This window comes from Juglans microcarpa x Juglans regia, chromosome 1D (genome assembly GCF_004785595.1).
Source record: "Juglans microcarpa x Juglans regia isolate MS1-56 chromosome 1D, Jm3101_v1.0, whole genome shotgun sequence".
Classification (NCBI taxonomy): domain Eukaryota; kingdom Viridiplantae; phylum Streptophyta; class Magnoliopsida; order Fagales; family Juglandaceae; genus Juglans; species Juglans microcarpa x Juglans regia.
The window spans coordinates 32878344-32939800 of record NC_054594.1 but is presented as its reverse complement, the minus strand read 5'-3'; the positions used below and the strand labels follow the sequence as shown (position 1 = coordinate 32939800).

The 61457-nt window shown below is 33.5% G+C and overlaps 2 protein-coding genes and 1 long non-coding RNA gene across 3 annotated transcripts; 1 reads left to right on the top strand and 2 right to left on the bottom strand.

Annotated features, from left to right (window-relative positions):
* Nucleotides 1-21798: 21798 nt before the first annotated feature.
* Nucleotides 21799-41742, bottom strand: LOC121252161. The gene is made up of 5 exons (XR_005938183.1): nt 41732-41742; nt 33026-33029; nt 32502-32509; nt 29395-29399; nt 21799-22001 (listed from the first exon to the last, which is right to left on the bottom strand). It is a non-coding gene; the product is annotated as an uncharacterized LOC121252161 (long non-coding RNA).
* Nucleotides 37136-37925, bottom strand: LOC121252086 (monothiol glutaredoxin-S10-like). The gene has a single exon (XM_041151596.1). The coding sequence runs from the start codon at nt 37671-37673 to the stop codon at nt 37365-37367; it is 309 nt and encodes a 102-aa protein (XP_041007530.1). The 5' UTR covers nt 37674-37925; the 3' UTR covers nt 37136-37364.
* A 6680-nt stretch (nt 41743-48422) lies between the features above and the next one.
* On the top strand, nt 48423-49226 carry LOC121251873 (monothiol glutaredoxin-S2). The gene has a single exon (XM_041151305.1). It carries the CDS (start codon nt 48702-48704, stop codon nt 49011-49013), a length of 312 nt encoding a protein of 103 aa, XP_041007239.1. The 5' UTR covers nt 48423-48701; the 3' UTR covers nt 49014-49226.
* Nucleotides 49227-61457: the final 12231 nt, after the last annotated feature.

Genomic DNA, 61457 nt, shown 5'->3' with positions numbered 1-61457 from the left:
TATTGGATGCGAAACTTCAAAAGCAAGTCATGGATTCTTTTTCGCTTCTACCATGAAAAAACGTGCGTGGTGTCAAATAATGTTCCTTTACTTACCTTTATTAATCTTATATTTATACAAAAATTTAAAAATTAATATTTTTTTATGAGTTGTTTTATATCATACAAAATTTATTTGATATTATTTGATTTATAAAATTTAAATTTTAAAATTTATTTTTTAAATCAAATTATATCACATAAATAATATGTGATATAAAGATCTTGAAATATAATTATTTTATTATTATTATAATTGGTCTGCTTAACTAGTGTGTATTTTTTTTTTTTTTATATATATACATGAAGAGGAGAGATTCAATCCTTAGTTCTCTTAGTACTGAAAAATCAAAGTATTATTAATTGATCTTGGCGCTTCACTAGTGTGTTGGACGGGAGTTATATTTACTTGGGTAATGTTATTTCTTATTTTATATTTTATCATTTACATGCACGCTTGTTTATACGACATACACGCGTGTTGCTATATTTGTTTAGTGACATGTTATGAATGTATTTACTTTTATACAAATAGATCACCATTTAAAACGTATCGCGTCAATAATATTTCTTTGTATAATATAAAAAAAAATCAAATATAATATAAAAATAATATTTCTCTGTATATTTTACGGACAATGTGGACATAATATATTTTCATGAAGGCAGCTTGATCTTGAATGTATTGTTTGGATAGTGAATTGAAATGAGATGAATTAAGATGAAAGTTAAATAAAATATTACTATTATTATTTTTTTTGGATTTAAAATTGTTAAATTATTTATTATATTTTTTGTGAAAATTTTAAAAAAATTGTAATGATTAGATAAAATGAAATATTTTCACTATCCAAACTGGACGGACAAAAGTGACACATTTTGAACCCTTTTGCCACGTTTGCCACATTTGCCTAATTGAAAGAAAAAATAAAATTATTGAAAATAATGTGTCGAAACTGTAAATAAATAAAGTGTGACTTCCTAAATGTAGCACAAAATATTGAATAATTGAATTAGATGTTAGTTCACAATCATCAAGATTAAAAGAGTACAAATGAATACGCTTTTGAAAAAACTCTCTCTAAAACTCTCTCCCTTCTCTCTAAAACTTCATTCACAGATCCGGCTAGAGGGGTGGGAGCTTCGGCTCCCTTCCCTTCCCTCCCTCCCTCTCCTCTTTCCTCCCTCCCTTCTCTTCTATGTAGTATTTTGTTTTTGTGTATTTTCAGGCGAAATAAGAGAGAATCGCATATCTGGGTCTTCCCGCTGCCCACAGGCCAACACGCGCCCCGCTATGGTGTTGCCCAGCCGCCGATCTTCAAGACCACCGAATGCGGCACCAAACGGAGCGGCGAGTAGCCCGCACGAGCGGGTTGAAGTTCCGGCGTCGTTCGGCGTGTGGCATTCACGCACCACAGGGGAGCCATCTGCCAATGCCATGCACGGCGTTTTTGGAGTCCGTGAGTCCGGGATCTCCAAGGTCGACTATCGGTTTTCTTCCCAGAGTGGCGCGTGTACTGCACGCGCCACAACAGCCTCTGTGCACTGTTTTTTCCTTTTTGTGCAGTGTTTTCTTTGTAGTTTCTTTTGTGTAATGTAGTTTCTAGGTAAATAAAAATCTAAAAAATGTAGTGCCTTAGGACATTGGTCCAAATGGAGTTGTAGTCCCCCTCCGCGTTGACGGGTTTTGGTGGGGTTTGGTATACCCTACCCTGCTTAGTCGGGGTATGGAGCTTTGTAACTTCTGTCGTGGACAGAGGTGGTAGTTTCTCTAAGATCTAGGTCTTTAGAAATTTATCATCTGGACTAGACCATGTCAGTCACGAAAGTGTACTGGGAAGTTACTAACCAATTAATTGGCTTGTTTTTCAAGTCAACTTTGTAAGTCCTCTCTTAATGAAGGGTAATATCCATTTTATCAAAAAAAAAAAAAAAAAGAGTACATAAGATTGATTAATAAATAGCCTAATTATTATGAGATTTAAATTATGTTAAAATCTCTAATTATTTATATGGTTATACTCTCTTAAAAATATTTAGCAAAATTTTATCATTTATTTAATGATGAAATATTAGTATTTTATAAATTAAAGTTAATTTTAAATGTATGATATCATATTTATATTTTAATTATATATTTAAGTTAGTTTATTTTCAATATTTTAACATCTATTGTTGGATCAAATCTAGAAATTCAAGATGAAGAGTTGGCTGATAAAACCAGAAGACTAAATGTAATGACAAAAGTGGCTGACAAAGTGCAAATGGAAAAAGTAAAACATAAAAAGTAAGGCTAAAATCGTAATAATACCTAACTATCAAGTGCATTGATGGAATAAAAATGTTAAACGAGAATTATTATTTATTACTGTTTATCACTGTTTATATCTTGTAGACGCTTTTAACTATAAGATGATATGACTATGCAACCATATCTGGATGGTTAATTCTCGAAGCTCGACCGAAGAGATCGGTCTAAAATGTGATTCCATCTCCATCAACCATGCATGCGTGCACTTTGAGTGGCCCTTCAGACAAAACAGGAGACGCACAAACGAAGCTAGCATTTTGCATTCCAATTTCCATTAATTGATTCCTTTTTGTTAAGGAAGATGCATGGAGTCCCGAAAGTGGATCTCGATAGGTTCATATATATATATATGATATTGTATTTTTTTTTTACAATATTTAAAGGTATAAAAAATTTTCAAAAAATAAAAAACAAAATGACCTTCAGTTTTCTTAGCACGATCCTTTTGTCAAACGCCATATGATGATAGCGCCCAAGTCCCAACCCAAATAGTCCTCCACGTCATGTCACTTTTACTTGTACCCTTTTCTTAATCAGATTGGTAAATCGTGGCTCGAGTTCAGAGCATTCATTTTAATTTGAGAAGTGCCGTAGATACAGAATACGATAGTGGTTGGATTGCTACTCATTTAAAATGCGTTTGAATTTTGAAGTGAATTGAGTTGATAAAATATTATTAGAATATTATTATTATTATTTTGAGATTTAAAAAAATTGAATTATTTATTATATTTTGTGTTGAGATTTGAAAAAATTGTAATGATGAGTTGAGATAAATTGTGATGAGTTGTGTTTCCAAACGAAACCTGCTCAAGTGTATTTTAAGTTTTTCTTTTTTATCATTTTTTTTAAGTATTTTTTTAACATTCTTAATCGTTAAGAAAAAATTAAAAAAATATATATAATTTTACTAATATTCACTTTTTTAAACATTAAGTAAAATATAAAATTAAATACAAATTAGGTAGTAGATGGATAGTAGTAAGGTAGTAACCTTATCATTATTCTACAGAATATTATGTAAAAGAGCGGTGCTACTCTGCCGCTCCAAGTATCCTGCTCCAAGTGACCGTTAGGTCAAATTGGTCATTTCATTTTTTTAAATTTTTTTATTCATATTTTCTTATCATTTTAAAATATTTTTAAAAACTAAAAAAAAAATATCAATACACTAATAGTCACTCTTTTAACTATTAAGTGAAGAAAAAAAAATAAAAAAATAAAAAAAAATACATGAAGTGTCAAAATGAAAAGGCAAATTGAGTTGGCAAATTGAGTTGACAAAATAACATTTCTCTTATGTAAAAATAAATTCACAACCTGCATTGATTCAGAGCCGTTTGTAATTTAGATTAAACTAAGATGAATTTAGTTCAATATAATTTTAAACTGAATCTAACATCTAAACAATCAATTCTCGAATTACTAAACTCATCTAAATTCAAAACCTCTTTATACGTGGGACCCACAACCTTTTTTAACTCAACACATCTTTACACGCGGCGGATCCATAACATTTTTTAATTTCTCATAAATACATCTAAACTCATCTTAACATTCAAACATATCTTAGGTGGGCTCTATAAAATTCACTCTATCATGTCAACTCACTATTATTCATAAAGAATTCAACTAATCTGAATTCAACTCAACATCTAAAAGAAACTCACTACTATTAAAAAAAAACTCAACTCAGTTCAAAATTCAAACGAGGTCGGCTTCGTTTGGAACATAGAAACAACTGAGCTCATCTAAATTGAGTTCAAATTTAAGCCTAATCCACATCCAAATACACAAATCTCAAATCACTAAACATCAATCAATTCAAGACTTCTTTACACGTGGGATCCACAACTATTTTTTAACTCAATGCCTATTTATACGCGAGACCCACAGCCTTTTTTAAGATTCCATAAATACATCTAAACTTATCTTAACATTCAAACACATCTAAACTCATCTTAGATGGGTCCCACAAAGCTTACTTCACCATCTCAACTCACTACTATTCATAAAAAACTCAACTAATCTCAGCTCAGCTAAACATCTAAACATAGCCTTATTCTATGACTGTGATTTAAAATACCTGTGATTTAAAATACCTGTGATTTATTATAATTATTTTATATTAAAAGTAATCTTATAATCTGATGTACTACATCAAACCATATCACTTTATAATTTAATTTTTAATCATTAAAATATTTCTCTTTTACTTTATATTTATTAATTATATCAATTTTGTTTAATTATTTTAATTATTTAATAAGAAGAAAGAGAATGAAACGTGACACAGGAGAATATAGCCTCATTTGTTTTTACAGATGAGATGAGATGAGATAAAATAAAAGTTGAAAGTTGAATAAAATATCGTCAGAATATATTTTTTTAATATTATTTTTGTTCTGGGATTTGAAAAAGTTGAATTGTTATATTTTCTTTTATGTGAAAATTTTAGAACATTGTAATGATTAGATGAGATGAGATGAGAATGATTGTGAAAACAAACTAATTGTTTAAAACCATAGTGTCGTGATTTTGTCTTCTAATGAGGTTTGGTTTGTTTTCACAAATATTCTCATCTTATCATATCTCATTTAATTATTATAATTTTTCTTAATTTTTAAATAAAATATTATAAATAATATAACTTTTTCAAATTTCAAAATAAAAATTATATTTTAATAATATTTTATTCAACTTTCATCTCATTTGTATAACTAAATGAGGCCTAAATATAAATAATATTAGATATAATCATAAGTTGTGTAATCATTATGATTTTTTTTAAAAGAATAAAATTTACTATTAAAAAATTAATTTTTTTTTATAAATTTTATATTTATTTATTTTTACAAAATATATTATCTTTGCATAATTTATAATTGTAAATATAATTTTTCTCTATATAAAAAGGCAAGCATAAAAAGTCCTACCTGCCTAGAGCTACTTTGCATGGCACTAGCAAGTTCTAGCTCACCTAATGATATGAATCCGTGAGAATGGAATCTCTTGAACCCATAATTAATTTGAAAACTCACTCAAGAAAGTCAAAAATAAGTCAATAGATAGAGAATCTAGACTCGTTGAGAACTTGTTTCAAGAACCTAGATTATATTAAAATTTATCCGTTGAAGAACCTGTCTCAAGAACTCAGATTACAAGGAAGAACACCACAAAGGTTATGATTTACTTTTGATAAGTTCAAAAGTTTAATCAAGAACAAGATGAGCAAACTGTAAACTCAACTCACAATGAAAATTCAATATTGTTTAAAAGAACTTGTGTTAGACGGCTACAAAGTATTTAAATACGTAAACCCCAATTAAACCTAGGCCAAAACAAGGCCCCTTTTACCAAAGGTCAATCAAAACTGGTTCTCCTTCTTTCAAGCCCATCTTGAGTGTTAGACTCTTGCTAACTTCATCCTAAGTAGATTGCACCAATCCTTGTATTGCTTCCTTGATCTTCTTGCCCTTTGATCTTGTAATTGGCTCATCTGAAACTTTCAAAGGATCTTTAAGACTAGACCCACCTTGGTTCCTATCATTCCCTATCTCCTCATAAGGATTCGACCTCGAATCTTCACTTACATCAAAAGGAGAAAGATCAGAAACATTAAAAGTAGCAGAAACATTATACTCACCTAGAAGGTCCACTTTATATGTATTGTCATTAATTTTCTCAAGAATTTGGAAATGTCTATCTCCTCGAGGATGCAACTTAGTCCTTCTATGGGCTGTGAATCTTTCTTTACGTATGTGAACCCAATCCCAATCTCTTGGTTCAAATATGGCACGCATTCGCCCTTTATTAGCTTGAGAAGCAACCATTTTATTCTTTTGGACAATTTGAAGCCGTACCCTCTCATGAAGTGACTTCACCAACCCCATCTTCTTTTACCCATCCAAGCTACTCCTGCAATCAACAGATAAAGGCATCAAATATAAAGAAGTAGGTGGATTAAAACTATAAACAATTTCAAAAAGAGAATATGAAATAGTAGTACGCATGGTCCTATTATATGCAAATTCTATAAATGGCAAAAAATTCTCCTAAAATTTTAAATTCTTATGAACAATGGTGCGTAAAAGCTGAGTTAAAGTCTTATTAACTATTTCAGTCTGACCATCAGTCTGCAGATGACAAGTAATAGAAAATAAGAACTTAGTACCTAATTTCCCCCACAATACCTTCCAAAAGTAGCTAAGGAATTTAACATCTCTATCAGAAACAATACTCCTAAGTATACCATGGAGTCGCACTATCTTCCTGAAAAATAAGTCAGCTATGTTTGTGGCATCATCTGTTTTATGGTATGGAATGAAATGTGCCATCTTACTAAATCTATTCACAACCAAAAAAATAGAATTTCTATCACTTTTTGTCCTAGGTAGCCCCAAAACAAAGTCTATAGATATGTTTACTCATGACTCACTTGGAACGAGTAAGGGTGTATACAACCCATGTGACAAAACCTTAAATTTGGCCTTTTTACATGTAATGCACTTGCCACAAATGCGATTGACATCTCTCTTCATCTTAGGCCAAAAGAAATGTTCATGCAAAATGTCTAAAATTTTCTTGACACCAAGTGTCCCATTAATCTCCCACCATGTGCATCATGCACCAATAACTCACACATAGAACAACTTAGCACACAAAGTTTGTTTTCTTTAAGCAAATAACCATCATGCTTGTAAAACTTACCAAATGTCGTCTTATCACATGCCATATACACAAAAGATGAGTCAACATCATCTGCATATATATCTTTCACATATTCAAATCCAAGCATTTTAGCACTCATAGAAGTAAGAAGTAGATACCTTCGGGATAAAGTATCAGCAACAATGTTCCCCTTATCTTACTTGTAACAGATGATATATGGAAATGTCTTAATGTATTACATTTTGCTAGCATGCATTTTATTCAACTTATCTTGACCCATGAGATGTTTCAATGATTCATGATTGGTGTGGATCACAAATTCACTAGGCCACAGGTAGTGCTGCCAAATCTCTAATGCACGAACAAGAGCATAAAGATCTTTGTCATAAGTAGGATACTTTAGAGATGCCCCACTTAGCTTCTCACTGAAGAAGACTATGAGCCGCCTATCCTACATCATAACGGCTCCAATCCCTATTCCTGAGGCATCACATTCAATCTCAAAAGTTTTGTTAAAATCAGGTAATGCTAACACAAGTGCAAAGCACAACCTTTCTTTAATAGTGGCAAAAGCATTCTCTTGATTAGCCCCCAATGAAACCCAACATTCATTTTAATTACTTTAGTGAGTGGTGCATCAATGGTGTTAAAGTCTTTAACAAAATGCTGATAAAAGCTAGCTAAGTCATGAAAGCTTCTTAACTCAGTGATGCTCTTGGCGTTGGCCACTCCTTGATGACCTTGACTTTCTCTTCATTCATCTCAATACCTTTTGTACTAACAACATAACAAAAAAAAAAAAAACAACTTTGTCCATGCAAAATGTACATTTCTTAAAATTAGTATACAACTTTTCACATCTCAACACATCAAACACATATCTCAAATGCTCAATATGTTCATTTAATTTCTTGTTGTACACTAAGATATCATCAAAGTATACAACAACAAACTTGCCTATGAACGCATGTAGGACATGGTTCATTAATCTCATCAAAGTACTAGGCGCATTGGTAAGTCCAAATGGCATAACCAACCATTCATGAAGCCCATACTTAGTCTTAAAAGCAGTTTTCTATTCATCACCCTGTTCCATTCTAATTTGATGGTACTCACTTTTAAGATCAATTTTATTGAAAATATATGAGTCATGCAATTCATCAAGCATATAATCTAATTTAGGAATGAGATGATGATACTTTACCGTGATATTGTTGACCGCCCTGCAATCAACGCACATTCTCCATTCCCATCTTTCTTTGGCACTAGTAGCACTGGTAGTGCACATGGACTCATGCTTTCCCTCACATACCCCTTACTCATCAAATTCTTAACTTGCCTCTAAAGCTCATTTGTTTCCTCTGGATCACTCCTATAGGCTGGTTGATTTGGACTAGCAGCTTCCATAGGCGCATTGGTAAGTCCAAATGGCATAACCAACCATTCATAAAGCCCATACTTAGTCTTAAAAGTAGTTTTCCATTCATCACCCTCTTCCATTCTATTTTGATGGTACCTACTTTTAAAATCAATTTTACTGAAAATATATGAGTCATGCAATTCATCACAAACATATCATCTAATCTAGGAATGAGATGACGATATTTTACAGTGATATTGTTAACCGCCCTGCAATCAACGCACATTCTCCACTCCTATCCTTCTTTAGCACTACTAGCACTGGTAGTGCACATGGACTTATGCTCTCCCTCACGTACCCCTTACTCATCAAATTCTCAACTTGCCTCTAAAGCTCCTTTGTTTCCTCTGGATCACTCTTATAGGCTGGTTGATTTGGAATAGCAGCTTCGAGCACAAAATCAATCTGATGCTCAATGCTTCTAATTGGTGGCAACTCATTTGGCATCTCCTCAAGGAATACATCCTCAAACTCCTACAATAAAGAAGTAGTCAAACTATGAAGATACTGGTTAGTTTCATCAAGATTAAGATAAGACTTATTATAGAAAAAAAAATCATAAGGCGATCTGCTAAGAAAGCCCTCTTAACCTCACTCTCTCTTGTATAGAAACTCACTTTTGTCTTTTCTTTTCTCTTTGTAGATTCTTTTTTTTTTTCACTCTTTCTTTTTTGCTCATTTTCACTCTCACTTTTTTTTTCTCCATCTCTTTTTCACTCTTTCTTTTTTGATCATGTTCATTTTCACTTTTTCTTTTTTGATCACTCTCATTCTCACTCTTTCTTTTTTTAGCAACCTCACTTTTCAGTTTCAGTTGGTCCTCATAGACCTGTTTTGGAGTTAAAGGAGCAAGCTTAATTGTTTTGCCCTCCTTTACAAAGTTGTACATGTTCTTGAACCTATCATGTGTCACCCTCCTATCATATTGTCACAGACTCCCCAACAAAATATGGCCAGCATGCATAGGCACAACATCACAAAGAACATCATCCTAATACTTTCCAATTGAAAAAATAACTAACACTTGTCTATCCACCCTAACCTCCCCGCATTCATTCAATAACTGCAATTTGTATGGTCTAGAGTGTTTTAAGGTTGGTAAATTCGATTTATCAACCAAAGTAGTGCTAGCCACATTAGTACAACTCCCTCCATCAATGATCATACTACATACATTGCCGTTGACGTGGCATTTAGTATGGAAAATACTCTTTCTCAGGTTCTCTGCATCATCCACCTTAATGTGTGTATTGAGAGCACGCCTGGCAACAAAAGACTCACCTGTCACGGAGTATTCCACTCCATCATCATCACTAGCATCAACCAACTCGGACATCTCATCACTATCATCCTCACTCTCAGTCATCACCTCCCCATTTTCACGCATAATCATCACCCGCTTATTTAGACATTGAGAAGCGATGTGCCCTGAACCCAAACACTTAAAGCATTTAATATCTCTATTCCTTGAAGGTTGAGATTCTACCTTGAGTTTGTTGCTAGTTCCCTCATCTTTTTCCTTAGGTGGTTCAGTCTTTCTCTTTGCTTCAACTGGATCATTTCTATCCCACTTTGATTTCCATGTAGTGCTAGAAACCGAAGTGCACCTTGCTGTTCAATTTCTCTTTAACGGCCTCTCCACCTTCATAGCCATGTGCACCATATCCTCTATCTCCACATAATATTGTAATTCAACTACATTGGCTATTTACCTATTCAAACCACTCAAAAATCTAGCCATGGTGGCCTCCCAGTCCTTCTCTACATTAGTCCAAATCATCACCACCTCCATCTCCTTATGATAATCCTCCACACTCTTAAACCCATGTGTAAGATTTTGGAGTTTTTGGTAAATGTCCCTATAGTAGTGGCTAGGTACAAATCTCCGCCTCATGAGAGCTTTCAACTCTCCCCATGTCTCTACAGGCCTCTTATAATTCCTCTTCCTATTGGTTACTGACGGATCCCACCAAATAATAGCATGATCAGTGAACTCAATTACTGCCAACTTCACTTTCTTCTCTTCAGAGTAATTATGACAATCAAACATCAACTTTATTTTTTTCTCTCACTCTAGATAAACCTCAGGATCAGTTCTACCTTGGAAAGATTGTATTTTCATTTTGATGCTCCCAAGATCTCTATTTACACCATCCCGACCCTCTAGATTCCCCTCAAGTCCTCTTTCACGCCTAACTCTTCTATGTCTACCTGACCCAATTTCAAATGGTTTTCCCCATCCTCACCATCTCCTTCATTCTCATACTCATTTTCAACCATAGGCTCACGTCGCCTCCTATCTCTCTCACCTTGCAGATTTCTAATCGCTGCTTCTTGATGATCCATCATATTCCTCACTTCCCCTAACACTAAGTTCAACCGCTCAAACTATTATTGCATGGCCTGCAACGTAAAAAATGGGTTATCTGCCATCTCCCTTGGTGATGAGCCACTCCGGTGAGACATTGTAATGTGTTGCACAAAAGAATGATAATGGTAAAAAAAAAAAAAAAAGAAAAAAGAAAAAAAAAAACTTTACACAATCCCTTATGTGTCTACACTTAAATAATGACACTTCACTCTTGTTTCACTCTTAATTAACTTTTTCTCGATAATAGTCTCACCCTCTTTTGCCTTTTACCTCAAGAGTTTTCTCACTCAAGTTCTTTAAGAACTAATTAAACTCAATCAAGACAATGCAACCTTGTTTTATCCCAACTAGTAATTAGGTCTAAGAAACAAGAACAAGAGAAACATGAAAGGAATAAAATGACACGAAAATCAAGGAAATTATATGAATGAAACAATATACCAACTATAATGAAGTATGCAACCCCTTTGATGATAAGGCTTAAAAAAAAATCGGATTTTTTTTCTTTTGACAATTTTTTTTTCTTTTCCTTTCTTTTCTTTTCACCAACTAATTTGATCACAATTAAAAGAATAAGCAATTGACAGAATCCTAACAATAACTTAAAACCCTAGAATAAGTGTTATACGACAGCCCCCTTTTTTTTTTTTGCAACCCTAATCAAAGAACAAGGTAATCCTAATCAAAGAATAAGGAAATCCTGGAAAACAATGAGAAATTTGGCAGCCCTAGGATGAAGGAAATTTCTACATTTTTTTATATAAGCAATGCAAGAATTAAAATATAGAATCAAATCTGATCGGAAACTGAGCTCTGATACCAAATGGTATAAACTCTTGGGAATGGAATCTCTTGAACTCACAATCAATTTGAAAATTCACCCAAGAAAGCTAAAAATAAAGTCAATGGATGGAGAATCTAGATCCGTTGAGAACTCATTTCAAGAACCTGGATTATATTAAAATCTAGATTCGTTGAAGAACATGTCTCAAGAACTCATATTACGAGGAGGAACGCCACAAAAGTTGTGATTTACTTTTGATAAATTCAAAAGTTTAATCAAGAATAAAATGAGTAAACTGCAAACTCAACTCATAATGAAAATTCAATATTGTCTAAAAAAACTTGTGTTGGACAGCTACAAGGTATTTAAATACCTAAACCCCAATTAACCCTGGGCCAAAACAAGGCTCCTTTTACCAAAAGTAAATCAAAACTGGTTCTCCTTCTTTCAAGCTCATATTGAGTGTTATGATCTTACTGGCTTCATCCCAAGTGGATTGCACCAATTCTTGCATTACTTCCTTGATCTTCTTGGCTTTTGATCTTGCAATTGCCTCATCTGAAACTTGCAAAGCATCTTTAATACTAGGTCCACCTTGGTTCCCATCATTCCCTCTCTCCTCAAAAGGATTTGACCTCGAATCTTCACCTACATCAAAATGAGAAAGATCGGAAACATTGAAAGTAGCATAAACATTATACTCACCTGGAAGGTCCACTTTACATGTATTGTCATTAATTTTCTCAAGAATTTGGAAATGTTCATCTCCTCGAGAATGCAATTTAGTCCTTCTATAGGTTGTGAATCTTTCTTTGCGCATATGAACCCAAAACCAATCTCCTGGTTCAAAGATGACACACATTCGCCCTTTATTGGCTTAGGAAGCAACTCAAGCCAATAAATCGAAAACTGAGAAACAAATATATAAATCAACATCAATGAGAAAGCATCTAATGGATCTAGATTCTCTCATCACACAAACTGAAGCTCTCTCTCTTGGCAAGACTTAAATCTCGAGCCTGCACCAAACACAGCAAAAGCCATCCCAAACACAGTTCTAGTAGGAAGACTAGTTGCAGACAAACCTCTCAACAAATTTGCAATCCACTTCTGTATCAAAGCAACATGGAATTTCATCCAAAAATTTCTGATAGATGATCTTGAAACAAACATGTTCATATTTACCTTCAGAACCCCACAAGACAAGTTGAGAGTCTTGAATCAAGCTCCATGGAACTTCAAAGGTCACCTTGTCATCCTCAAACCATGGCCCCCAGGAGTGACATTGCAAGAGATAAATTTGAAACAAGCACTATTTAATGTTTAGATGCACGGTCTCCCTCTGGATTATACGACTTTTGAGCAATGCAACAAACATTGGAAAAGTCATAAGCAACTTGATTAAAGTGGAAGAAGATCCAGTCTATGGGATAGCCTATAGAAAATTCATCATAATGAAAATTGAAATAGATGTCGCAAAGCCTTTTCAGCAAGGATTCATAATGCCAAGGTATGAGAATCATTAAATATGGGTTTACATAAAATATGAAGGCCTATCCGATTTTTGCTATGCATGTGGAAGATTGGGTCACTCTCAAATATTTTGCAATTATCTGAAAACAATCCCAGAAAAACTAAACTATGGGCCTTGGCTAAGAGCCGAATACAACAACATAAATTTTTCTCGGGTATATCAACAACAGATGGTAGGCAAGACATAAGGACAGAGTACTCAGATCAAGAAATGCAAACAACCATGAACCAGGACAGAAACAACAAAGGCAAAGAAATACAAGAAATCCATTTCTCAAGTGTGCAGCATCAAAAAAACTATAAAATCACTCTCGTCAACCAAGAAATTCTTACTCGGAATGAACAGATCAAAACAACAGGAAAAAATCCTCAACTTCTATAGTTTTTTCCGCAGGAACCAACAACCCACCAACACGGAAAAAATTTCATTCGAGCGAGATCCCGCAACACTCAGCAACTGTTCAGCTACAATGAAGAAACGACATTCAATTCTCCACCAAATCAAATAAATTATTTCACTGTGGACTCACCAACTGCTTCCGATCAATTAACATCAGCTCGCAACCACCTATCTTTTCTCCCAGCGAAACCAACAGACACAACAACAAAAAGAATAACTTTCAGGACTCAAAAGCTTGTAGGGGTCACACCACAAATCAATCGTATGTCGGCTAGAACACACACGCCTTGGAAGGCACAGTAGAGACAGATTTATTCGACAATAAAAAGTTATAAAATGCAGATGATTAAACATGGGGCCTTAAGCTCATCAGACCAACAAGGTGAGCCCACATCTCATTCTCCTTTTTAGTAGCTTAAAGGCGCATTTTCATTGAAAAGACGGGAAAAAAAAATACTTTCTCTACCAAGCCTATAGACATCTGTTCACAAAGCCCAGCAAATCAAGCCTTGGAAACTCAAGCTGACCACACCCCACCACCGAGTCAATTATCCAAAAAGCCCAGTCAAGCATTAATTCACATAGAGCCCATCGGAATAAGCTAAGGAAAATGCAACCCACTCAGCAAAGAACCCGCAAATCATGGCCTCTTACTAGATAATAAAACCATATGAGCCCAAAAAAACAAGCAAGGAAATAAAGAACCCATTGAGATGCATAAGCCTGGATAAAATCCCAGAGAAGGAACTTGCTACAGCCAATCCATCACAGGAATTATCAAATCCCTTAACAGCCACGTCTCTGTCAGTCATCGAAATAACAACCCGGCCATTGACATCCCTCATAAGCCATCTCCCAACCAAAAGATCAATGCACGCAGATTCTGCATAGCCTCCCAAGAGAAAATCACAGTGCCTGATTAAAGTAGAGAAGCAAGCAATACATGAAATACCAAATAATGCACTGCAGATGGAAGAGTCAACATTGGCTCTTACATTACTGAAAATGCAATTAGCTTTAAGGGGAAAGAAAAAAAAAATACAAAGGAAAAACCAGAATATGCCCTTATGAAAGACCATCACCACCACTCCTTAGAAAGTCCAAGAAAGCTGATGAGGCAAGTTAAAAAATGTCTTCCCCAGTAGAATGAAGACACTGGCCTGGAATCGCTAAGGGTTAGCCTGACCCAAGGCAATTAGAAGCTTATGGGCTAATATTAGGACTTATAATCCGGATGTAGTTTTCTTGTCGAAAACCTTGGTGACGGATGAACGCACCATGTCTATTGTAAATAGTTTGAGTTTCCACCATTTTGTCTATTTTCCAGTAGCTTGTAAAAAGGGGGTATATTACTTTTGTGGCATCTGAGTGTAGAAATGGAACCTGTACAAATTAATACAATATCAGCTTTAGTCTACTCAGATCCTCCTCATCAACCATGGTTAATTACTTACATCTATGCGCCAGTTCAATGGAAATACAAAGAGAGTTTTTGAAAACATCTGGATTCAATATATCAAGCATTTCTGGGGCCCCTGAGTGTGTGTATGGGTGATTTTAATGACCTCATAGGTCAGTCTGAGAAACAAGGAGGGCGTCCAACTAACATCAATCAAAACAAAGGTCTTAAAGCTTTGATGAACCAAAATGGACTCATAGACATTGGTTACACAGGTCTGAAATTTACATGGTCAAATAACAGATATGAAAGATCCCTTAAAAGAGAGCAGCTAGACCAAGTAATAGCAAATAAAGAATGGAGGTTGTTCTTCTCAGATGCAAAATTGCAACACTTAGCATCATCAACATCAGACCATCACCCACTATTGTTACACACTACAACGAACCACAATAGAACATTGTCTTTCAAATTTGAAGAATTCTGGATCAGAGAACCACTCAACCATCAAATAATAGAAGAAGCATGGGACACAGACTACCAACGAAATCCGTCTTACATCTTATGCAAGAAAATTAAGGCAACAAAAGAAGCGCTTAAATGATGGAACAAAACATACTTTGGGCGTATCCAGAAGAATATACAGGAGCTAGAAAGTGAGTTGCTTGAAGTACAAAGCTGCCAAATGACACATTACAATCAGGAAAAAGAAAGAGCACTCAGCGTAGACTACAAAAACAAAGAGAGAATGAAGAAACATTGTGGCGACAAAAATCGAGGATCACCTGGCTCACCACCACAGATTTCAATAAAAAAAATTTATCGTCTCAAACAACAATCTGAAAGAGAAGAAACGCCATCGACTCCATCAAATTGAGACCAAGTAACTGGACAATGGACCCTCTCATTATTGAATCTTCATTTATAAATCATTTCAGATCAATATATACCTCATCAAACCCGCAAATCCCAGAGCAACTTGAAAATATTTTTGATAAGCAAATCTCAGAATATGATAATGAAAGACTCAATGAGATACCAAGCAAAGAATAAATATTTAGTATGCTAAGACAAACCCCAAGCCACAAACCACCAGACCCATATGGCATGACGGCTCTTTTCTCATGCACTATTGGAAGATTAAAAAAAAAAAAAAAAGAGGTGGTCCAGGTAGTTTAAATTTTTTTCAAAAGTGGTAAACTCTTGAAGCAATTGAATCATACCAACATAGCTCTCATGCAAAAAATTCCAAATCCAAATATCCCAAGCCAGTATCGCCCAATAAGCCTCACAAATATAAGCTACAAAATTATCACAAAAATATTGGCAAACTGATTAAAGCCCCTGATACCAAACATTATTTCTCCACTTCAAACAACCTTTGTCTCGGGTCGCAATATAAAAGAAAACACTATTATTGTGCATGAGCTATTACACAACCTCAAAAAAAAAAAAAAAAAAAAAAGGAAAAAAAGGATTAATGGCTATAAAGTTTGACATGGAAAAGGCTTTCAATAAGTGGAATGGGATTTCCTTTTCAAAGTAATGAGAGCGTTGGGTTTCAATCAAGGAGGAATAAGTTTGATAAAAGAATGTGTGACAACAGAAACTTTCTCCATCCTCATAAATGGCTCACCACGAGATTTATTTAAAACTCAATGTGGACTCCGACAAGGAGACCTATTATCGTTTTTTCTCAGAAAGCGTAGCAAAATATCAGTAATAGACGAGACAAAAAGTAAACATGAACAAATCATCCATCTTCATCACTAGAAATACAAGTCCCGCAATCAAAGCATCTATATCTCAGCGACTCCCTTACAAAGCATCTTCAGCAAGAATGAAATACTTGGGCCTACCATCCTCTTTCAACATAAATAAAAAAGAGAGCCACAAAGAATTGTTAAACAAAGTGGGAAAAAAATTGGAAGGTTGGAAGATGAAGCTATTATCACAAGCGAGAAGAATAATGCTGATTAGATATGTGGCAAGCACCATTCCATCCTACCATACGAGCTCATTCCAACTCTCAAAATCAGTATGTAAAGCACTTGATACAAGCTTCAAGAATTTTTGGTAGGATTCCCAAAAGATAAAACTCATAATATGACTCTAAAATCATGAAAATCCAAATGCCTACCAAAAAAATTAGGCAGACTCGGACTCAGATTGATAGAGAAAATGAATCAAGCGCTGCTAGCAAAAAGGAGATGGGAACTAAGTGAAGGACACAATGGTTTGTGGTATTCAATTCTCAAGGCAAAATACCTTTATAATACAAATTTCTGGAATGCCAAACCGAAACTGTCAGATTCAAACATGTGGAAAGGTTTTATTAAGATGAGAGACAATATCAGAAAAGGAAGATGCTACCAAATTCTTAATAACCTATCAGTAAACATATGTTCAAAACCATGGATACCTTCTATGGAAATTTTTAAACCAGAGCTGATCCAATGTATGGACCAAATCTACCCTTCTATCACAGTTTCAGAATTAATTGTTAACAATCCAAGATCATGGGATACGACAAAAATGCAAAGTCTCTTTGATAAGGAAAGTATCACACAAATACAAAAAATTCCGTTGCAAACAATTTCACAGGGCCAAGATAAAATTTTCTGGACACCAAATAGCAGTGGAAAATTTTTGGTCAAAACTGCTTACCATGAAACACTCAACAGCCAGGACTCTGAACTGCAAGACACAATAAATGAGCTTTTCAAGCCTCTTTTGAGATTAAGAATCCATGACCGATTCTAACTACTGCTTTGGAAGCTACTCTAGAATATCCTACCTACCAAATCAAGAATCAGCATAATTGTCCCTCAATTTGAATCAATAGAATGCCCACTGTGCAACCTAGCAGAAGAAACTTTGCTACAGCTTTTTGCAGAGTGCCCAATAACCCGGATTCTATGGCAACAAAGTAGATGGCCATTAAAACTATCAAACCTACCCATCAGCTCCATATCAAATTGGATAAAACTGATCATATATCCAGAACAAATGTTGGGATTGTGTGACAAGGAAATCCGTCACTTTCAACTATATACAGTGATTATCATGGACTTTATATGGAGGCAACGAAATGATACTATCCATAATTACACCTTCATATCTCTGGAAAAAGCAAATAGTCAACTAAGCCATATTTATGAAGAATACAAAGAAGCAGAATAGACAAGAAGAAAATTGGATGCCTTCTCCTATACACTTTCACTATTTCTAATTTGATGCAGCAGTTAGAAATAATTTCTCCTTGGCATCAGTGGTACAAAGAAACAATGAAGGGGATATTCTAGAAATCATAACAGAAAAAATTTAAACTTCAAACCCATTGGTAGTTGAAGCTTTAGCAGTTTTGCTCGCTTCCAAAATGGCTATCCCTCATAATCTAGCAATTATTGAAGGCGATGCCCAAAATGTCATCTTAGCAATAGAAATTTCTGACTCCTTCTTGTTCTGGAAAATCTCTCATATCATTGCAAACATTCAAGAAATCCTCCACAATAAAAAATGATGAAAACTAGCAAAAATTCATCGATCTCAAAATCGATGTGCGCACTTAGTGGTGTAATGGGCAACAACCAATCTTGCTTTTGGATGCCTACCTTTAGATAAATTTTCAAGATATTTTCTGTATATTGAAAGTGGAAAAGTCTCACCTTAAACTGTTGTCTTTTTCTTTAAGCTATAATATGTTTGATTAGGGAAAAAAAACCTTCTTGCGAAAAAAAAGGAGAGAGGAAGAATTAAGAATTTCAAAGCATCTGCATCTCTGCATGTTAGCCTAATTAATATCAATTCTTCTACGTACATGCGAATTAGCGCACCTTTTACGCACCCTACGTGTGACACCTTATATGATAAGGATAATGGTAGGTAGTGTATGAGATCCTACATTACTTGGGAAGGAGAAGACCTTACTCTTTATAAGGTTTCAATTGAGTTCTAATTGTATCATTGACTAATCTTTTTGGATTATAGGTCACGTGGTTTGGGTCTTCCGTTAAGGCGTTACAAATAGTATCAGATCTAGGTTCATATATATATATATATACACACACACTAGAGGTTAATCATGTGATGATTTGGAAAAATTATATGAAAATTTTAGTATTTTTGGGAGGGAAGATATTTTATGGTTCTGAGGATTTTTAGACATTAAGGAAAATATAGGTTTTCATATCTTAGATTAAATTACGAAATATGTGTTCAATTGAAAATTTACGGAAGTTCGTGACTATTTTATAGGTGACGATTAATATTCGTTTGGCACTATTGTAGAAAAATTTTGAAAGCTAAAAAGTCCAAGTAAGCAGGGTTCTTATCTTAGACTTTGCATCAAATGAATGGACTGAGGTCAATTTTGGAAAATATGCATGTTTTGTTACGAAAAAAAAATTTGAAAAAATCTCAGTTATTTGTTTGGCATTACTCATGAAATTCTGTATAAAAATAAAATATTTCCTGACATGAATTATATTTTGTGCATAAATTATATTTTGTGATATGATTTTGTTCTGTTATGAAAATGTTCTATACTCTGATATGATGTAATTTCTGAAATCTCTGGCATAACATTTTGTCTCTGTTGCGTTTTGAACTTACCACGGTGTTAAACTGTGGCCTCTGTTCAGGTTGGTACCAACTTTTATGTTTCTGGTGCACCCACTTTGGAAGTCAAAGTCATTTTCTGCGTGATCTTTCCTGTGTGCACACTCGGGGCTCTGAGAATAATAAGGAAAATAATTCACATTTTATTTTTGCTCGGCTGGTCGCCGAGATTTGCACAATCCTACCACGAGGGGTTAAATATGGAATTTTGTTATGATATGATGTTATGTTATGTTATGCCAAATGAAATTTTGATTATGAATATTTTTGAACTTTCGCTCTGATATTGTTTGTAACATGTTCTGATTTTGATTCTGAAAGCAAACGTTCTGATTCTGTATTTTGAAAGTAAATGTTTTGTTCTGCATTCTAAATTCTGTAAATGCTCATGTTTACATACTAATATATGTTCTCTACTTACTGAGTTGTTGATAACTCACCCCTTATCTCCACAATATTTTTCAGATAATTTTGATGCTTCAGTTGGAAGTCAAGAGTAGAAAGTGTTAGCAAGTTTTGATGCCTAGTTTGGTATTTTGAGTCACAGGTAATTTTGATTCGTTGTGCTCCTGTCACAAATCCATTAACCTAGGTATTGTAATATTCTTTCAATAGTGTCATATGTTTATTTTATGTGTAGTCAATGCCCACTTGGGTTGATTAACATTATTGTGCTATATGTTAGGACATCTCGTGACCACTTTATCCAGACTTTTCAAACTACATGCATGGTTACTATGCTCCAGTGCCTCTTTATGCGTGGTTTCCACCTTTTGTACCTCCTCCAAGTGCCAATCGATATCCATAGAGTAACCAGGTAATGAGTTGGATGGTCAAATAGTTCGTGTGCTTTAATTTTATAAGCTTGAATATTTGTTTTTATTATTTCTGTTTTTATTATTTTTGGTTGTGAAATTGCAGCAACACCCATGTAACTCTCTTCCGCTGCCATGTCAAGTTTTGCTGCTTTGAGTAGTTCCACTGCCTTGTATAGTTATGCTATACCAGTGATGGGACCTCCTCCAACTACCTAGTCATATCTATGGAGCAATCAGGTGATGATTTGGAGTTTTCATGTACTTAGGGTCATTCAACGTTTTTATCGTTTTTGATAAATTGCAACAATATCTATGGAACTCTACTTCTGCTACAATGGATACTTCTGCTATCATGTCTACTTATGCTCTCATATCTAGTTCCAACTCCTATGCCAATGCCAGACAGTTGGTATCATTTGTAATACCCTAATGGAAGACCCAAACCACATGACCTATACTCCAAAAAAAATAGTCAATGATACAATTAGAGTCTCATTGGAACATTATAAAGAGCAAAAAGTTCTCATTCCTAAGCAATATGAGATCTCATTCACCACCTAATCTTATTCTTATTATATGGGGTGTCACACTACGTCAGCAGTTATATTATATTAAAAAAATAAAAAAAATAAGAAAAATAAGAAGACAAACGACGAGAGGAAAGAACTTGTACCTTGAATTTTCCAAATCTCGTTCGTCTCCCTCAAATCCCATTTTCCAAATCCCATTTTTTTTCCTTTCAAATCATTTTTTATCTTTTTTTTTATTTGTTTTTTTGCCTCATCCGTTGTTTTCCTATACACTGCTTATCGTCGTCATCTGTGAACACACCGCTTGTTTGTAAGGCAACAAATTTGTTCTCTTTACGCAATGTCACCTTCCAGAAAAGACTCACAAGTAGCAAAATAAATACTAAACACAGCACTACAAGAAGACAGGGTAAAGGGCACCAATAATAAAAAGCTACGAGTAGTGACCGTAGCTGGAACTAGTGATTTACGCAATGTCACGTGCCGCTTGCAGCTTATCGCTGCAAGTGACCGCTAGTACAAAACTAGTGTTTTTTTTATCCAATTTTTTTAGTCACATTTTTTTTATCATTTTTAAATATTTTTAAGAAATAAAAAAAATACATCAATACACTTAAAATCATTTTCTTAATCATTAAGTAAAAAAAAAATTATCAAGCGGTCTAAGTGACCGGTATGGGTGGGGCGGCAGACTAGTTTTATTGAAAAGCTACTCTTGAAGTGGATGCTCGGGTGGAACTTGGTAGAGCATCCTATGACCTTATCCCTTGATCTCCTCGAAAATATCAACATCGGTCTGAGACAGAAGGAAGACCTAGTACATTCCTTTATCAACGATCAAATTAGATAGATTTTAAACATCAAAGACACAGATTGATAACACAACTAGGGGAGAGTGTCTATGTTTGATGGCAAAGGCATGGTAGGTGGAAGTGGAGGAAGCATGTTAAGGACAATTGGAAGAGCAGTTACTATTGCAAGAACTACTGGTGTGGCTGCTGGTGCTGCTCTCCAAGAACCCATTTCTTCCTCCAACTACACTCCCCATACTTCGACATCTCCCACTTCTAGGCCTACCCACAAACACAGTTCCTCAAGTCAACTTTCTCTCTCTTCCACTTCACCTTTTGCTTCCCACAATGTTCCCATCTTTGCAACTTCTAGGATACCCACTTTGCCTCCTTTGTTTCAAAGTGATGAGTTTAACTCGCTGTCTATTGATTAAGATAAGCAACCCTTAGGTATTTTGATGATTTTGTTCTCGGCCATGTTCCTTCTAGAGTATGTGCTTGCTGCAACAATGCCTTTGTTTCTTACTTGAAATTTCCTCACATCCCATTTTCATCTCATGCTCATCCGCCAAAGCCCCATTTTGCAAGATTAAAACGCACTGTTTCATTTTGTGGGTGGCATGCTAGGTAGACAGGGTGTGCCAACTCACTTGTATTTAGAGTTTTTTTTTTTTTTTTTACGTTGATGTATATTAATTAAAAAGTTCTAAATGCAGACGGGTTGGCGCACTGCTTGCACACTCCTGATCATTGGCATTGGCTTCATCAAAGTCATATTGAAAATTTGATGAAAAATACATTTTTTCATAAATCCAAAACCCCTCTATCTATAACCCTACGTTGGATTAGTCATTGGATTAATCAAAATAATAATATAATATTATTTTTTTAATAAGAATATTTTTAATTTTTCTTTCATATTTTACAATTCTAATAACCATATGTACATTAATAATTTAATTTGATACTTCAATTATTATTTCTCAACTAATTTTTTTCCTCAACCTAATTACCCACATCATACTTATGTGGCCTCATCATCTATTACTTGTTTACTATAATTATTGCTTGCCAAATTCAATGACTCTCATTCCCTCACTATATGCCAAGTACTTGTTTACCTATATTGGTACCTACATACGAAAAATAAAAATATGGTTGCGGGATTAAACTGGAATAAAAAATACATTTGGTAAGTGAACAATAGCACTCCAAATATAAAAGAAAATAGCGTTTTACTGTAACTCAAAGTTTCCAATTTATCTTTTGGCTAATCTGTGTTTGGAAGAAATAAATTATATTTTGCATTTGGCTAGACTTTTGATGAAGCTAATGCTAATATGCTCATGAGGCACTAAGAGCATCTTCATTAGATTATACAAATACAAAGTCATAATTTGCATAATATTACATGATTTTACATTTTTTTTTTTGAAGAGCCGGTAGCCACACACATAGCGATCCCGTCCCAAGTTTACTAAAAGAAAACCTCACTTATGGCGGAGAAAAACCATGGAATCATCATTACACTTAGGGGCTTACAAAATCAAACACTATAAAACTAAAACCCAAAACCAAGTGTCAAAAAAAAAAAAAAAAAAAACCAAGGCCTGAACCAAGTCTAAACCAAGTTCTAAAATCGAAAAGGCTAAATCCTCTGCAAGGACCGCGTGAACGTAATTGATGCCATGCTGAAATTGACGCCAAAACAGACCTCTACCTCCTTCTGATGTAAGGTAATTCACACTTATCCAAGCATAATATCCCTTTGAGTTCCCTTGGGATGTGATTCGACATATACTCCTATCTCCTTTCCGCGCTACCATCGTTTGCGAGCCAATCCGCAGCTTTGTTTCCTTCTCTAAAAATATGTTTAAACCGTATATTAAGACCTCGGGTGATTTTACATTTGGCTATTGGAAACCACATGATTTTACATGTTTAAACCACATGATTTTACATTTGGCTATTCTACTCAAAACTTAATCTCACATTAAATTATTCATATATTAGTTAAAATAATAATAAAGTAATTTAATAATAATATTTGTTTTTCTAAGTTATTTTTTCATATTTTACAATTCTACCACGTATATGTTAATTAATAATTAAATTATAATTCACATATGATTGGTAGAGACAAACTATAATTAAATACCAAAATCATATGAGCTTAGAGTTTTTTTTTTTTTTTTAAGTATGGGTGAACAAAATTATTTAATAGCAGAACAATAATTTAATGTAAAATAAATTCAATGCAAGACGTTTAACACGAGGGACAGCAACACTTCAAGTGCAAAGTGACAAAAAGAGACATGAGCAGGATAAAAAAAAAAAAAAAAAAAAAAAAAAAAAAAAAAAAAAAAAAAAAAAAAAAAAAAAAAAAAAAAAAAAAAAAAAACTCATTTTTTTTATAGTTTTGGTCTAGCTACAGTAAACATGAAATATGACCATTTAGTTTACTATAACTAAAAGTCGTTTTTTTTTTTTTACATTTACATAATATATATTTTTATGATCTATTGCCAAATTCTTCCTTTTATTTGTATTTGCGTATTTGAATAAGAGTGCTCTAAAAGCTGAAAACCTTAAAGCACACTAATATAATCACGACAAATGACAGCAAATATGGTCATTCCTCCATGACTTACTGTATCAGTCTTTTGATCATCTCTATCATCTTTTTTTCTTAACACATTCATCCTTTTTTAAACTTTTTTTTTTCCTGCCAAACAGTATTATATTGAAATATAAATTAAATAATTGGTGATGTCTTTGGGAGAAATAAAAGACTTTCCAAGTTTGTTTGGAGATAATTGAAAATAGTAACGATATATTTATAATTTTTTATAATTTATTTTAAATCAATCAATATAATTATGTTATTTTATCAAAAAATAATTTTAATTTTACATGACTACCCTTCATATTAAGTAGAATTATAAAATAGTAATAAATTAATTATAAATTTATCATTTTCTATTGAAAGTACACCAAAAATCTTTGGGCTAAAACATTGCTTTTCAGTAAACTCAAATGAAAAAAAAAATGAAGAAAACCCAAATAAATTTCCTAAAGATTGGAAATTTTAACTACAAATGGTCAATTAATATTATGCTCAATGCAACATTAATTAGAAACATATCTAAGCTTTTTAATTATTATCATTTTATTATTTTTTAATGTGACATCAAATTATTAAAAGAAATATGAATCAATTTGTATTAAAACCGAGTTGATCTCCTTACCAAGGTTTCGATCCTCGTCTGCAGAATATTATTCTTGCATGGACTTGGGGATTTTTTGTATACTTACTACTTAAAATTAAATAATTAATTGAATTATTCGATCTATGCTTAATACATTTTTTTGTTTTTGCTTGCCACCGTGCTGCTTTGTGCTGTGTGTTCTAAGGATTAGAATCAATCTATCTAAAGAGAACGGTATAGATGGGCGCCACCCACCTTCACTTCACTCTCTTACAATTCACAAAGTTAAAATGATGAAAGACAGATTTATCTATCAAAGAGACGAGCTAGCTAGACAGTTAAAGGATCATAGTATATGTTAAATACAATCTAAGCACTGAAGTTCTTTATAAGCAGTCTGCAGTATTTGCGGGTTAAAAAGAATGGCTCATGACCATGGTCAAACCAATCATTGCCAACCGCGTGGCTTTCTGAGTAAGGTCACTGACTGTTGACCACTTGACTTTGAACATACGATTCAAGCCGTCCTAAGTTGGGACCAACCTAGAGATCATCAAACACCAAGCAGTACTCTCCAAACATCTAGGGATTATTAAACTTTCTATTTTGTAAGGGTGACACGTGGATTGTATTTGATCCACACTGGTTATCATCTATTTTTTTGGGAACCTTTCTACTTACCACCTCCACACCATACACTTAATTTTTTATTTTATTTCATTCTTACTAAACTAAATGAATCATTATACTCATAATTTATACATCATATATTTAGTAAGGAAGAAAAAAAAAATATGGGCGTGGTATAAGAATGATGAGTATAATTTTTCTTTTTATCCCAAAAGAGAGTTGTTTATTTATTTTTTCTACAATTACTTAAAAATTAAATACAGTGTATATAATTTATTTAGAAGTGCAGGACCGCTAGTTAAAGTGGGTGGGCAGCGGGGTCCCGCTCCTGCCTAGGCAGGACGAGGGATCCGCATCGCAGATACAGGGGCAGGTGGCCCCGCCCGCATCTATGGCCCCCATCGAAGGTTGGGGACAAAGGGGGCCCAACCTCGCACTGGGTTTCCCCCACCCCGCAACCCACATATATATAATTATACTAAAAAAACCGTCATAGACAAAACGACATCATAGATAAAATGGCGTCATTTTGTATATGGAGTTTTTTTTTTTTAAAACAATCCAGACCAAACGACGACGTTTATCATTATAGAAAAAACAACACTGTTTGGTCTGGGGTGTTAAGTCCCCCCTCCTCTTCTCGAATTACAGTTCTCTCTCCCAGTTCTCTCTCCATCACTCTCTATCATTGTATCCACTCATCTCTATTGCTCTTTGTGTCCGTCGTAGTTGTCGTCGCCGTCGCTGCTACAGTTGTCTGCATCATTGTCGCCGAAAGTAAGCCCCAAATCCAAAAGCCCTTTTAGTATTTTATGTTTTTTTTGGTTTTTTTTTTTTTAGTTATGGATATTGGAAAAAGGTTAGGATTAAATGGATATGGAGGATGAGATTTGTAAATTGTGAGTTGTAGAGAATCGATATTTGAATTTTGATTGTGCATGTGTTTCATGTTGTGATTTTATTTTTGTGTGTATTTTGATTTTAATCCGAACCCTAAATTAGTTTAGGGTTCCAATCAGAAACTCTTAATTATCTTAGGGTTTGTTTTGTTTCTCCATTTGTTTTGTTTGGTTTTTCTTTTTCTTTTCTGGGTGTAATATTTTTTGTAATTTTCAGGTTGGATTAGAAGTTATCGTCTGTTAATGTTTGTAAGTTTAAATATATACTATAATAGCTTAGCTTTGTGATGATATAAAGTTTAGAACTTTTTTAATGAGTGATTGATGTTGTGCAAGAGCCAACTAGCTTCATTCATTTTGAGAATGATGATGAGGGTGAAAAAAGAAAGAAAAAAAATAGAAGAGAAGAGGTTCTGCCCAGGTTCTGCACTCGGTGTAAGTTGCAGCTTTGTTGCTATTGGTAGGATTGAAGTTTATGTGAAAAATGAGTGTGTTGCTATATGCATAGTTGCATTAATTCAAAATTGATCACTCATGACAAAAAATAAGTTGGTCCAAATCTACTATGTTCCCAAAGAACTATGGTTACAGAATCCTTTTTTATGTCAGGAAAGTATAATCAAATATGAAACTGATAAAAAAAGGCTCACTTATGTCAAGTTTTTTCTTGTTATTTTCTACTTTCTTAGAAAGGTTCACTTTTGCTCTGCCCTTTTATGTGAGATATCAGTATCACTCACTCCTTCACACAGCTACCGTTGTGAGTTGAATCATAATTCTTTGTCCAGACTTTTTTTTTACCTCTTTTACTTTTTGAGAAAATCCATCCATTGAAAGCAATTTGTTGCACTATGTTCTTGTTTGACCAAAAACCTCATCCATTAAGATTCATGTGTTGCATGATGTTCTGGTTTGACCCTTTCATTGCCGATAGAACTTTTAACTTTAAAGTTACAACGCTATAAATAAACAGGTGAAGGTTGGGTAAAAATTATGAAGTTCTTTACTGTTTTAATGGTTGAAAGTACCCAAAAATTAACATATGAATAACATTTATATCATATTGTGATGCATATAGAAATAACCCACCATTGCCATAGGTTTGTATAATTTGTATTGTCCCTTAATTTTTTTTCGTATTTATAAAATTTTTGGTATCTAATTGTTTTTATAATCTTACTGTCATATGCGCACCTCAAGCCTCATTCCTAATTCCAGGCCAAAATTCAAATGATATATGCTCAATGTCGCATCTTGACCCCCATCTCATCTTATTTTGTCAGATTTTAATTTGTAATTTTTTCATTTCTAATGGTTCGTTGTAATTTTATCTTTTGTTTCTTATTTATAATTCTAAGTTATCTTCCTATTTAATTCTTAATGTTTCAGATTTTATGATTTCACGACTCACAACAAATAGCACTAAATTATATTTCCACCTTTGGCCACCCACCTCAAATGTCAAAGTCAAAGTTCAAACAACTTGCTTTTATCATTTATGTTCAATTGTATTTAGATTTTATATATTCAATTCTTTCTAATGTTGATACAATGTCTATTTTATGTTTGTAATTATTTTCTCTTAATTTGTATTATTGTAATAGTTTAGTTATTATAATTTTATTATAAATTGTATTATTGTAAATTGTAATAGCTTAGGAGTTAGGACTTAGGAGTATTAGTAGTACTTCTCTTAATTTGTATTTTTTTATTATAAATTTAATGCATTGTTTATTGCTATTTAATTATTATACTCTTTTTTATTTATTTATTGTTGGGCCCAAAATAGCTTCTAGGCCTATGACCCCCCCCCCCTTTTTTTTTTTTTGGGGGGGGGGGGGGGAGGGAGGGATGGATCCGTCCCCACACCCGATACTCAGACAGGGTACCCTGCCCCCACACCACAGGGGCACCCACCGAGGGCGAAAACCTCCCCTCGTCCCATGCTGGCAGGGAGGGTGTAATAACCCACTAGAAACTCAAATGTGGAATTTCTATTGGCTTTCTATGGGGTTTTTACGAATCGACCAATCGCATAGATTTTAGTCTGTCAATATAATTAGTGTTATCACTCACTATGGTGCAAGAAGGGAGATTCTTATTATTTGAGGTAGTTATAAGTGTCGGAATGCGTTATGGTATGCGCCATTGGATTAAGTTGATTATTTAGAATTTTATAGTGCAATAATTCTATTTTCATATTTTGGGACAAAACGCCTGTTCAAAACTGTGAAATTACTTTTAGGGGCACTTCAGGATTGAATTTCAGTAAACAATTTTCACTATATGTTAATATGAATATTTAGAATTTTTCAGTACTAAGTTTATTATTAACTTTTTTGGAGTGAATAGTAATCTCGGTAAGCGCACAAAGTGTAGTGTTTTCAAAATCACACTGTAGAATGTCTAAGTTAGATTAGAGAAGTTTTATTTGGATATTTGGTAAGATCTTAGCCACACATAATGAATAATATTAGACACTCGGCACCATGAGGAACGTTTGATGGATTTGAAGGAATCAAGGTGTGAGATCATGCCACCTAAGCAAAACCCTATTCCATCCGACCAATCAAATTGTGCCCAACCAAAGAGGACTTACACCCTAGTAAAATCCTATATGGTTGAAATCCAACTGAGAACCCAAAAACATGATTGGAATCGAAATCCTAAACGGTTTTATCTAAACCATAAAGTTGACCTCCAAAACTTAAATGAATCAATTTCTAGCATTATGTTTAATTGTTTGATTAAATTACTTTGACATGCTATTAATCTTTCAAATTTGTATTAGAACATCTTTATCCAATCTTTTTAACCTTGAAAAATTGATTGGCCCAAGAGATATTAGATTTGTGCTTGATAGCAACTCAAACCCTCTTAAAACTCTAAAATTTAGGCCTATTCAGTTAAGGCCCATTAAAGCCCACGAATTTTGCCACATTAGCATTGCTTCTTGGTTAAATTTTACACCCCCACTTGGCTGACCAAATCTTTCCAAAAGAGGGTCTAGAAGGTTCTTGAAGTAAAAAGCTAAAGGGTCACATCACTCTTTCAATTTTATACTCAACCTAGAGAAAATATCATGGACTGATTTTTGTATATTGTATTAGGTAGAAAAGACCAACACTCAAGTTTTATTTCAACCTTATCATCTTCCATAAGTTGTGTAAGAAGCCCTCCAGTCCACTTCCCATAAAATCATCTATCCTTTACACTTTGTTTTGATAAAACACAAAAGACCCTCTAGGGCAATTTTTCTGAACTCTTTTACATGCCTAATTTTAAGCTTTTGTAAGTGTTTGCTCGAAACCTTTTTTTCATGAAAGTTGTTTCTTTTTTCTTTTTTAGTCTAATTTACGTTCATACCTTATTTGTTCCATTTGGAGATCATTTGTTTGATCAAAAGTTGTTTAAACCCCATAAAGGTCATTCTAGGCGATAAACTGGAAAGTGTGTTATATTTTGGAGTTTTTTAACCATGCTAATGAATAGATCTTGGTCCAAAATTTTTATGGAGTACTGTTAACATGTGTATATAATTATTGGTTGAGGATTTTTTGTATGATCAAAAGTTTTGGTCAAAACTTTTCTTAGATCTAGAAACTTAGAAATTGGAAGAGCAAAATACAGTTTCTGTTTTGAGAAAGTTTAAATCTTTTATAGTCTAATCTTATTCCAAATGGTTTTGATATTTTTATTTGAGGATCCTAATTTCTAAACCTCTTATATACATGTTAGAATGTTTGTTTGAGGATATTTCATTTTAGTTTCAAAGATATGAAATTTTATGCAAGGAGATATTCGGTCAGGCCAAAGTGATGATGTTCTTGGCTAAATTCATGTTTTGGTTGTTTTGTAACCATGTGATCTTGAGTTTAAAGCCTAGATCTATTTTAGGATACATTTTTAAATCATGTGATGTTTTTGTTTGAATATCACATCTTTTTAAGTCTTGGATCAAGAGGTTGATCAAAACAAGTTAGAAACAACAATCTGTTTTGAACTTAGAAGAAAAACTGAAAAGTTCAAGTATGATTTTAGTGATTTTGATGACTTTTGTTCATGATTCAAAACATGATTATTCTTAGAAATATTTTATGAGTATATTGTAAAAAAAAAAAAATTGGTTTAATTATGAGTTTTGAAATTTAAAAGAATTGCAACAAAAATCAAGGGAAATAGCCTATGTAAGTTTCGGCCCCTAAAAAGTTTTAATGGTTGTGTTTAGTTTTAAATTTTTCTGAATTGATATTTGATCTTAGGACAAAATTTACATAAGGTATGTAAATTTTGGTGATTTTTGGAATTATGATGCAAAATCCTTAAGTTAGGGGTAAAATAGTCATTTTTCCACATGTAGAGGGTAAAATGGTAATTTCACTCTAACTTAATATTTTTTTCATATTTCTAATTGTTAGTGATTAAGTTCTAACATTTAGAAATCACTACTTTCAGTTCCTCGTTATCGTGCTTAGGTTTTGTCTAGAAACACGAAAATCGAGGTAAATTAGCTTTTAACTTACTAGCAGTTTAATGTGTATGAGTGATAAGTAAGTGAACTAAAGTGTATATATGTATGTTATCATATATGTCATGCCAAGTCATTACATATTTATCTATTGCATAGAATTTATTTTGTCACAAGTTATTCATCTGTTACACAAGATATTCTGTCACGTATCGCTATACATTGCAAGTATGTCATGTTACGTATGTCATATGTTACATGTATGTCATGTCATGTAATATTCACTATTGCAAGTACGACATGTTAATGTTGCCTGTTACATGTTATGCCATGTTACAAAATATTGTCTGTTACATGTTATGCCATGTTACAAAATGTTTCTATTTCAAGTAAGTCATATCTTTTGAGTTACATTCAAATCATGTTGTGTTATGTCAGGGCTTCTGTCCTTTCATACTCCAGTCACGTTTCGTTTCGAATACAATTTGTGTATTTCGAGAACAGTCATGTTAAATTATTCATGTCAATCACAACTATAAGTACTAGGATGAGGTAATATACTAGTGAAATTCATTTGTTCTTGCTGGAGTGTCTAAAGAGGTTTGAAATGTCCTAAGTTGATGAAATACTGTCAACAGGTAGCGGGTGGAGCCTAACTAGCTGGTTACCAGAGCGCACTAGTCACTAATGCCGATGGAGCCACATTTCAATTCTCATGGGGTCCACAGTCAGTGTGGCACACGAGGTATGGGGACCACAATAAGTGTGTCACATATAATGCGCTCACAGCTGGTGCAAATACATGTGTGTGATGCGGTAATCAGCAGAGACACATGGCTCTAGGGGACCCATGTAGCACCCAAAAATTTAAGTTTAATCAGTTAAAGATTAAGATTTCAAGTTCATGTACGTTCTAATGCAATTAAGTTATTGTTCAGTTCATGATTTTTAGTAAACCATGGTAACCACATGAGACAAGAATAGCATCGTGGTAATTCCAATGAGATAAGAATAACATCGTGATAACTCCAGGAGACAAGAATAGAATCGTGGTAACTCCACAAGACAAAAATAACATCGTGGTGACTCCACGAGACAAGAATGTTATGTTCAAGTTCACGTTCATAATATGTTTCAAGTTCACGTTCACAATATGTTTCAAGTTCATGTTAAGTCAAGTCTCAAATCAAGTTAAGTTTCAGTTCAAGTCTAAGTTCATGTTAAGTAAAGTTTCAAATCAAGCTCATGTTAAGTCAAGTCTCTGTTTAAGTCCAGTTTATTTCAAGCAAGTCAGGTTCAGTTTACGCTTCAGTTAAGTTATGTCAGTTATGTTATGTTATTTGTCAAGTTATACTATGATTACTTATGACTTTGATTATGTATTCTTACTTTTACTGCCATGCACCCATCATTAACCTGTGTGGAGGTTTTCTGTTAACTTGCTGAGATTTGTAATCAAATCTCGATGTAGTAGTCCCAACTACCATTCCTGTGGGAATGGTAAATCTTGTTACAGGATCTGAAAGAGAGCCGAGAATCGATTAATTGGAAACTATTGACTAAGCGACGGTGCGACGTCGATGATAGTATGGTAGTTAATTTAAATTACTACTTCTACTTATGGAGTTGAATCTCCAATACTCTTTTGGTCACATCCATTTTGGACTATCATTGTGATCTCAACTGTTTAGTATGTCATTTTGTATGAAGTATGTTTTAAGTATTTGAGATATTTTCAGTTTGGTGCATAGTTTTGCTAAAGAAAAAAATTTATCCACTGTAAATATTGCATAATACTAGATACATGTTAGGAATATTGCATCATATATGTCATGAACGGGCGTAAATAACCTTATATTTCATGTCTCGACGCTTCAAATATCTGTCTAATCCCAAGAAAAATTTAAGAGTGTCACAGAGGGGTGGCCCCGCACCGTATGGTACGGGTAGCACCCCTAGGTTAAAGTGAAACATGCGTGCGTGTGATATCTGCATATTTGGAAGTGTTGGTCATGGAGAGTACTTTTAGTTTTGGGCTTAGTGCTTACAGTGATCGATATCTGCATACTTGGGTTGAAGCCCAGTCGCTTGAACCTAAGGTCCACGAAAGAAATTGCTCTGGATCAGCATGACCATCCTGAAGCTAGCAAAAGAAGCAACAAAGCCCAGATAAGTCTTTTTCACTCTATTTAAAAAAAAAAAAAAAAATGATATCCAGGTAACTGGTTGTTTATATTAATTTAAGCTTGCTTTAAGAACACCCTGATCATCTTGCATGTATATTGTTAGCTTTAGGAAATTGACAATAGGTAGTACGTATGATTGCTTGTAAATTCAACCCATTTCATCTCATCTTATCTCAACATCCAAACACAAACACTTTTCAATTTTAAATTTTAAATTTTATCCTATAATCATTACTTAATTATTACAAAATTTTCAAACTTCCAAACAAAACATAAGAAATAATTCAAATTTTTTTAAAAAATATATTCTAACAAAATTTTAACTTTATAATATTTTTATTCAACTAATGTTTTTCTCTCATTTTCCAAAATCTCATAAAACATCTTAACTCAATTTATTTTATTACTATTTACAAACTATCTCCCTACCATTCACAGATTTTTCATCTAAGCTTATCTAATTTGTGTAACCAAACGAGACTTTAGTCTAAAGTAGTGATTTAAAAACTCAATAATAAAAAAAGGGGAAATATTTTCCTGCAGCCTCCAAATTTGTAGTCTGAAAGCAGAACCCTCGTCATCATGAGCATGCATATATATATATATATATATATATATATGTAAAGTAATTGTACTCATCATCGGCTATGAGGTGGCATGCATTAGATGATTGAAGATGATTTATTATATTTTACTTGTGAACCTATCATCTAATGTCAAATTATGAGAAAAATGATGATAATATATATATATATATATATATATATAGACAGTAGCCTAATCTCAGTTACAAGAACTGCATATATGCCATGCAGTACAAGCTGGTTTTTCGATCCGAATGAGTGCCTCAAGAACATAATTAGATTAAAGTTTTGGAAGTATAGTGTTGCATAAGTGAACAGAAATATTATTTTTTAGATTAAAAAAAAAAAGCGTCAGATGAATGAGGTCGTGGAAAGACGGAATAGTGGCTTTCTCTATTGTTAGATAAAGTGGAATCAATTCCAATTCCATCGATCACACTACTATGGACAAAGTGAATATTTGCTGGCCTATCTAGCCACCACCTCGCATGTTTTTGCTTTTCCTTCATTTTCTCATGTTCTTGCTTTTCCTTCATTTTCTTTCTTTCTTTCTCTCTATACGCAGTTTTCTGTCTTTTATTCTTTTCGATCTTCTACCTCTTTCTGGCTTTTCAATGGCATATAACACACACACACACACACACACACACACACACACACATATATATATATATATACATATCTGTTTGGCCATATATAATCCATATATAATAGGCATAACTAATTGAATAATATTGCAGATCTTAAAATGAATTCTGAGTAGTACTGTTGGTCTTTGAGGTCTATCTAAGTACATGACCGAAGTATGTATTCCTTCAAGCCGCGCTAGTTGTTGTGATTAAACGATATATATCCCTGATGAACATTTATGTATTTTTCTCGGTTTTCTTTCTTTTTCTTCTTCTTCCTTTTTTTTTTTTTTTTTTTTTTTTTTTTTTTTTTTTTTTTTGTCCTGGGCATTTAATAAAGCTCTCTCTCTCTCTCTCTCCCTCCTGGAGAACCTAATTAATATTTTGTGGCTATTATATATGGGTGAGGTCAGCTGATGGGGATACTGGATATATACCCCAAAAGTTAAAAGTGCTGCTTTTATGGATGGATATATACTCGAAAAGTAGAAAAATTCTCAAATATTGGTGGTTGATAGCTTCCATTTTTCGTTATCGATCTTCTTCTCTAGTACGTTCTCATCAATTTGATTTATATATGAAAGAGAGAGCTTTCTGGCTTAGAGAAAAAGAAGATAAAAGAAAAAAATCAGAGCTTTGGGTGAAATTTCATGAAGACATTTGGTCCTAATAAAATGCTTAAAACAAATGGTGCTTCGAATTTCGCCAAGTCCAATTTGAAGATTTTTTTAAAGTTTTGAATGCGGTAGAGTACTGTAGAGTTAAAATTTGAATTCAAGACTTCTATTATGGTAGTATGTGAAATCATCATTTATTTCAAAAGTTTAAACTGATAGGAAGAAGTAAATTTAATTATTTGTATTATATTCTATACACCATCTACAAGTTAGAGTGAGTTTCTTGCCATCCAACATTTAACTTATGTTTGGTTTTCTCATTAGATAAATTGACCCAACCCCCTGATCTAGATCATCTCCCAATTGAATTTACAGTACTCTTTATCAAATCAGGTCTTGATGATCAATGTTTAATTTTGACAATGAATGGATTATATTTTTTTTCCTTTGCCAAATAATCATTCCATTCAAATTGGCAAGTCTAGCACTTGTGCGGATGGGGATACCCCCGCCCATTTTTCCCCACATTTTATTTTGCAATATTCTTTGATATATAAGACTATAACACTACAATATATATGATTTTTTGCAACGAACATTTGCAAGGAACATTTTTTTTCATTGTCATTTGCAACGATACAAAATATTTCGTTGAAAATAGTTGCATTTGCAACGAAAATTTTGAATTGATAAAACCTCGTTGCAACTAACCATGAACAGTGATTAGAATATTATTTAGTTGTTTAACAATTGCAACGATCGAGTTGTATAACCTAGCTAATTAAAGTGCCCCTTCATGTGTAGTAAAAATTAGAAACTCATGAAATCTTGATTAATTAGATAATGATGAGAACTACTTACGTACGGCCTATGGGGACTAGCTAGTTAACTAGGTCAACAAATTCTCTCTTTTGTCTATTACCAAAACATGAAACTCAATTCATTCACCATCGATGATCTCAATAATCATACACATGATGTGGAAAAAATAAAGACCGATCACGTAGTGGTAGCTAGTTGTACTTAATTATATGCGAGGAGAGGTAAGTAGTAGCGTACTCATGGTAAGAAAATTGTTATTTGTAATCAGTTATTTTCTATAAAAATGAATATTTCTTGCTAAAATGAATCTATTTTCATCGCAAATAGTCATTATCGTCACAAATACTCATTTCTTTTGTAGTGACTGTTGAAAACTTGGAGGATACATACACATGATGATAGGGAACTATATATATATATATAATATTTGTTAAGGAGGAATTGAATTAGCAACCAATATTAAGGTTTCGTTTCGACAGTGACTTGAGATAAGATGAGTTACAATAAAAGTTAAAAGTTAAATAAAATATTGTTAGAATGTTATTTTTTAATATTATTATTATTATTTTGAGATTTGAAGAAGTTGAATTGTTAATTATATTTTGTATAGAAATTTAAAAAATTTGTAATAATAAGATGAGATAAAACACATCTACTATCCAAATGGAGCCTTAATACTTTCCTGCATTGGTTATAAGGGTAGCATATAAATTCGAGATTCTTGTCTCAAAAGCTAAGGACAAGCATGTGATGCATCAGAGATAGATAACTAAAACAAGTACTCTACTAATTAACAACCTAAGAAGGACGCAATATTCGTGCAAGGAATCATGCACTTTGTTTAGTGACAAGGAAGATGGTGGATCGATCATATATAGGGCAATTTATTATATATTTTTTAAAAGGAGCTCTAATTTAGTAATATATATATATATATAGCATAACTTCTTAAATTGATCCAAATTAATTATATTCTCGAGAGCAATATTTCTAGGTTAGTAATTAAACAAGGGATAGTGTTATTGGAATATCGGATGATCATAAATGCGCGAGGCCCCATCCATCCCGATGAAACCCCCCACCCCCAAGATCCCCAAGATTATGCATGCTTGATGGAACAACACTAACAAGAATATAGTTTCTTAATATATATATATATATATATGAATAATGCTATATATAGTCATGGAATGCGCAAACATCGTATAATCGTTTTGGAAAAGAGCGAAATTTATTATTAAAAAATTAATTTTTTTTATATAAATCTCGTATTTATTCACTTTTTATAAAATAATTACACGATACTTACACATTCACAATTATAACTATTATTTTTTTCTTAATAAATAGCAGCTGTAGTAATTAAATATAGTACAAATTTTTAAGTAGTAGTGTGCTATTAAAATTTAGAACTACACATGAGAGTACTCTTATGTATAATTATTTGCCACGCATTAATTGTTCCTAGTGGAGCCGCCAGATGTAATTAATAAGTAGATGCAGAAAAGTTACAAAAAAAAAAGTGGTGGAAAGGGAAACAAAAAAAGCTGAGTTAACCTTATTTAAGAACTTAGGACGTCTAGGGCAGGGGGTTAGCTAGCTAGAGCTAGGCAAATGATCTGTAATACTGTTAATCAAAGCCATATAGCTCCGGCTTCTTTGAGCATTTTCTTTAGATTGCCATTGAGATGAAGTGTCATGACAGTGTTAGCAGAGCCCACGAATTTACCCCCAATGAACACTGCCGGAACTGAGGGGTTGCATCCTAGACGCATGAGAGCCCACTCCATTTCCTTCCCTCTCGAGTCCTCATCAAGTTCGAAAATTGCCGGGCTCACTCCTTGCTCGTAAAACAGCCTTTTAATTGCATGGCACATGCAGCACGAGCTCTTGCTGAAGATCACCACTGCCTTTTGCGATGCAATTTTAACAATGCGATCCATTGATATTATTGATGGCCCTGCTAACTCAGTACAATTGAAGAATCTTCTCTCTCTCTCTCGCTGTGCTAAAAAAGAAGTATAAATGTACGTACGTATAAGCTTGTAGTACTTGCCGAAGACGAATAAACTCCAAAATAGAGGTAAGTAGCGATCGTGGGTACTTGTGATGGAAAATATGGCAAATGTAGGCTATGAAGATTGAGAGGAGATCTAGTTTAGAAGGCAGCTAGCTTGGTTTGTGATGGAAATGAATTAGCTCTCAAGGCCCTTTTATATAACGTCTAGGGGAAGCAAAAGTACTTGGTACGTACGTGGATCGATTATTATATGTATAAAATTTATTTACTTAATCCGAAGCATGCAGCACGTACGAAAGAGATCATCAGGATGAAAAGGTGAAGGTTCCCTGAGATATATAAAATTTGGATTTTAGCTGGGTCCAAATCAGTGATGAACACCCTTGATAGAGACTTGTGTGGCTTGCTGCTAACAATCTTTCCTAGTTGCATGTTCCAAGAATCTTCGACCCTATAGAGATAAGCCAAACACAGCCGAAAGTGGATCACTAGGAAAAATATTATTATGGAACGTACGGTTACTACACTAATGTTTTTTTTTTTTGGTAAATTATTATATATATAATGTTGCCTACCCGCGATTAAAATGTGTGGGTGAAGAATGTCATCAACTTTATATTATAAATGAAGATTGCATGCGTGGGATAAGAGGGTGATAGCCAGATCGATGTAGTCGCGCACGAATAGTTGCATCACCGAATAACCAGCTAGCTAGCAGCTGGTGCATGGCTCTGAGCATGACATGAAAATTCCACGTAAAGTTTTCTTGAGCTTTAGATGATGTCTATGTACGTAGCACCCATCTCTGTCAAAATTAAAAGGAGATAAAGAAAGTGGGGAAACAGAAACAACCCCGGGGCTTGATCAGCCATTAGATAGATATATAATAAAAGGCCCTGCAATGAGTATTTATGTGTGTGTGTGTGTGTGGGTGTGTTAATTTGATAAGAAGACTATAATGGATAGAGCGTCATATCCTTTAATTTTATTTAGCAGACGCGCGCGAGGATAAGAAAATCAAGTATAAAAGAACAAAAATACAAAATTATCATTTTATCTCTATCTAAATGGTTTAAAACTAGGATCAATGAAATTAACAATCTACACATGACTTAAAGTTGAAAAGTGCTTGGATTGCTAAAACTAACGCCATGTTTGGTTACAAAAAATGTTTGAGAATATTTTGAGAATTTGTTTGATATCATTAGGTTTTGGAAAAGAATAGAGAAAAATTTGAATAAAAATATTTTTTAAAGCAAGTCTTTTATTGGAATTTATAAAAATGGATAGATAAAAAATTTGAAAATTGTTTGAATATAATTTTTTAAGATTATTTTTTATTTTAGAGTTTGTACAAATTGTAATGATTTTTGTGCTTGAGTAAGGATTAGAAAAAAAAATTAAAAATTTGAAAGAGAAAAGTGTTTTATGTTTAAATAATGTTCAAAAATGAAGTTAGAGAAAAGTTGCTAAACGTTGAAACTTTTTGAAAAGAAAAATTATATTCATCATCCTCACACATCACGTACTACACTTTTTCTCTTAACAAATATATATGATATATGAATGATGAGTATAAGAATTCAATTAATTTAAAAAAATAAAATAAAATAAAATAAATAAAAATAAGTGTGATATCTGAGGATGATGATCAGTAGCAAAATATATATATATATATCTATCTATATATATATATACACACACTTGATTGCCAAACAGGGCTGGATTTAAGAGTCAGCTCCTCCAATCTGCCCACTCCCTTTAACAAATAATTAAGGGGATTTTTATGATCCCCTTTCCTCCGGTTTCTTCGGTCCCCCTCCATCCCACTAAAGGGGTAGAATAATTAATCAAAATAAGATAATGAAAAATTGATCAACATGTAATAAACAACAATACTTGAAAGAAAATAATTCTTCTTTAAATTAATATGTTATCTAAGAAAACAATTAGTCTTTAAAATATATACTTTAAAGGTCTATTACCATGTACTACTTATGACAGGCCATATATAAGGGTTCCACACTATTTTTTTTCCTAGAAAAATGACGTTTCATCTAGTTGGTTATTTTGGGGCTAATAGGCTCGTGCTTGCATGGATAATCGACAAATCGCTAATATTTATATAAATGCAGCTTGTGGTTGCAATTAGCAATAATTTATTAGCATCGAGCATTCCGCATATTTTACCATCTTTTAACAACACTACATGACATGATATTAGATCTAGGAGAACATATACTACTTCTGCAAGATAACATATATAATATATATATATATGTATGTATGTATATATATATATTCTTCTCAATATATGAAACACATTTTGTTTCAAATCATGAACATGATTCGTGGTTCAAACTGTCTAATCAAATTTGCGAAAACTTTTACAATTAAGGAGATCTACTTATGATTCTCTTGCATGTCTGTATATAAAGCCTAGACGTACGACGATCACATCAACTTACCTCAGAAGCTTGATGAGATGCGTACATTCCACATGTTAATCAGTATATAATATTTGATTATATATAATTGGTTATTAATTCTCGTGTACATTACTCTCGTTTGCAAGATAGAGTAATGAGCAAAATTACCAAAGATCCCAGATTCATTTAGGTGTTAAATGCTGATGATCATGGATTAACAAATAGCGATGATGACATGAATTGGCCATCCGAAACCATATTACGTTGTATGAGAAATGATAATTACAGTCGTAAGTGCGTAAGTATCACGTAATCACTTTTAAAAAAGTAAATATATACGAGACTCACATGAAAAAAATTAATTTTTTAATAGTGGGCCTCACTTTTTTTCAAATGTACTATACGGCGCTTACGCACTCCATAACTACATGTAGTATTACTCATTATGTATAGCTAGGATCGAGATGGCCGAGATGCATGCACCACGTACGAGATCTAGATCAGACGAGAATCGCAATTCATCGAGAATAAATAAAATGATTATAACACAAGTTAAGTGAATAGATCGATGGATCATATCTCTTCATGACTGGTGATGTATATATTTTGTTCCATAATCGAATTAAATGACCCAAGTATAAGAGAATTTTTTTCTCCTTTCTGCTTTTATATTTTGGATGGAGTTGTAATATTCCTTCTGTTTCGTATCTAAAAAAGGTGATAAAGGCAAAGAATATAAAATATGGTCCCTGGCCTTTCCCCTTTCCCTTTCTCTGTCTTTCTTGAGTGGAATATCAAACCAAGAGCAATTTGTACACGTCAGTACCCTTACCAACCCAAAACCCTAACATATAATGTGATGCCAGGATCCGTCCTTGCATTAATCTTCTTTATCTTCATACGCTAAAAGTAGCTTGACATTCTTTCCCCACCTTATCCTTTCCCGACGCATCGATCTCGTACCTATATATGTTCTTTTCATGTCCTGATCCCTCATGTGTCCTGCATGTTGAAAGTGCATCATGCATGTATGTGCAACTTACATGATCTTGATCACCTAGCAAAGTAGAAATCTTGATATGGGTACTCTCTCACATATATATATATATATATATATAAGAGTTCTGCTATATACATATAGTCATTTTTTCGTATTTTTTGTGCACTTCACAGATATAATTGGCTAAAGTAATTATTTTATATTAAAAAAATGACACAGCTAATCATATTAGTAGAGTGCACAAAAAGTACATAAAAATAACTGCACATAAAATTTATATATATATATAAATATCAATCGAATCTTGATCTGAATTATGGTGGTATTAGTTTCATCACATCACGCATGCCTGATATATGCTTGTGATTAGTCATGAGAATTAGACGATGACGTATAAGTACGAGAGATCCGTACATGTTATGTAAGGTAAAGTAAGTACCCTAGCTACAAACTGGCCCTTGGTTAGGGGTGGGCTTCAACTCCGACAGAGTCAGAATGCTCACCTCCGACCTCTGACTCCGATTAGGGTCGGAGGTCAAAAGTTGTTCCGACTCCCACTCCTATCAGAGTTTGGAGCTCAGAGTCAGAGCTCAGTGCTCCGATTGGAGTAGAAGTGAGCTTCCTAGAAACTGGGCCCCACTTGCCCTACTCAGATTGGACCTGGGTCTATGACCCAATATCCAATACCCAATCTAAAATTTAGATTGACCCACCCCTATTTAAAAATATTTTTAAAAAAATAAAATAATTAAAAAAAATCTAAAATACTGTAAAAAATAAGTTAAAAAACTAAAATTTAAATACAATGACTAAATCAAACTATAAATAGCAAACAATAAATTTAAATTTAAAACTACAAATCGCAATAAATTTAAATTTATAATACCAAATTACCACAATCCCCCGAATCAGTCTTGACAGTCCATGCATTTGAGTCAATGAATTGATAGTGATTTCTAATTTTTCTGTATGAAGTTTTATTGATTAGATGCACTATCTTTTCTTTAGCCTTTTAACTATAAACTTCTAAACCATCAGTCAAGTGATATATAACATAAAATAGGACACATTATGAACTCACCTTCACCTCCAACTCTGATGAGTTTTGCATGATGGTAATTATGGTATTGAGTTTCTCACCAATAAGGGGGTCATCCCATGGTACATCCGTCTCAGTCACCCACAACTAGTCTAGAGTTCATAGTTAGGTCTACAAAATCATATAAATTATAAATTAAATAATGAAAACATTAAAATTATGTAAAAATCATTTAAAATCATAAAGTTACCTGATTCAAGCCTATAGCTCTCGGCATCAATGGTATCTACTCCAATGGATGTTGCTCTTAACTAGTTCTATGTGCAAATGAGGGCCTCAACGGTGGTCGGAAACAAGGTACTCCAATAAGCATCCAAGACACGACCTCCGGTACTAAACGGCGACTCAGATGCAACCGTAGTGATAAAAATGGCTAGTACATCCCTGACTATTTGAGAAGGACTAAAAACTTGCCAGAATTCACATTCCTCCAAGTTAATATCTGGAATGTACCACTAGTGCCTCGACATTTTCTATAAAGTAACGCTCAACCTCATACTTAGACTGCATAATATTCCTCGATACACGGTTTTGATGATATCGTCGTAGTCACAATAAATTTGAACTTTGTATATATGTGTCATCCAAAAAAAATGTCGAGCTGGTCAGGCGTGAGAAGCTACCACCTTCGGTTGAAGACTAACTACTACTGTTGTAATGGCTATATAAATTATCAATATCTCATTTAAGCAATTTAATACTACTACTGTTGTAATGGCTATATAAATTATCAATATCTCATTTAAGCAATCTAATAAACTGATCAGCGTCCCCATCACCGAGAGCACCCCTAATCCAATCTTATAAAATTGCCAACTTATATCGGGGGTTAATGATCTCAGCTATAAATAATAATCTATTTATCTTCTCCACATCCCCCAATATTTATTATATTTGTATTTCATCCTCATAGTCACTGCATTCAACAAACCCACACTATCAGCACAACTCTACTGCAAGTGGTCATAAAGCCCCAAGATCTTCTCGAAGTATATGTTTGTAGTAGGATATTTTTTTCTAGATATCTGCATAGTTATGTTATAAAATAACGTTAAAATTGAACAAAATGCCTGACATTGGCTCAATCAATTGTATCCAGCACACCGAGCCCCCTTCTCCCCTCCAACTGACTCCAACAAAGCATACATTATGCCCCCATCCTTGACCTTCATCCACTCAAACGATGTTTGGTACTGTACTACATCCAACATCATGTATGTAGAGTTCCATCGAGTTGGAACGTCCAGTTGCAACATACTGGAAGATGGGATCTCCAGTTGTTCGGCTATTGCCTTAAACTGGCGGAGCCGTTAGGGAAAAGCCTTCACATGTTTCACAAGGTTTCGGACTTTAATAATGGAATCATCCTCCTTGAAGCTCTCAAAAATTATGAGGTTGATGATATGGGCATATCATCGAATATGGATGAACTAGTTCTCATGAATGATATCCTCATTTATCGTTATATTCAGCCTAAACCAATCAATGACAGTGTCATTCGCACTAGCATTGTCAATCGTGATACAAAGTACTTTCATGATCCTCAAATTCTTTATACAGTCATACATCTCCTTACCAATGGATGAACTCTTGTGATCAACAATTTCTTTGAAATCGATAGTCCGCTTCTGCAACATCCACTCATTGTTAATAAAGTGGGTTGTGATACACATGTAGCCCACATTCTGTATAGAGGTCCATGTATCAGCCGTAAATGACACTCTCTGGCCAGTGGCAACAAACATTTCATTTATCGCTGCATTTTTCTTGGCATGTCTCATTAAACAATCACGCATTACAGTATATCTTGAATGCATGGGAAATCGTGACTCTAAAGTGTGCACAAATTTGTGGAAGCCTGCCTTATCCACCGTGGTAAAAGGCATCTCATCAGTGATGAGCATCTTCGAATAACATCGATGGTCGTAGATGTCTCATAACTCAGCGTTGTCTGATCAGTTGCCACTAGCCCTTTGTGTATCTTATACCGCTGGCAACCCATAAGATGTGCTATTAATAGTGACGTGCCTTGCTTCTTCGAATAACAACTGCATAGTTACCCACAGTAGTGGCATCGAGCCTGCAGGTTCTCACGATCATCGGGAATGTTGATGAAATGTTCTCATGTCCACGACCTTTTTTTCCTAGGTCATGCTGGTGGATCGGCCTCAACATTCATCAACTCCTCCACTTTATTAAATATATCAACGTCTTCTAGATCTATTGAAACTCGACTACTTGCACAGGAAGTAGTTACTCTAGATGGGGGTCTACGGCTACTTGTCGATGACGCCAACAACTATGTGTCATTCTCTTGTGAAAAATCACAGTGAGATGATGTAGCATTCATAATTTGAGCAAATAACCTGAAACAACTAACAAACAACCATCATATAACATGTTATGAAAATTATCTACAAATTGGAAACACGTTGAAAAGGAAAAACATGTGTTTATTAGTGTTTGTGATTTTAAAAATAAATAAAACACACAAAAAATGAACGTTCGCTTGAGCCACACTCAAGCGAAAGCTCGAGCGAACAATCTATATGATGTTTGCTCAAGCCACACCCGAGCGAAGCTCGATCAAACAATCTGTGTGATGTCGCTCGAGCCACGCTCGAGCGAAGACTCGAGCAAACAATTTGTGCAACGTTCGCTTGAGCGGCACTCAAGTAAACATCACCTGGAACAAAGACACTCGACTTTTCCAAAACCTAAACCCTTCAATTCCTAAATTTAACAGTCTAGCTGAAAACCAAAATCATTGAAATGCAAACAATAAATCATTGAAATGAACAACAGATCAAACAAATTTCACAAATTTCAAACCACAATGTGACAATTAAATGATTGTGGAACCCTAAAATTCTACAAATTTCAAACCACAATGTGATAATTATATATGTGACACTTGGATACACATAGAAGGAGGATATATTCTACTCTGGACCATGCAATGATACTATATATAGAGTATAATAAATATTTGTATACACACACACATAATACATATATTGTTTACCATATGACCACTAAATATTGTGTACAAGCACTACGATTCGATCGTAATGCCGGTACAGATCACGAAAAGTTATATATATCCAAGGAAAAAAAAAAAGGCAAACAAACCTTTTATTTTGATAAAGATCTTTCTAGAGAAGGCATATATGATCGATCCATATATAGCTTTCAAGAATAATATTGGTAGATTTTCCACGAGTTTTGTAGATAAACTAGCACCTTATAAATTTCAAACAATCCTTTTGGCACAATTCTATTTCTAATTTGTATTTTCTCCTGATCTTCTTATATAAGACATTGAAGTACTTCTTTTTGTAGTTGTAGTGCCGTGCAATTCGTGCGTAATTAATAAAGGAATAATTAGGACAGGCTGATCATCATCAGTATCACGGTATACGTAGAAAGCTATACAACAAATTAAGCGAAATCCGGCCGGGAGATCAGAGATCAGTTTATCTTTTGAATAATTTTGTACGCGCGCGCGGTATGAACATTAACTGATCATGAGTACCACTCACAAAAAAAAAAAAAAAAAAAAAAATATGAATAATATGGATCACAACTCTCTCTCGATGACTCACATCAACGATGGAGTATAATTTTTATGCTCCATTGCCTTTAGAAAAGTAAGTTCATTTTTTTTTATAAATAACAAGTTTTTATTCTTTTTGACGACATTAACCGGACCGGGAATTTCTTTCTTTTTTTTAAACATGCAAAAAAGAAATATATGGACAAATAGATCAGACGACATTAATGGATAATGTTGGGGACCTCATATATATATATATATATATATATATATATATAAGCATCTACACTCTCTAATGTACGGCGCTAGTCTTTCTTGGTAGGGGATGTTTTCTCGAAAACGCGAGAAGCCAGATCAGAATATTTTGATATATATATATATAGAGAGATTTCCTAAAAATTGATAGAGAATTGTTAAAATATTAATTGCTGTTTGAGATAACCTGCAGTAGTACTAGTACTGGCATGCATGCATATCATCAGTTTATCCTTTCGAATAACTTAGACTTATTTTCAGTTGATAGCAATCAAACGTACCCTAGCATATCAAGCTTCAGGGGAACAAAATTAAGGAAAATTCTATTGTTTTTATATTCATGTACTATTTCCAATCAAATTACAGTACTACTATATATATATGCATGTAACCTACACCGTACGTGAACAAGTTCCATATGAAGTTATATATATAGATCAGTCGTTGATCATATATATTCAATTTTTACCATGGCGGTTGAATATTGTTGGGGGTTTCATCTTCTTGCAGTGTGTGGGAGTACTTTTGAACAACATTCTCCTTGAAATCTTCTCCCTTCACTTGGCTTTCTCTGTTATTTCTTTCTTGTGTTGGACGCGAATCTTATTGCCCAAAATAAAAAAAAAGGGTCCCGATTGGATAAGTCCTACTCCTTCCTCCAACTCAGCAGATGCTAGCTCCATGATAGATACATACGGCCAAAAAACCACATGATCAAAAATGTACACTCTTCGGATTACTAAACATACGGTGCGATTTACGAGTTGAAATTGAGAACATTTCATCCAAAAGTTTAAATTATCAAGAAGATTTAAATTTAATTATTTAAATTATATTTTAACACTCTCTGAGTTCTTAGTAGCAACTTGGATGAATATACGAGACATTCAATTAAATTAAGTGTAATTAGTGTGAAGTGTTGTGCAAAACACAGACATCCATACTCTCTGGCTTCTTTCCCAATAGTGGAAGATGGAGTTTTTTTCCATAGAGATAGTCATCGATATAGAGATAGTCATCGATCTGCATCTTCCAGTACCCAAAATTAGTGTCGTCGAACTTATCAGTCCTAGGTGCTTTCACTTTGTCTCCAATCATTGTTCTTTTTCAGATCCAACATTGGCTCTTGATATAAGTTGTTGTGCAAAACACGTACACACAAACGATGGCAACCAAAGTAAACAAGCACACGATCAAGCAAACACGATACACAATATACATAGTTTGGCAAATTGCCTATGTTCATAGAGCTGCAGAAATCCTATTAACTATAAGAGATTACAATCACTCAATCTCAACTTACACTCTCTAAGACTTTTTTATCTCTCACACAATATGCACTCACTTGACTATTTTTATTTCTAAAAAATATGCTAAAAATCGTACATCATAAGTCAAATATTACATATTTGTAATAAACGATGCTAGAAACCCTAATTTTGGCAAAAATACATCATTCGCTCGAGCGTCGCATCGAGCGCGCCTCAAGTGAACAACTAATCAACATTGGCTTTAGCAATGTGTTGAGTGTGACTGGAGTGAATACTAGGATTTGTGTCTCACTCAAGCTCACTGTCGAGCGCACATCGAGCAAACTCACGGGTTGAGCTTCGCTCAAGCGCTAGGTTGAGCAACAAGTGAGCGAACTCACTGTTTCTTGATTTTTCAGCTCCAAAACTAGTCTCCACCCCAACACGAAGTCGATAACTCTATTTTAATACTAATATATTAAATAATCAACATTTATCCCAAAACATTTAACTAATGAAAATAGGCAAATATGATATTTATATTATATTATAACAACTTATCCACATATATACCACCCATTAACATTAAGGGTTCATAATTATGTGGGTGTAACTAATTATTTCGAACGATAGTGTATGAGTACTACTCATGTGTCCAAAACCCAATGAAAGCCACTTGGGTCTACTCTATACATGCAAAATGGCCCTTACCTCGAGTCCGGCCTCGTGATTACGCACAAGAAAAACGAACATGAATCATCAAAAGCTCTCTCTCTCTCTCTCTCTCTCTCTCTAGAAATGTGCATGCATGTGTGTAGGCACTAGTAGATGATGCGATCGAAACCGTATGAAGGACACGTCCCTAGGCTACAATCGTATGCCAAGATTCGTTGTTGTGCAACTTACCTGTCCGGTTAACATCAATCGCTGTCAAGTAATGATCAAAGCGTAATATGGACTAGGACAGAAATATCTAAAGGAACATTCTCATTTTTTCTTCACCACCAGATCAAACTTTTCCTTTCTAGCTGCGTATTAATGCAAACCCGGCACAGTGAAAGTCCTATATAAATGACAGCTCCAGGGGCTCAAGTCTCCCACAGCAAAAACCTCAGGTACTGCCTTCGCATTCCTCACAAAATTACCTACACGCCTTAATCGCTCCCTCTCCTAATTATTCTGTTCTTTCTTCATTCTCCAAACCCTTCACTCTAATTTGGCATTGCATGCACTTACGTACCCTAATCTAGGTTGGTTGGGTCGAAAGCACTGTATCAGAAGTGTCAATATCTTTTTATACATATATATATATATATATATATATATATATCTTAGAGCTAGCTGCCTTCTGCAATATCGGCAATGGAGAGAGTCTCAAACATGACATCAGAGAGGCCCGTGGTGATCTTCAGCAGGAGCTCCTGCTGCATGTGCCACACCATCAAGACTCTCTTCATCACTGAGTTTGGGGTGAACGCCGCAGTCCACGAGGTGGATGAGATTCCGAGAGGGAGGGAGATCGAGCAAGCTCTTCTCAGGCTTGGGTGTAACCCGAGCGTGCCGGCGGTGTTCATCGGCGGTGAACTGGTGGGTGGAACCAACGAGGTGATGAGCCTCCATCTCAGGCGCTCCTTAAAACCAATGCTCCAACGCGCTGGAGCAATCTGGGTTTAATCCATGAACCACTAACCTAATTAGCATCAGGCGCGCCTAAATAAATGATTTGAGTTAATATATATGTGTGTGTGTGTTAAACTATATATAGAGCTGATCACTGCAGTACTCTTGCTGAGTCTATATATATACTACGTGTATTTTAGCTTTTTTGTAAGGTGCATGTACGTACCGTTTCGCTTTTGCTAATAAAAGTTGCAATTTTGCATCAAAGTTCTAAAGCCTCATATCTGTTTTTCCCTTCCAATTTCAATGCTTTACAGGAGAATGACAAGAACTTTATTTAATTCTAATAATACTATTCAACTAATCTGCCTGCACTTGAGCGAATAATATTCGTGGAAATGGCCAATGCATTATTATCCATTGGACTCTTTTTTTCGTGCAAAACTTCACAATAACGATCGGTAAATGAGTGGTGAGAAATGAATGGGAATAAAAACGATAAAAGTTCCTTCATTAGTCAGTAATGGGGGTATGAAGATTTGGCCTAAGTGATGTTGACATCGAACAATGGACTTTGTGGTTTGCTCAAAGTTGTCCCCAAACCAAATGGGGCCAGGAAGAATTAGGCCTAGTTTGGTTGTACAGATAAAATAAAATAAAAAATTTGTGAATAATAATAAGATAATTTGTGACTAAGTAGTGCTATATGTACTTATAATTTTACTTACATGACTCATTTTGTTATTTTTTTTTTAAATTCAAATTTATTGATTTCAACATATCAATAGCTGACACGTGGAGAAGTAAGCTTTTTTAAGTACATTTAACATTTTCCTTTATGAATAGTATTGAAAAGATTTGAGTTAAGCTATTTTATGGGGTTTTGAAAAATTAGAGAGAAAAAATCGAATAAAAGTATTATAAATTTAAAATATTGTTATAATATTATTTTTTAATATTATTTTTATTTTGGGATTTGAAAAAATTTGAATTATTTTTTGTATTTTGTTTAAAAGTTTGTAAAAGTTGTAATGATTAGATAATGATTATTTGAAACCGTTGAAAATTTGAAATTGAAAAGTGTTTATATTTAAATGATGTTTGGATGTTGAGATGAGATGTGATGGGTTGAAACCATCTGTGAAACCAAATGGGGGGCCTTAGAGTAATGAATAATTTTATTTGAAGATTTTTACACTACACATCATCTATATGATACAATTTAATTTGTAAGATTCAAATTTTAAAACTTATCTTCCAAATTAAATCAAGTCATGTGGATGGTGTGTAGTGTAAAGACCTTCAAATAACACTACTCTTAGAGTAATACTAGATACATTCCTAGAGCACTCCCAATGGTTTATGTATCTTATCCTTTAAAATACATCACCAAAACTCACTTTTTCTATTTTACATATTAACTTTTACAATATACCATACATCAGTTTATCTAATTTTTCTTTATATTATATTATTTAATAGTTTGTTAAAAAAAAAGTACAAAGAGAGAGAAACTATTGTGAGAGATAAAGTACATGAAAAGAGAATAAATAAATCAAATATGTTTACATTTGTGAACAGTTCATGCTACATGTAGCTGAACACTGTAGTAAAATGTAAAATACATTTGAAATAAAAGATTTGTTGGAGGCAATTTTGAACTACTTTTCTTCAAATTTTACATAAAAATGGGTTTTACAAAACCCATTGTGAGTGCTCTTAGGGTGTGCAAGTTTCACACATTTCCTTTATAAAAAAATGTGATCTACTATTTAAAAATAATTTTTTCATATAGATCCCAGACTTACGCATTTTTTTTAAAGGAAATGCACAGGATTTGCACACACGACCTAAAATTGCAAATATTATTTCTGTTTTAATCTACGTAATTGGGCTGATTTGGATTATTGAGCTAAAACTAGGCGTTTACGATGACATGGCATCGTCCTTGCATTTGATTAACAAAATGATTGTGTTACAAAATGATCGCATTTGATGACATGGGAGATGATAGCCTGACAATCTAACTATAATTTATTTACAACTTCTCATAAAATAATATTTTTAAAATTTTAAATACATCAAATCAAAATTAAAATTAAAATAAATATTTTAAAAAATATTATTTTATTAGAAGGTTATAGAAAAATTGTAAAGGGATAGTTATTTTATCATTTTTTTACATTCTATTGAGAGTTATTTTATCTTTCCAAAGTTACTGTATATATAAATGTAGCCTTTTTTTGCTTGTCTATGTATGTGTACGATCTGTGTAAGTTTTCTAATGTTGTATTATCATTAGGGGTGAACAAGAACGGGCCAGACCAATCCTCGTTGACGAAGATCGGTTGCCAGAGTTAGGAACCAGCCGAAACTAGTTGAGAACTGGTCGGCCGGCAGGAGAAAATGGCTAAAACCAACGAGGGCCAGTTCGGTCCTAGTTCAAACCGCTGAACCGACCGATATATTATATATATTTATATTTTTGTTATAAAATGATACCGTTTTAGCTCGTATGAAAAAAATAAATAAAAAATAAAAGAAACGACGTTTCTGGGTTAAGGTTAAATCGCATCCTTCCCAGTCTCCCCCTTTCCTCTTCTTCTTCACTTTTACAATCTGTCATTTCTCTCTCTCCTCTCACACTCTCCTTTCCCTCTCCTCTCCCTCTCAGCCTCTCAGAAATCCATCACTGGCGAATCCCCACACCCCATGGCAGTCCTGTCACGGCCAACGTATCTCGGCTCTCTCTCCTCTCTTAGACTCCCAGTTCTCCCTCTCTATCTCTCCCCCACGTCTGACGCCGTGCAGCGCCGGTTTTCGAATCCCCACGACCCAATGTGAGTGTTCAAGCTAATTTTATCACTGTATTTTACTATTTTTGTTATTTGTTAATTTATTTTATCACCAGGGGTGTTCTTTAATTTATATTTTATCCCAGACAATGAGACATTGTAATTTATAATGTATCATATTGTTTAAATTATTGTGACTGTGAACATGTAAGCTCATACTGTCAAAAGCCTTAAATTTAATCACATGCACAAATGAAAGATATAGGGTTCAGTTGAGGTGCTCTAGGACGATAGGCATATAAAAATCAAAGCTTGTTGATACTCAAAACGAAAAGAAATGTCATTGTATTGAAAACAAGGCCATTTTGAGACTGTTTCATGGATGATTTATTAGCTATAACTTTTGCAATTGATTATAAGTAAATTATTATATAGTTTCTTACCTACACTTTCCTACTATTCTTAATATCTTGCAAAACCCCATTTCATGGTTCAAAAGGCCTATCTTAACCCAGTTGTTTCTTATAGTGGTGCCAATAGTCAAATCTGGTCTGATCTTCAAGCTATTTATATTGTCGAAAGGAGTGGAATGAAAAAGATGATACTTGATGTTCACACAAATCTATTTCTCAATCTTTCTGATATTGTTGTTTATTTGTTGGTTTTATTGTGACAATGCTGGTCTTATGTATTGAATCTCGCCAAAATTATGGATAAACAGCGAGAGTCGAAGTCTTATAACGTAAATCTGTTATTGTTCGTGCTAATATATTTGTTGCCTGACTCTAGCAACAATGCAATTCATTCAAGTAATTGTGTTGTAAAAATAGTTTGATATAAATTGAGGAAAGATGAGTGAACTAAACCTATATTAGAGTTTTGGCAAGTGGGAGGAGACACAAAATTCTTATCTCATCTCATCATTACAACTTTTTCAAATTGTCACACAAAATATAATAAACAATTCAACATTTTTAAATCTCAAAATAATAATAATATTAAAAAATAATATTTTAAACTTTCATCTAAAACTATAAATTATCATCTCACTATTCAAACCTATCCTTAGACTTGTGATGTTTGTCATGTTGTAAACTAGCTGCAGTGTAATTATAATTTGTTATGCACTATGTAAATGTACATGTAACATTTATGTTTTGTTTTATAAATTAGATGGATTCTTCGTCGACTTTGATTAATGTTGATTCAAATGAACCAACCATTAACTTGGGAGATGATTTGAGGGAGAATCAAATATCAAATTCCTCTAGTGTTCCTACTAGTAGTACTTGTCCATTACCTAAGAAATGAAAAAGGAATGATTCATCGGTTGTATAAGATCATTTTAAGAAGTGGAGAGTTGTCCTGTAGATGATCCAAAGGCTAAATGTAATTATTGTGGCAAGACATATGCTTGCCACTCAAAGAGGAACGAAACTTCAACAATGCAAAACAATTTGCCTTCATGTCCTAAAAATTCTCATAAACGTAGGCATTTGGATAGGTACCAAAAAACATTGACAGGTGAGGTAATACCTTAGATGGGGCTGAAAAGAGTGATAGTAGTACATTAAGGAGTCTTGTAATTCACAAATACAGTAAAGAGGTCGTGAGGTTGGCGATTGCAGAGATGGTAATTATCGATGAGATGTCATTTAGAGTTATTGAAGGACAGAGATTTAGGAAAGTGTGTTTGTCTATTGAACCTCAGTTTAAAGTGTCACGTCATGTCATAGTTACAAGAGATTGTATGAAATAGAAAATGGAAAACTTAACAAAATGTTTAAAAATGGTGGCATGAGGATTTTGTTGACAACTGACACATTAACATCGATATAGAATTTGAATTTTATGTGTCTAACTGCACACTTCATTGATAAGGATTGAAAATTGCAGGAAAAAAAAATCATTAATTTTTGTTTAATCCCTAATCATCGAGGAGATACTATTAGGAGATATGTTGAGTCGTGCTTGCTTGACTGAGATATTGATAAAATATTTACTATAATTATTGATAATGCAAGTTTAAATGATACTGCAATTTCATATTTGAAACAGTTTTTGGCTGGAAATCTGTTGGAGGTAAATATATGCACATGAGATGTTGTGCTCATATATTGAATCTTATTGTGACTGGGGGTTTGAAGAAGTAGAATGACAATATCACAATGATTAGAAATGTAGTTAGATATGTGGATTCATCTCCTGCAAGATTAGACAAGTTTAAGAGATGTACAGGAAAAAAAATTGATTGTAAGAGAATGTTGTGCCTTGATGTACAAACATGATGAAACTCAACCTATATGATGTTGGAGGCGGCTGAGAGGTTTAAGAAGGCTTTCAGGCGGATGGAGAGTGAGGATTATAGTTACCTCTCTTTCTTTGATGATGACCCTGGGCCTGGGCACATGAGACATCCTAAAGCTAGGGAGTGGGAGACAATGCGGGTATTTGTTAAGTTTTTTAGAGTGTTTTATGATATCACTAATATATTTTCTAGGTCTTTATATGTGACAGTTAACACCAGTTTTTTAGAAATTTGTGATCTCCAAAATGAGCTGATTATGTTGAATAATAGTTGCTTGAGGAGTATGGCCATAAACATGAGAACAAAATTTGATAAAGGTCATTGGACAGGATGAACTTGTTCATGTTAATTGCAGTTGTGCTTGATCCACGACGCAAATTAGGGCTTCTTGCTTTCCACCTGAAAAAAATTCATGATGGGTTTCGTGTTAAGGAGTTGGTGTCGAGTATAAGACAGGTATTAGCAGATTTATATGCGGAGTATAATGCTACATTCGGTTACACCACAAGTACTCAAGAACATGAACCCTCTCCGACATGTAGAACCATGAATGATGGTGATAGCAAACATAAGACCAAATGGTTCTACGAGGGATATAAAGCATCTTCCGCCATAGGATCTATTATTGCCAAAACAGAAGTGAATCGATATTTAACAGATGGTTAGGCACTCAGCCCATCGTTTGACTTGTTGACTTGATAGAAAATTAATGAGCCTAACTATCATATACTCGCGATAATTGCACGAGACTTATTGGTCTGCATGTTTTTACGATTGCGTCCGAGTCAGCATTTAGTACAGGAGATCGTGTGCTTGATCATTTTTGGAATTCATTAGTTCCGAGAACCGTTGAGGCATTTATATGTATTCAAAATTGGTTAAAACATTTGTCAACAACCATTGATATTTGGGAGGCTATGGATAATGTGGAGAGTTTCATAGTAAAATCGAGTAATGTTTTCTTTGTTTTTATTGTAATTTAATTTTAGTATCTTTTATAATCCAAATTCACTAACATTTAATGTTTTATTCTTATTATTAATATTTATTAATGTTTGTATATAGAGTTGGGCGCACAATCAAACGTAACAACTATTGAAGATTGAAGGTTGAAACAACAAATATGAAAATCACTCCCAATTTATTGTCATTATCTATGATTAATTACACTTTATCCCTTTAAACTTTCACTCAATTTACAATATATCTCCGAAACTAATAATTACATCAAAGTGAACCCTCAAATTTTCAAAACTTTCCAATCACCCTTTTCCGTTTACCAGAAGCATCAAATATAATGAAAATTCACTGCAAAAATATAATTTTCATCTAATTTATCATCATTAACTATATAAAATATAAAATAATATATTCTATCAATTAATAATAAATCATTAATCATTAACCATATATAAAATTATTTTATATCTAAGTTATAAGTAAGTATGAATAATCTATGTACACAGTGAAATTATTTGATATTCATTAACCATATATAAATTAATAAAAAAATATTTAATGATTTATGATTTATTATTAATTGATAGTATATATTATTTTATATTTTATATGGTCAATGATAATAAATTAGATAAAAAAATTATATCTTTGCAGTGAATGTTATGCACATGAGTAGCACCTGCAGTGAATTTCTGTTATATTTAACGCTGTTGCTAAACAAAATGGGGGATTGAGAAATTTTGAAAGTTCGAAGGTCTACTTTGATGCAATTATTAGTTTCGGAGGCATATTGTAAATTGAATAAAAGTTTAAGGGGGCAAAGTGTAATTAACCCAATTATCTATGTTATATATATATATATTTATATATATATATATATATATATATTTTATTGTTGCTATGTTTAAAACAATTTGTTTTGATTTATTTATATTATGTTTTTTAGTTGCGTTTTGTTATGCTTAAGACAATTTATCTGTTTTTGTAATATGTATTATGTAATACAACACATTTAGTGAGACCTTTTTTTTTTTTAATTATGTAGTAAGTAGTAAGTAGTAAGTAATAAAGTTACTAGTTAATAATATTAGAAAATTACAAATGACATTAAAATTAAAATGAAATTGACTATTTAAAATGAGTTTTAAAAATTCAACAAATTTGAATTTGAAATCAACTCAAAAAAAGCTAAAGAAGATCTTGGATAAAGAATTGAAAAAAAAACCCAAAAAAATATTGAATTAGGTAAGATCAAAGGTCCAAAAAAGGACCCAAGAAAAACGGCCCAAACCGACTAAATCGACCAGTAACCGACCGAAACCGATCCGGCTAGTTTCACCCCTATAAACCGGTCGGTTTTGGCCAATTTTTAGTGACAAAACTAACTGGTCGATCGATCTGGATTTTGGACCAAAATCGAACCGACCGGTTCAGTTTTTAGCCCTAGATTGAATATGAAATGTGGTGAATGAAGCTCTTTATTAAGAAAGTGTATTTTCTATGTCTGTATCATAACTCTTAATTACCTAATTCAGTTTTATCAAATTTAAGTAGATCGTGAACAATATTAGGCTCGCATTCTAATAAATAAGCTATACATTCAAGCTCGAGTAGTACTTGAATAAAAATTTAATAAATAAAGTTGACCACCTAATATAAGCTCGATCGGATTCAATTCATTTTTTCCCTATAATCTAATTGAGTTAAATGGTCACTGTGTTACTTATCCAATATCCATAATGGGATTCTTCATTGAGTTACTCTCGTGTGGTTTAGCACGTCAAATCTATTTATTTATTCACTTTATACTATTATATTAGACATGTAAAACTTATTAAATTTCATATTCTAAGGCTGAGATATAATTTTGACTCAAACTCAATTAGAGGGAGTACCTACGACTTTTGTCTCTTATTCAACTTCCAAAAAATATGATATTTGGGATGGTAATTCATGTTTGTGGGTCGTGTTGATGTTGTATCAAGTCATAAGTATTAGGCTATATGGATTAATCCGAATACAACCTACTTAATTAAATATTCAACGAGTCAGATCCTAAAATCCTAATACAACTCATATAATTAATAGATAATACGATACAATCTGCATAACTGCTTAATAATTAATCTTTATTTGGTTAATCCATACATGACCCATTTCAAAACTATTTCATACAAAAAATAAGTTGAGCTGAGCCATGTATTTAATTTTTAACCCGATTATTATAATTTCATGTATAATATAAGGATAATCATATAAATCATTCACAATTACAACTAAATTACAATATCAAAACTAATAATATATAATAAAACTAATATTCTTTCATAAAATAAGTGTTAACAAAAATATGAGATATTAAGTAGTCAAATATATTAATATTATATTCCATCAACAATAAAGATATATAAAACTAAATATTTATACAATTTGAAAATATGATTTATTTGTGTTATATGGATTTATTACGAGTTCTGCAAATTGGCTGTAATTGATTCATTTATTAATTATATCCTATCAAATCAACCCGTTTTGATCCCAACTGGGCAAACCCATTTATATCCAATTTAGATTCATTTATTTTGTATTATATTTTTGTAAAGAGAAAAGCTTGTAGCCAAATGGGTTTAAAACCCATTTTCACACCAGCCAATCATATATCGACACGTATATCATCCAAAAAAATACTTTTGGCATCTCAAAACACCCGATTCCCTCTCATATATTTCTTTCAAACACGAAAAGGATCCCATCAACATAAAGCTTCCTCTTCATTCTCGCTGCATATTGCACCTACATCAAATCAACGTAAAGCTTCCTCTTCATTCCTATACATTCTTACTGTATAATGCACATTCCCATCCTCAAGCCAATCAACCCAGACATGACTCTCTGTTCTCTCCCTCTCCCTTTCTCAAGCTGACGGAAGCTAGACGACAGATGGACTCTATGTTCTCTCCCTCCCTCCCTCAAGCCAACGGAAGCCTAACTCGATGCAAAAAGTCGACGGACGAAAGGTAAAAAAAGTTTTGAAGAGGGAGATGCACTTCAAAGCCCTCTCTATTCTTCTACTTTATTTTTGCAATGCTTGTTCTTCTATTTTATTCAATTCCAAAATACACCTCTCCTGAGGCATTCGTCCATTCGAGTATTGTAGTATTTTCTCCTCGAAATATTATCGACAATACAGAGTTTTTATGGTGCTTTTCATTGATTTTCCGTGGGCTTTGGTAGTATATGTTAATTGCTTTGACAATGTTCATATAGAATAGAATGACCTGCTTCAATAAATTAACCAAAATTTTTTTTTATAAGTCAAACGTCCAACTATTAAGTTATTGGTCATTGGTCATTTTTCATTAGTCCTACTATTAAGTTCTTCATTTTGCCAAGCGGCTATAAATTTTCATTGGTTCCCAGTAGAGTTCTTGTCAAGTTTGTGTTTTTACAATTTTTTTTTTTAAATTAAATTTAGTGGTAGCAACGTCAAACAAATAGTATTATTGCTCATATAGAGAGCCGCCCCTTATTTTCCTTCCCAGCAATAAATAAGTCTGTGACCACCGAATTGTCTCCATATATGTTATAGTTGGTGAAAGTTTTTTTCATTATCTATTGAGTTATCATTGCCATGTAAATGATACCAAGTTGCATGAATGATGACTACATCAAGAGATCATGTTGAGATTTTAGACAGTTATAATTCTAGTGTCGATGAAATTGAGATGATTGAAGATGATGGTGACATTGAACTCGATGTGAATTTGCCCAAGGAAGGCCATACAACATCATCTTCATATGTGAAGCCTTATGTGGGGGCTAGAGTTTGACGATGTAGAGGATGCACTTAGTTGCTATAAAGCTTTCTCTCGATGAATTGGTTTTAGTATTCGAACAAATCATACTCTGTTGACAGGCATAGAAAAATCATTAATTGGTGTAGAGTATGTGTATTTGAGAGAAGGATTTTGTCGGTATAATCTTAAACTTAGAGAGAGTAAAACCCGAGGCTCCGGAAACAAAGTATGGTTGTAAGGCGATGATGACAATAAAGAAGAATGAAGACAAATGGGTTGTGTCCAAATTTGTATTCCAACATAATCATGTGATGTTGACACCTAGGAGTACAAGTTTGCTCCGTGGGCATAGACAGGTGACACCGGCCTAAAAACATTTAATAGACACATCAAATGAGTCGGGAATAACAACACGGAAAATAATGTCCGTGTTGAGTAAAGAGTACAATGGTAATTATAATATTGGTTGCATTCCTAAGGGCATTCAAAATTATTTGGGCAATCAAAGGAAGTAAGTTCTTGAAGAGAGAGACGCACAAAAGTTATATGAGTACTATTTGGAAAGCGAACGTAATAATCCAGACTTTGTATATTCGATCCAAGTTGATGCAGATGGGTCGATGAGAAATTATTTTTGGGCAGATGGTAGATCAAGAGTTGCATATTAATATTTTGAGGATGCCATTACGTTTGACGCTACGCACCTAACAAATCGCTACAAGATGCATTTTGTTCTATTCACTGGAGTTAACCATCATCATCAATTTGTGATGTTTGGATGTGTGTTATTGATAAATGAGACAACTAAGTCTTACACATGGTTATTGAAAATATGATTAGAAGTTATGTTTGGTTGTGCTCCCTTTACAATAATAACTGATGATGACAAGTCAATCACTAAGGCTATCGTGAAGGTATTGCCCAATACAACTCACAATTTATGCTTATGGCATATCCTACAAAAAGTCTCTGAAGATCTAGCTCATATTTATAACAGATATTCACAAGTTAAATATGATTTTAATCATTGTATTCATGACACATTAACTATTGAGGAGTTTGAGCTAGAGTGGACTGAAATGTTAGTGAAGTATAAGTTGGAAGAAAATAGTTGGTTGCAAACTATTTATGTCAAGAGAGAAAAGTGGGTGCCCGCTTACTTGAGATCTACATTTTGCGCTAGAATGTCCACAACTCAATGAAGTGAGAGTATGAACAAGTTTTGTGAATACTATGTTCGTTCAAGTACAATGATAAGTGACTTTGTCCATCAATATAATAAGATTTTGAATGTCTGTTATCTAAGTGAGAAAGAGAAAGATGTGAAGACAAAAATATCGAGGCCAATTATGAAAATTTTTTACAGTATTGAAGAGGAAGGACCATGCCCTATATAAGAAAATCATTTTTTATCTTTCAAGAATAGTTATTTACTAACCAACGGTTCAAGACATACAAAACACGTGAGGAAAATGGAAGGAAATTTTATTTGGTGGCCATTCTTGGGAGAGAAAAATCGGCATATGAAGTAACACTTGAGAACAATAAAAATGTTGTGTCTTGCACATGTCTTAAGTTCGAATTTATTGACATTTTATGCTGGCACATCCTACAACTTTTGATAAGAAAAAATATTTTGAACCTTGTATTGCAATCATATGTGTTAGAGAGGTGGACGATCATTGCAAAAAGTCGCATGGTACATGGGATATGTGTCGATGAGGAGCCATTAGAGATAATCCCAATTGTATTTGATAAGAAACATCATTTAATGAGACAGTTTTAAATAGTTGCTAAGATGGGGTCACTATCTATTAAGAAATATGAGCATGTTTCACGGGGAGTAGAGATTATTCATCAAGAGCTTCTCTTGATGAGTGATGAAGATGATGACGCAATAAATAACACGGAGGGACATGCAGTCCATAGCCAAATAGTCTCCAACTTTTCATTGCAAGATCTTCCAATCATTATTTCTAAAGGAAGACCCAAAACTTTACGACAAATAATCCAAAAGAAAATGTGCCAACAAAGAAGCAACGATGCAATATTTGTAAACAAGAATGACGTAGGTACTTGCAATAATTCAATTATGTTTCTAATTATGTCGCATGTTCCTTGTATGAAGTTTTTTACTTGATGAAATATATTTTTTATAGTTGTATGAGTAAACCAAGTCAACTACATCATCTCCAGACCCGGCAACTATGTCAACAATATTTGATATGCATGAATACTAATATTTTGTTATTTATTTTATATTTAAATGTTTGATTTGATCACTTATTGTCAATACATAATTGATAAATTTTCTTCGTTTGTAGGAATATGCAATTCCTAACAATGTCACAAGATGAAGAGTATGGAGTACCGTGAAATTTTTACTTTTCAGATGGAGCATTGTAGACAATATTTTGTTGTCACTATCTATATTTTTTGTAACTATATGTTGGTTGTATGTAACCATGATATTTTTTGTAGCCATATGTTAGCTGTATATAGCTATGATATTTTTTGTAACCATATGTTGACTGTACGTAGCCATGATATTTTTTGGGTATCACGAAATTTTCATTTTTCAGAAGATAATTAATTATTGGGCATCTTAGAATTTTTTTGGTTCTATTCACTTTTGTAG

What these genes read in the sequence shown, in the direction of transcription:
- LOC121251873 (XM_041151305.1), top strand. Translation starts at nt 48,702, where the DNA reads ATGGAGAGAGTCTCAAACATGACATCAGAGAGGCCCGTGGTGATCTTC.
- LOC121252086 (XM_041151596.1), bottom strand. Translation starts at nt 37,673, where the DNA reads ATGGATCGCATTGTTAAAATTGCATCGCAAAAGGCAGTGGTGATCTTC.